At 44.3% G+C, this 72,089-nt stretch overlaps 1 protein-coding gene across 2 annotated transcripts; it reads right to left on the bottom strand.

Annotated features, from left to right (window-relative positions):
• Window positions 1-34,834: 34,834 nt before the first annotated feature.
• On the bottom strand, window positions 34,835-64,133 carry LOC121454423 (inner centromere protein). 2 transcript variants are annotated; one of them, XM_041661754.1, is made up of 18 exons: window positions 63,996-64,133; window positions 58,657-58,807; window positions 58,153-58,266; window positions 56,563-57,317; window positions 50,728-50,779; window positions 49,541-49,610; window positions 49,348-49,420; window positions 48,351-48,402; window positions 47,825-47,939; window positions 47,617-47,751; window positions 43,961-44,070; window positions 43,768-43,888; window positions 43,290-43,409; window positions 42,024-42,208; window positions 40,776-40,854; window positions 40,513-40,617; window positions 39,079-39,193; window positions 34,835-37,815 (listed from the first exon to the last, which is right to left on the bottom strand). In XM_041661754.1, the coding sequence occupies exons 2-18, from the start codon at window positions 58,794-58,796 to the stop codon at window positions 37,601-37,603; spliced, it is 2,556 nt and encodes an 851-aa protein (XP_041517688.1). In that variant the 5' UTR covers window positions 58,797-58,807; window positions 63,996-64,133; the 3' UTR covers window positions 34,835-37,600. The 2 variants fall into 2 exon arrangements, with proteins under 2 accessions (XP_041517688.1, XP_041517687.1); XM_041661753.1 differs by having other exon boundaries at window positions 34,839-37,815; window positions 39,079-39,229.
• Between the last annotated feature and the right edge of the window lie 7,956 nt (window positions 64,134-72,089).

The raw sequence follows: 72,089 nt of genomic DNA, 5'->3' as shown, positions 1-72,089 counted from the left end.
CGTATCAAGATGTTTCTCAATCATATAAAAATAGTGGATACTATCTGAAACTTCCACAGAATCCACAGAATGTCCCACACCGTGCTAAGGATATTACACATTTTAACTCATCTACACCTCTCAAAAATTCTTTGAATACTCTGGGGTTTTTGTTTTTGTTTTGTTTTGGTTTGATTTTGGGTTTTTTTTTTGTTTTGGTTTTTTTGGTTTTGGTGGTTTTTTTGTTTTTGTTTTTGTTTTCTTGAGGAAATACAAACCACTAGTTTTCCCACCCAGACTTTCAGAGTAAGCAGGAGGTGAGCACAGATGGTTTGACTTGGCATCCTCACCCATCCCTGTAGTTGAATTTTAGAAGAACCATTGCACCTGGCATTTATTCTGAGTGATGGCCACTTAGGCCTTGAAGTGATTTCTTATAATAAACAGTGGTTGTTTTCTAGTATTTATGGGGTTGCTCTTTGTTGGGAATTTCAGAACCTTAGAAAAACCTAAGTTGTAAGATATTTCTGGCAAACCTGGAATTCCTGTAATGACTGTGCTTCCTTAGGTAATGGTTCTCTGACAATCCCTAGGTCAGATAAGAGATTTCAGTATGTGGGAATTGAATTGCTAAGATGACTTTTGTGTACCAATCAACAAAAGAGCTTCTGCAAGGCTACTTGGTGGTCAGGCTATCAGAGGCTGAGCCACCCTGCTGATGAGAAGTCTAAATTCATCCTGCAGTGTCTCTCTTTCTCATATCATCCCATGTAACTCAGAGCACAGACATGTCCCAACTTCCATGAAGGAAAGAAGCTTAAGAACTCCAAGTAGAGGTCCATGAAGTGACTTATCAGAGCTTGAGTGTCACCACCACTATTCTCCCAGCTCCTTCCAGGTACCCTAGGAGTGTTCAGCTGACAAGGACCCAACCCCGTTGGAATGAGGGGTTTTGTCCCTCCTGCTCCTCTTCTAATCTAAGCAACTGCTTGAAACTTTCATATCTTGAATCCAATATGAATTTGATTTAACTCTACCTTATTCACTGCTTCTATGGAGCCATGTGAGATGACTCATGCCTATAATTCAGTGGTTTGAGAGGCCCAGTCAGAAGAACTGTCACAGCTTCAGGGCCAGTGTGAAGTATATTATGAATGCAAAGACAGAGTGAACTACAGGGTGAAACCTTATCCAAACACAAAAACAAATCCACAGTCTCTATTGGTTCTCAGAGTCCAAAAAGTGTCCATTTACCAGAAAGTCTTCCACACTCCTGTGACCTCCTGAAACATACTTTTATCCATATATACGTGGCCTTCTCCTGCCACATGCAAACCCATGTGTGTCTCTTCAGCATTCTCAGAATCATAAAGTGATACAGGTCTCTTTTCCTGGTTGAATAGGTATGAAATACTAAAGCACTATTCATCCATAAGGAGAGAGGGTTATAATATTGATCGCATGCGCTCATCACTGAGGCTGAAGTCTCTTTTTAAGCTCATTTAAAAAAAAAAAAGACTGACATTTATCTCTTAGATGATTCGCACCAAGCTTCTTCACTTTCTCCCCCAACTCTATCAATCGCATGCTAATATAACAAGCGGAAAGTCAATCATCCACAAAAACGCTAAGCACATAGAGGCTAGGAAGAGTGTTTGCCTGTAAGCCTGGAGCTCTGAGTTGAAGAGGGACGAGACGAGTCTGAGTTTTCGGCTGTACTGTGTACTGGGAGAGAGGTCCAGGCTGACGAAGATGACTTCCAGGAAAGCTGAGACTTGCACCATTCCCAGTGAGACTTGGGTCGTCCCCAGTGGAACAATCCCCAGATGCCAACAATGCTGGGAGGGGTTAGATGTGAACTGAACCCTGAGTAAAACCACTGTGAGGTCCCAGCACCAAACTTGATGTAAACAAGACTAGAAAGGCCTTGGAGGTATCAGCAATAAACACCTCAACACAAAACAAGACGTTTCAAAATCTCTCCAGAATTTTATCCCAGGTAAACACCCCTGTGCACATTATTGGACTTCACATGGACTTAAGAAGGAAGACTTTCACTAACACACACAAGTCTGAGGTTGATCCAATCAGGCCTGCCAGGTGAAGGTAGATTCAGATATGAAGAAGCAAATATTGATACTTGATAGGGAAATACACCTTATCTTAATCAAATACTGAGAGACAAATGCATACCTATAACTTTCTATAATAACATCAATCACTCAAGCCCCACTTTAGCAGTGTCTAAAGAGATCCAAGAGAGAAAAATCACTGTAACTGTCCCAAGAACAGGACCTGAGCAGACACTACCTCTGGGATCTAAATTCGCAAGTACATGGAAGTGGGAAACTTCCCAAAGGTGTATCTCAAACTATAGCATGTAACAGCAGGGTGAGAAGCTTGTACTTTACGTGACAGACATGTGAGGGATTGTTCTGAACTCTTTAAGTGGTCCTTTCTCTCCATGTCCGTGTGTCCATGCTGATAGGGTGAACAACTAGCTTTTGTTGGTGTTCTCTTCCAATAAGGATGGAAATCCTTCCCACAAAAAACTGGTCAAAGTACAGAGAATAAACGATTGTTGAGTGCTTGTTCCTAGCTGAGACATCTATCTCATATCTGTTATTGAATATTTATTTAGCTATGTAAAGATGTGTTGCATTCGTGTATGCTGTAGTTGTTAAACTATGTTAAGATGTGTTGAATTTTTTTTTATCTTGCCTGCCTAAGGCACCTGAATGGTCTAATAAAAAGATGAACAACTAACAACGAGACAGTAAAGGATGGGCGGGGCTGGTGGGTAGAGAGAGTAAGAGGAGTAATCTAGGCTCAAGGCAGGAGAATGAGGGAAAAGAGAGGGAAATGCTAGGGTCGAGCCAGTCAGGTAGCTGCCAGTCAGAAAGACAGACATGAAGGAATCTGGAAAGTAGGACATAGAATGAAAAAAAAAAAAAAGGTTAAAGCCATCTGAGGCAAAACATAGATAAGAGAAACGGGTTAAAATAAGTTATAAGACCAGCACTCGGGAGGCAGAGGCAGGTGGATCTCTGTGAGTTCAAGACCAGCCTGGTCTACAAGAGCTAGTTCCAGGACAGGCTCCAAAGCCACAGAGAAACCCTGTCTCAAAAAACCAAAAAAAAAAAAAAAAAAAAAAAAGTTATAAGAGCTAGTGGGACAAGCAGATAAGACCAGGCATTCATAACTAATAAGTCTCTGTGTCGTGATTTAGAGGCTGGTTCTGAGAAAGCCTGCTACACATATCCTCTTACTCAAGACTCAGGAAACACCATGGAAAGGGAGGAATGAAAGAGCCAAAGATCAGGAAAAACCTCAGCAAAATACTGTCTTCTGGACACGTCAGAGCTATTGAGCAGTGGTTGTCTGCCCAGACCTTCACAAGATCAAGCCAGTCAACACGCTAAACATGGACAGGGAGGTGTTGATGAGATCTCACCCTTAACTGAGAAGCTTTTGGTAAGTGGTGGCTGCTGAGGGATCAGTTTTCTTCAGTGATGTGGCCCATGGTATGGTCCAGTAGATAACCTTAAATCAATGCGAAGATGAACAGCCCTAATTGTACCCCACAGATTATTTTTGAAAAACAAAGTCAAATAAAAATCGAAGTTTCAAGGAGGTCATGAGGGAGATCCGGGAGAAACTGAAGGGTGGCAAAGAGGAATGGATATGATTAAAATGTACTATTAATATATGAAATATTGAAGAATATATAATGAAAAGCTCTTGTCTGGGCACCCATATTGTTGGGGTATCATAGGTGACACTTCCCTGTTGTTTTAGGAGAAATTATTGCAGAGCAGATGTCCTGGTCCTCTGGTACTTACAGTCTTTCTACCCCATCTGCTGTGATGTTCCCTGAATCTTAGGAGCAGTTGTGTTGCATCAACTGGGCTGCACACACCATGATGAGTTGTTCTCTGTATCTTGACTAATTATGGTTTTCTGTAATAATGTGTGTCTTTTGGTAAAGAACTACAGGCAACTAAGGAATGCTAAGAGCAGGAAAAATAGTCCTTCCAAGGAATAAATCCTCTAATTGGTTATTCAATACCAAGTGATCAGTTTTGAAATCACATACATACAAGTAACACTAAATGGACTGAGCAGGTTTGTATGTACATGGACACAGTATATTTGGACACAGGAGGGATTGAAAGGAGGACATGGGAAGGGGGAGATGGTGTAAATATATGTTAATTAAAATATAAATTTAAAAATAAATGTGGTCGTTATAAATGTCCCCAATGCAGTGTAGTTTGTACAGTATTCTCTGTTTGTGTGGCTCACTTGACTTCACTTGAAGACTTTGGCACAGGTTAGAAAAGGGCGAAGATTACATAGATCTAATCTACATGGGAAATAGAAAGTAGAAAAAGACAAGATTTTCTGAGTAAATTGGGAGCATGAGGACCTTGGGGGAGGATTGAAGTGGGGAGGGGAGAGGCAGGGAGGGGAGCAGAGAAAAATGTAGAGCTCAATAAAAAAAAAATCAATTTGAAAAAAGAAAAAAAAAAGAAAATGGCGAAGGACTCAGTGAATTTCCAAGAGGACTGAAGACTCACGAGTAAAACAAGTGAATCAAAGTCCTGAGCTCCTTCTCCTCCACAATCTGGCTGCATGAGGTCACTTCAAATACCAGAGTTTTTGTTTAAGTTGCTTTGGGATGCAGATGTTAGAGTTAACAGAGCAAAGTGGAAACTATTCTAGCCATGATAGTTATAGGATGTTTGAACACATTCCATGATGTTCTTGGAATAGCAATGAAACGTGGCAGGCTTTAACCAAACGAAGACCCAAAACATAAAGCAATACAATTTTAGGGAATCATGTCACAGGGCCACTCCTAGGGTCAAACATGGAGAACTTTTTTTTCAACCTGCCAATGACCCTAGCATGTGAGGACAATGTCACAACTCAGAAGCACCTATTTTTCCTTTCCTAGGTCTGGCCTTGAGACTGGTGAACGGTAGCCACAAGTGTGAGGGCCGGATAGAGATCTCTTACAATGGTGCCTGGGGCACAGTGTGTGATGAGAGCTGGGACCTGACAGATGCCAAGGTGGTGTGCCAGCAGCTTGGCTGTGGTGTGGCCATGTCAGCCCCAGCTGAGAGCTACTTTGAGAGAGGCATGGGCCATATCATGCTGGATGATGTGCAGTGCATGGGGGATGAAGCCAAGGTGTGGCAATGCACACATCACAGATGGTCCTCCCACAACTGTGGGCACCATGAGGATGCCAGCGTGGTTTGCTCAGGTGACTGGCAAGGCTTGCATCACATCTCAGAGACAGAGCTTTGCCAGCCCCAGCCAGGGAGATGTCAATACCAACAGGCAAACTGTCAGCAATGAGCTCTGGGATTTGAGCCGATTTTAAAGTCAATTTACTTAAGAGTTAGTTTTTGAGCATAGATTCCAGCATCTGTAAATTGTTCAAAATCTCACCTGGAAAATCGCAATTATATGAATGGTCAGTATTAGCAGACATCTTATACCTGGCCTGGCAGGCCTGGGTGCTGGTAGCAATACAGAATCCACCAAGCGTTCTGTGAATGACAGACTGTCCTACAACCAGTGCATCTGAATTTTTAGTTCACACCCAGGGCTAACATAGAGACGAGCGCATCCGTACTCAGCTGATCAGGCCCTCAAATGCAACCCCACATGCAGGACCACATTCTCTAAGTATTGCCTGGCTTGGGTCCTTGGTTAAAGACTGAGTTCATCTCTGTGACAGAGGCTCTGTTAGTCCAGGAACTGGCCAAAATGAAACAAACACCATGCTGTGCCTGAACCACAGGGGCATTGTGTGCTCCCTCACTCCAGCTCTCTGATTCCTTCACTAGCCTGGATGAGTCTTAATTCTAGTTTCCCAGTGGCCCAGAGCAGAATATGTCTGACCCTAAACAAAGTGCCTGATTTTTATGGGGAGTTATGTGACCACCTTATTTAGTCTGTCTCTCACCCTGACATTTGTCTTTGAATAGGTATTGATGCCACACCAAGCAGAGGACCAGCAGGAACTGCCTGTCAATATATGTACTCACTTGCCAGGGCCCTCATGGGTGAAAATGCCAGCTACCATTCAAGTTCTGAAGCTAGAGGGGAGGCCCAATTAGATACTCTGTTTCTATTCAACACCTATGACTGTGACAATATGGTGGGTCTGAACTGCTGCAGATGGTGGGAAGATGAGAGAGAGTAAGGGAAGGGCTCAGATCCACCAGAGATGAAATCTCTTGGCTACGGGTTCAGTAGAGAGAGGACCAACCAGCTGCTGGCAGTGGTGATCCTGTCATGAGAGTCTGGATGGGGCAAGAAACGGGCAATTCCAGGTTGTCTGCAGTGGCCCCTGTCCATTTTCTTGAAGTTCAAGTGTGTAAGCTCCTAAGAGTTGGGGCCATCTCTGCTCACTGGGCACAGGAGAATGTGTGCCTGCAAAGGTCAATAGTCTTCTGTGTTTAAAAAAAAAATAAGTATGAATACAAATTCTTGATCACGACCTTTTTCTGTGCATTTTTCTAGACTCCTCCAATGGCATCATGACAGGTACTGCAGCTCTTCTTGTAAGGGCTTCTCTTCCCCACTGGAACTCATCCTGTCTCTGGTTGATGCCCTTTCATATTTTAATACATAAAAAGCTGCTACATAGGAGTCTGCAGCTAATGACACACCAAATCTGAGAGTTTGACACTACCTGCAGAATTCACCTTGGTCTCGATTTCAGCTCCAATTTGTATATAATTATTAAGAGATAAGCTTTGGTGCGTTGTAACGTGAAAGAATTTGTGCTGAGTAGATAACTATCTTAAATTGAGAATCTGCTAGCTGGGGTTATTTGGGGTTTCACCAAGAGGCCAGGCTTTGATAGGGCAAGGTTGGCGACAAGGCCAATGTTTGCTTGGTGAATGTGTGCCAATGTCTTCCTTTGGATCACTAGAGTGGGAAGTTCCTAGTTAGAAGTGAGTTGGCAGTTTCTAATTACTTATGACAATCTATACTGTGTGACTCCGGTTTGCTTATATAGGAACTGAGATGCCAGATCAGTTTAGTAGCCTCCCAATTATTTCTTTTCATAAAGTCAATTTGTGATCCTCAACCTTCCTAATGCTGTGACCCTTTAATATAGTTCCTCATGTTGTGGTGATCCCCAGCCATAAAATTATTTTGTTGCTACCTCAAAACTATAATTTTGCCACTGTTATGAAAAATAAATATCTGATATGCAGGATATCTGATATGTGATATGGGGTGGCAATCCGCAGGTTGAGAATCACTGATCTAATGTGAGTTGTTTGTCCTACAGCATAACATAGTGGGTTTGCACATATAAACCTACCTGGGGACCTGAGTGCATAAGACCTGTTCAATTCTAGGTGCTATCATTTTCCTGTCTCAAAGGGAATGGTCTTCATCTGTCAGAAGTTTGATGCTGAGGCTGGAGATGTAGCTCAGTTGGAAGAGAGCTGTCTAGCACATAGGAAGCCCTGGGTTCAGTCCCTAGCATTGTACAAAACAAGCCAAGACGGTACATGCCTATTCCAGCACTCAGGAGTGGAGGCTGGAAGATCTCGGGAGTTCAGGGTCACCCCTATACAGTCAGCCTCAACCACTTTAACCCTGTCTCAAAAAAGAGCTTTTGTTTGTTTGTTTGTTTGTTTGTTTGGGGTTTTTTTTTGTTCTGGCTGGAGGCATGGCTCATCATTTAAGAGTACTTGCTGTTCTTGCAAAGGACCTCAGTTCTATTCTCAACACCTGCATCAGGCAGCTTAGAACTTCTTGTAACTCCAGTTTCAAGGGATCCAGTGCCTTCTGTTCTCCACGGACATGTACTCACACACTCGTATGTACATTTGCACGTGTGTGCGTGCGCGTGCACACACACAGACACCACACACACACACACACACACACACACACACACACACCAATAAAAAGGACATCAAAACAAAAAAGGAAAGCAGTCCTAGCCTAAGTCTTCCTTCCATCTCTTTGTTGGTCCAGCTGTTTTTCTTCCGACTCTAAGCTCACACCCACTTCACATTGAAATCCAGTCTCAGTGCTGGGGTTATAGGTGTGCACCCCCTACACTCAGTCTGTTTTCTTTCCTTCTGCTTTCTTGTGTCTCCTCTTCACCTCACTAAAAACAAAATAAAAAGCACCATGTCTCCTCATAGGATTTTCTCACTTTTTTACAGATGAAAATTTCCAATGTGGTGGTTTGCTCACAAATAGTTTAGGCCCCTTTTCCAGTCCTTGGTATCCTAAAAAATATCCCACCAATGTGCTATGTGCGTGGGACATACAAGTGGGTAGCAGCGCTCACATCAGACTCACCTTTGAAGTGGTCAAGCGAGTGAATATTTTCTGCCTATACAATTGTCATTACTTGGCTTTATAGACATCAGTTTCACTGCCTCTTTGCCGGACACAACAATGCAGTTACACACATGAACTCCTGGCAGATGAAACTTCATGTACAAGACCTACATTATATCAAATCAGTCACAGTCCCAACATGCATGAGTGAGGGACTCATAAAGTCCCACCCCTTTCTGAGAAGCTGTTGGCAATTAGTGGTTCCTGGGAGAGTGAGAGCTGCTTTTCTTCTGGGATACAGGCACTGAGAGATTACTCATGCTCCCGTAGAAGGTCCCATACCCATGTGCACACAGAAAGCACAAAATAGATTCAGTGGGTAGCAAATTTAAAATAAAAAAGTCATGTGGTGACATATGCCTTTTAGCCTGGCATTTAAGAGGCAAAAGCAGACAGATCTCTGTGAGTTCAAGACCAGCCTGGGCTACATTGTGAAACCTGTCTCAAAATTAAAAAAAAAAACAGATAAAAAATAAATAAAATTTAAAAGAAGAGAGCCTGTGAAGTTGGGGGGGGGGGAAGTGGGGAGGAAGCTAGTGGAGGAACTGAAGGGAAGGAACTGGGCCAGTCTGGATGCACACAGTACATGCATGTATAAATATTATATAAAACAAATGAGCTGTACCTTGAAGTGCCTAGGAATGTTGATCAAAAGCCTGCAGCTTTTATACAGAGACAGTAGATTGGGATTAATCTACTTACCCATCAGCAGATCTGCTAAACATATTTTTGGTACAGCCACATGTCACTGTCACAGGCTAAGTGACTTTTGCTACAGAATGAGATGCAAGAAAACAGTAGACAATTGTCAAATCTGCCACTATCCTTGTGCAAGCTTCCTGTGGAAGGAAAAAGAACCACTCTGGGAAGTGGGTGGAGGGATCAGTGGGGATGGGAGATTTTCCTTCTTGCCATAAGCCATCATTATCACTTACATTGTATTCCATGAGTTTATAGCACACATTAAAAAGATATTATTGAATTAAAACATAAACAAATGATGGAGGAAGGTCATTGGTTAAGTAATAAAGAAACTGCTTGGCCTCATAGGTTAAACATAGGTGGGAGGAGTAAACAGAACAGAATGCTGGGAGGAAGAGGAAGTGAGCTCAGACTCGACAGCTCTGCTCTCTGGAACAGAGACGCCATGCTCCCCTCTCCCGGACAGAGGTGATAGCTCTGCTCTCTGAGGCAGATGAATGAAGCTCAGACCCAGGATGGACGTAGGCTAGAATCTTCCCGGTAAGCGCAGCTAGCTGTGCTACACAGATGATTAGAAATGGGCTAAATTAATATGTGAGAATTAGCCTAGAAGAGGCTAGATAGAAATGGGCCAAGCAGTGTTTAAAAGAATACAGTTTCTGTGTAATTATTTCGGGGAATAAGCTAGCCAGGCGGCCGGGGTGCTGGGAACGCAGCCCCACCGCTCCTTATTACTACAAACAAATCAAAAGAAAATTAATTTAATGGTATTTTTGTAGATTTTTGTCTCAAATTGCTTTCTTTAGAAATTTTTTTGGCTTATTGGTCTTTTGCTTGTATATTTTGAGTTACATTCCTGTGGGTGTATGTGTGTGTGTGTGTGTGTGTGTGTGTGTGTGTGTGTGTGTGTTGTTTGTCCCTTGCTTTTTTTATCCTTTAAAGAGAGAAAGAAAGGGCGTGGGATTGCGTGAGTGGGGAGGAACTGGTGGTGGAAGTAGGAAATGTGACCAGAACAACTTGTGTGAAAATATTTTTCTTCAAGACAAAATTAAAAGTATATATTTAGAAGCAGGAGGGTACATTTACCCACATCAGTAGGGCCAAGAGCTCTTCCAACCTGTGGGACAAGGTATGGGTTTGCAGTAGCTTTGCCTGACCCTTCTTGCAGCCATCTGGGAAGTCACTTCTGGAGAAAAAGGTTGAGGAAAGGAGCTTGAATGATGCCATTTCATCCACAGGATAGAAAACTTCTATGGCTGCCCTTATGACATTGTTGAGATTTTCAATGGTCCATATAGTAAATCATTTTCCCTGGGGAAATTCTCCTCAAAAACCATCCCAGTATTTACCTCTTCTTCGAGCCACATGAGTGTGGTGTTCCACAGTGATGACATTGCCACCAACATAGGATTCTATGCATCTTATGAGTCTCTGTTACAAGATGAGAAAGACTCAGGTACATCCTTTCATCATTTCAGCCACCGGTCTTGCTTGGTGGTTACACTGCACTCAGATGGACACTCCGTCAGCTGGGAGCGAGGGATCTGAGCACTTCACTGTTGACAAATTAGGTCAGTACGATAAATAACCAGATCAGCTCAAGAAGAACAGTTTTATTTTAATAGTTGAAAAGGGGAAACTCACACTACAAGAGTGGGAGGTCCGAAAAGCAATCGGTCCGGCAGGCACCGCACAGAGAGAGGGCACACCTGGATCTCCTGGTAGCCACACCCTAACTAGATGTGATTGGTTGATAGTTTCCCCATTATATCCCCCTTTTGTCGAAACAAGATCAATACAAACCCAATACAACTATATACAATAGGAACAGATACCAAATATAAAATTACAAACAATAAACAATATTAAGCAAGGAACACATAACAAAAGTTTACTAAACATTTTATTTCAAGGAGTCTAAATAATGTATTGAAATTAAGCTTGGCTAAATCATAAGGGAGGTAACTATCATTATCTAATCTTCAACTCCATCAAAGATCTGAGAAGGGAAGCAATATTACTTGAGTAAACAGAAAGTGCAATCGAGAAACTTCCAAATTGTGCAACAAATGACGGAGACAACTGATTACCTGGGCAATCACCCAAAGTCTCATTTGTAATGTTGAAGCAATTTAAGCTAAGATCTAACATAACTGACATACCATTTTCAAAAGCAAGAAACTTTTTAAAACTGTCTTACCCTGTCTTGGCAGGAAATGGCAGTCCTGTTTTATCCATTTATGGATACTCTGTATCTCTGTCAGTGGTTAAGATATGGGCATTTCTTTGCCCAAAGGCCAGTTCAGCCAAGAAGAAAGGCACCAGGTGGAGTGTCTTTGGTGCTCAACATTCTCTTGGGAATAGATTGGTATTGTCAGGAGTGATTGTGTCTCACTACCACGGAACTCTGAGTTATATTAAAGGCCATTTTTTACAGCTCTTTGAAGAGGTTGAAGATTATCTATCTATACTGAATATAATTTATATGTATCTAAAGAACTTGATTAGACTAAATATAAATATGACAAACATAGATGACTACTGATCTATAATTCTCAATACCTATCTAACTTAAAGACTAAGACAATAAACAACTGTGCAATAAATGGGAACAATGACCTTCAAATGTAAACAATGTAGAAGTATTTTGATCAGAGGTAGTAATGTACACTGCAATATGGTAAATATATCAATACATGAACAATGTTTCAAACAGAGGTAGAAGCATACATGTATACAATATTTAATAAATTTAACTTTGTATCAAAATACAAGAATCTATACTAATAATTGTCTAAAAACAACAATTACCAATCTATTATCCTATCATCCAATTATCACTTTTTTTTAAGAAGATCCCTGAGCCTATAAAATTCCTCCCCCATCCCTCAACCACATACCAATTATAATCAATCCCTAAATGATGTCCCTAAGTCTGAGGACAAACTTTGCTGGGAGAAGGGACGTTGTCCTCTAAAATTGCTTCCAGCTGTCGTGGGAGCAACGTTCTTTCTAGGGAATCCTGTGAAAGTAAATGATGGTTAAATTCCAAGATTAATATTTGGTCTGGTAAAATTTCAAATAGTCTCTGAGTATTTTGTGGAGGTCTGGCCAAAATGTTGTAAAAGATGTGCACCGTCTTGTGCAGCTGGTACCCAAAACAGGTCTCATAGTAGCGCTATCAGCATCATGACGACATATTAACCAGGTGAAGTTGTTGTTGTGGGGTCCCTTCTTCTTCCTGGAAACTTCAAAGATTACTGCGGGAAAATTTATCGTTTATTATGGGAAACTTAAGCATTATCTATATAGACATATACAGACACATATATTCAATGAAAGGCATGATAAAGACAAAAAAAATGAGGAAAGACGAAGCATTCCGTCAGCTGGGAGCAAGGGATCTGAGCACTGCGCTCGGATGGACATTCCATCAGCTGGGAGCTAGGGATCTGAGCACTGCACTGATGTGGGAGGGTCTTCTGTTTTGTGTTGATTTCATTGGTTAATAAAGAAACTGCCTTCGCCATTTGATAGGCCAGCCCTTAGGTGGGTGGAGTAGACAGAACAGAATGCTGGGAGGGAGAGGGAAGTGAGGCAATCACCATGCCTCTCCTCTCTGGCTCAGACACCATGGATCCAGATGCCAGGTCAGATAATGCTGAATCTTTCACGGTAAGCCACCACCTCATGGTGCTACACACATTAATAGAAATGGATTAATCAAGATGTGAGAATTAGCCAGTAAGAGGCTAGAACTAACAGGCCAGACAGTGTTTAAAAGAATACAGTTTGTGTTGTTATTTTGGGTGTAAAGCTAGCTGGTGGCCAGGAGCTGGAAGGCCGGAAGCGGCCTGCAGCTCCTTCTACACTACACTTGGATGGACATTCCGTCAGCTGGGAGCGAGGGATCTGAGAATGCTTCCCAAGCTTCTGGTCAGTCACAGCTCCTGAAATGTGAGTTGGAGAGGTTTATTGCTGAGCGCATTGCTCTGGAGGTAGAGGCACACATCTTCTGAGATTAAAGGTTCATTAACTGCTAAGAGAAAGGGGACTCAGCTAGCCCCGTGTTAGATCCTGTTCTATTCAAAACTGTGTTAATGATGAGTTCACAAATAATAGAGCGATAGTGTTTCCATGCTCAATTATTGTCACCTTATAGAAGGCTATTGAAAGCCTTTTCTGAGCTCTGTGAAATATAAAAGTCACCCAGGAATGTATAGGGGTATGTTAACATCCCTGGGCTAAATATCACATTTGCATCAAGTCCAAGGTGCTCAGCAGCCAGCTTTAACCCATAAGATGCCCTCCCCAGAGTGAGGGTTGAGCCCTCAAAGCTAACCAAGGCAGAGAACGTGTCCTCCTTACTTTCATTGCTCATCAACATGGGAAGCTTCAGGGCAATGACCCAGCTTGTCTGCTTTTCCAGATGTGGCACTCAGGCTAGCCAATGGCAGCCACCCATGTGAAGGCCATGTGGAGCTCTACTACAACAGCAGCTGGGGCACAGTGTGTGATGACAGCTGGGACCTAAGAGATGCCCAGGTGGTGTGCCAGCATGTGGCAGCCACTGGCCGAGCACATTTTGAATGAGGCCTTGGTCCCATGGCCCTGGATGATGTAGAATGCATGGGAACAGAAGCCAGACTCTGGCAATGTCTGCACAGTGGCTGCTTTGCCCACAACTGTGGCCATCAGGAGGATGCTGGTATCATCTGCTCAGGTGGGCTGGGTTCTGAGTCAGATGGGCTCATGACTCTACAGTTCTGGGAGTTGCCTGTGCCTCCACACATAAATCAGGAAGGAAATCTAGGATAGTCCCAGGCCACTGTTCCCAGCCTACCCTCCTGCTAGCTAAAGTGCGATTTTAAATATCATTTCCTTTAATCTGACTCTTTACTTATGTGAGTTTCTTTTACAAGGAAGCTTCAAACTTCATCAGCTTAAACAGAGAGCCAGGGTCACACCCTGCAAATAGACACTTTTTTGTTTGCTCCTGGCTCTTTGGACCCAGTAGCTGCCACATTACAAATTCAGTCAGTGGCTCTTCAGGGCAGGTCTTTAAGAGCATTAGTTCAGCACGCCGAGGAGAATTGGGAGAAAGGAAGTCCCAAGCCTTTAGAGGAAATTGAGTTATCCTGGTGCCAGAGGTCCTCAAAGGATGCTTTGTTGTCTTTAAACTGTATCTATTTTTTTAAAAATCTGTTAATCCCCAGGCTCTGGTTTTTATGGGACAGTTTTATTTGGATATGTGATACCAAAGTCAAACTATTCCGCTGATCAGGTCAAAGTGGCTTCTGTGATCTACACAGTGGTGATCCCCATGTTGAACCCTCTCATCTACAGTCTGAGGAACAAGGAGGTTAAAGAGGCTATGAAAAGTGATCTAAAGGAGACACCTGGTTCTGAACAGATGTAAAATCTGGGGGGTCAGCAGTGGGGACAGTCACAGGTTTGCCTGCTCCTGTTAGCACACCCGCTCTCTCTCTTTTCTGAAGAAGGGTCTACTGTAACTCAGATCAGCTCAAACTCAGGGTAGTTGATGGTGACCTTGAAGACCCAATTGTTGTGGGATTCCCCTCTGTGTGCTGTGAATACCACTGGTTAATAAAGAAGCTGTTTTGGGCCTGTGATAGGGTAGAGCAGAGCTAGGTAGGGAATACTAAACTGAATGCTGGGAGAAAGGAGGCAGAGTCAGGAGAAGACATGGAGCCGCTGCCAGAGACAGACACGTTGAAACCTTGCTGGTAGGCCACGAGCCTCATGGGAAAATATAAAATAATGGAGATAGGTTAATTCTAGATGTAAGAGCTAGCTAGCAATATACTTAAGTAATTGGCCAAGCAGGGATTTAATTAAGATCCTCCTGACTACAACTTCCAGGTGGGATTATAGGGCATAATTAGGCTCCACATTCCTTTTCTTTAGAATCCACAAAGGTTAACCCATCATTAAATGCCAGCCCATTTAAACAGAGATATGTTCCACCAGGATGCACCCCACTATCTCCCAGTGAGTGACACCCCTGTCGGGACATTGACAAGCTGGATTGAGGAGGAACAATCTCCCATACTTAATTGTGACTAAAATTAGATGTGCCCTGAAGTCAACCTATCTGTTCCTTCTGGGGCTGGAAAAGCGCAGGGCACTTTTATTTTCTATTCTTTTTCCTGTTTTTACCAAAATGTGTTATATGCCTGCCTGCCCGAATCTCATAGTGGGTATTAGTATAAGAAGTATAACTAAGAAACATAATACAGGCAGACATTGTTTTCATTACTGTACATTTATACAAAAGTACATAAATATCATGGTAGATGGTACACGATGACATAAACACTATAGAAAGTGGCTTGAATATGAAAATGTTCCACTAAGGAATTGAAATATTGATCATGAAGATTTCTTTTCATCCACCACTGCCATGCCAGAGTCCTTCATATATGCTACAAATGCTACAAAAGTGTGTCAGGGCACCGCAACCTGTATAGACTCTCAGGAATCCCAGCACTGCAGGATACAACAAGACTTCATAGGGATGGGTTTGGCCCAAATGATGTTCTCATGGCTTTTAGCAACATCTTTTTCTTCCACAATTCTTTAAAGAAACATACAAAATGAGCTTAGAATTGTCCTTTCCAGTGAGCTTCTACAATCATGAGGACTATATGGGAAAGTCCAGGGCTGAAGCCCATCACACATGTGACACCAGCCTTGGGGTGAAGCTCTCTGCTCCTTCCTTATCTTTCCTCTCCTACAGTTGCTATGCATGTGAACCCAGGTTTCCACTTCTAGCAAGGGAGAATGACTTGCACTCCAGTGGCTGCTACAGGCCCCTGAGATGTGGGAATGATGAAGAAGGTGCTAGAGTTGGCTGGGCTCAGCTCTGGTCTCCACCATCTAAGTCCCAAGAAAGGGACACCATTACTGCTGACAGCCTGCCACTTCTTCTTAAGGCTTCTCTCCCAATCTTCAAACATTTCTCATCTGACTTCCATCCCTGTCAGCTGTCCTCCATGGAGTCTCTATTCTCTTGACCCACTCCACTTTCCCACAGCCTTTGACAATGAATAAGGGAACATGTGAGCTCCCCAGTGAGTGGGAAAAGGTTGCTTTGGCCACACTCTGTGTGAGTAGGAGACAGCTCATGCCCAAGGCATCCTCTGTGAATTCCCCAGTCTACCGCGCCAGGGAGGGAAAGGGTGCTCAGCCAGGGTCCTGTTAAACACCGAAGGCACACTCCCTGGTAGCAGAAAGGAATGTTGGCACACATGTGTGCATGGCACACACGCGCGCACGCACACACACACATACACACACACTGAGTCCAGGCCAAGAGCAGTGGACTTGTAAGCTCTCAGCTCCAATCTAGAAGAAAAACCTTCAAGCTTCTGTACCCATTTGCCACCTTCATCTCAAGCCTGACCATGGCCCCTGACTTTCCCCTACTGGTGGCCACTATAGTAAGAAATGACCCTGCTCCAGCTGAGGGCCCAGTGTCCCATTAGATGGAGTATTGCACATTCTTACCTAACTACTTTGGAGCAAAGAAAGAAGACGACTCCTAATGATAGAAGCGTGACTGCCAGGATCCCAGAACAAATGGTGATGTGGATTATTGTTATGTAGCCAAAATGTTTCCACATACCTGGGCATAGAAAAGAGCAGACAAGCAGTGAGTGTGGCCTCCCTCCTACCCAGCCATTAGCAGGCCCCACACACTTCCTTCAGTGAAGGGGAAATGGGCCTCAAACACAGATTACATGGAATCCAGAGGGACTCTTTCCAGAGAGGCCTTACCTGGTCCAAGGTGGACAGGAGGGAAATTTTCCATGTAAAAGGGGATTCAAATGTAAAACCCTGAAGCAAGAAAGCTAAAGAACAGACCAAGGAGAGAAAGACAAGCAGTGGAAAAGGCAGACAGGCAGAAATAAATAGACTCTCAAGAAATTGAAGGGCCCACCTTGGAGCTGGCAGTTGCCTCCTTCCCACGTGCCCGGACCTCCTGAATTTTGCTTGTATCAGAGTCACAGCCAACCCTGAGTGTGAGCTTTGGAGCTCTTGTACAGGAAAGACAACTTCTAAGCCAGAACTCCAACATTCAGAGAGCCTGAAAATCCATTTTATAAATAGTGGATATTATGGGAGGCAGGGATGGAGTGGGATGGATGAGTCAAGTATCGAAAGTTGCCGCTGTCCTACTAAGGCCTGAGCCTTCAACATTTCTCATTTGGAAAATCAAGTTCTTTATACTTAACTCTGACACTCTCAGGTGAAAAGTGAACCAGGGAAACAGACTTTCCGGCCACCCAGAACCTACCTGCCGCTTTCTGATTCTTCTCATTGCTCAAAGCCGACATTTGGAAAAATACCATTAGACAACCAAAATAAACCTTTGGAAAACAATGCTAACCATAGGTTAACCTCCAAACAGTTACTGGTTAGGGAGGATCCAGAAGCACCCAAGAAAACACAAGGTATTGTCAATGTTCTTTGTTGCCCACCATAACTAGATGGTTAGATCTTATTGCTGAAGACTCCACGCACTTTGGTTGCAGGACAGAGAAATCAATCTCAACCTACCAGGAAGCTCTCCTGATGACTCGTTTTCAAAGGGCCAGGCTATGGTGGATGGCACCTCACTCACCCATGTGCACACTGGCAGCACATATCAGACTTGGTGGGTTATAGAAATTTAAAAAGATGATGTAAGAGTAGAAAAGAGATGTCAGGAAGCTTTCTGAAGGGTAAGAGGGAGGTGTGTATGATTGAGATACACTGTATACATAAGTGACATGTGAAATTTTCAAAGAATAAAACTTACTTAAAACAGGAAACTGTAATAACTGAGGTCTAAGTTTGAAGAATTTACTTTCAGAAGTGTGGCCTGCTTGAATGGACGGCCACTGTCAGCTCTTACATCTCTCCAGTCTGGGACATTGTGTGACATCAGCTTTCTAGAAACCAGCTTTTTTTCACAGAGTTCTGAATTCCATTCCATGCTCAAGTAAACCTCAGCACCAATTTTCCAAATACATCTGAACATGTGTAACTCTTAATTTTCCAAATCTTTCAGATTTGATTTCTACCAGAGAACCTTAGAATTTGACTACTAATCAAAAGTAAATTTGGGGTTTCAAAACATAACCAAAACAAAACCCAAAAAACAAAAAAAAAAAACAAAGGTGAGGAAGTCAATGTCTTAAAATGCTCATTTATCTAAAAAGCTAATTATGACAGAGTGGTTAATGGAATCGTATAGAAGACCCGGATTTTATCCCACAAACCTATGAACACCTCATTTTCGATAAAGGAGCTAAAAGTATACAATGGAAGAAAGAAAGCATCTTCAACAAATGGTGCTGGCACAACTGGATGTCAACCTGTAGAAGAATGAAAATAGACCCATATCTATCACCATGCACAAAACTCAAGTCCAAATGGATTAAAGACCTCAATATCAGCCTGAACACACTGAACCTGATAGAAGAGAAAGTGGGAAATACCCTACAACAGATGGGCACAGGAGATTGCTTCCTATGTATAACCCCAGAAGCACAGACTTTAAGGGCAACATTGAATAAATGGGACCTACTTAATAAAGCAAAGGACACTGTCACTAAGACACAAAGGCAACCTACTGACTGGGAGAAGATCTTCACCAACCCCGCAACAAAGGTCTGATCTTCAAAATATATAGAGAACTCAAGAAACTAGATTTTGTATTTTAGCTTCAGAAATATGTAGCCATGTAAGAGAATTCAACCAGAGACCCATTGGCATCACATCATACTTTCTGGTTAAGATGAAAAGAGCTAAAAAAAAAAAAACCCGACATATATATGACACCTCCCTTAATCCTATTTCTCTGTCTTCAAGGTATTTCACACCAGGAAGGCCGATGCAAAGGCTACTTCTTGCTGCTCTGGGAACCAATTAAGTGAGATCAAGAATAGCAGTGACAATGTCAACATTTTCAGGCATAAGAAACCCCAAATTCACAAGAGCTAGCAAATGGAGAGAGCTTAGATGTTCGCCAACTGCTGAATGAACAATGAAAATGCAGTTCATATACAGTGGAATTTGATTCAGCTGCAAAGGAAAATGAAGTAATGAGATGTGCAGGAAAATAGATGGAAATGGAAACCATTATCTTGGGAGATACCACCTAGGCCCAGAAAGATAAACCCTGCATGTTCTTTCTCAAATCTGGATCCTAGCTTTGAATATTTAGATTTGTGTGTTAAATTGCAAGTATACATTGAGGGCAGAAAGTCAGAAAGAGCCCATGAGAGATGGGGAAGCAGCCCAATGGAGGCAGGCAATGGTAGAACACATGGTAAGTATTAAAGTGGGGGGGTGGGGTTTGGGATTTGAAGGCAGAGATGGGGGCAGGTGAATAAGGGAAAGGAAGAATGAGGGGTGGTTAATGAAATCTAAAGTTCCTTTCTTCTCCCCCATACTCCCAATTTTTTCAGGAGATCATATCTATTTCCCCTTCCCAAGGGGATCCATGTGTGTCTGTTTCTTGTAGGGTTCTATTTGTTACCTAGTTTCTCTGGGATCATAGACTATAAGCTGATTATCCTTCACTTTATATCTCATATCCACTTATGAGTGAGTACATACTGTGTTTGATTTTCTTGGTCTGGGTTACCACACTCAGGATTTTTTCTAGTTCCATCCATTTGCATGCAAATTTCAAGAGCCATTGGTTTTTACCGCTGAGTAGTACTCTATTGTGTAAATGTTACACATATTCTTTATCCATTCTTTGGATGAAGGGCACATAGGTTGTTTCCAAGTTCAGGCTATTATGAATTATGCTGCTATGAACACAGTTGAGCAAATGTCTTTTTTGGTATGAGTGTGCCTCCTTTGGGTATATGCCCAAAAGTGGTATTGCTGGGTCTTGAGATAGGTTGATTCCCAATTTTCTGAGAAACTATCACACTGATTTCCAAAGTGGCTGTACAAGTTTGCATTCCCACCAGCAATGGAGGAGTGTTCCCCTGACTCCACATCCTCTCCAACATAAGCTATCATCTGTTTTTGATCTTAGCCTTCCTGACAGGTGTAAGATGGTATCTCAGAATCATTTTGATTTGTGTTTCCCTGACAGCTACGGATGTTAAGCAATTCCTTAACTGTCTTTCAGCCATTTACAATTCTTCTGTTGAGAATTCTCTGTTTAGATCTGCAACCCATTTTTAATTAGATTATTTGGTAATTTGATGTTATATATTTTGGAGATCAGTTCTCTGTCCAATATGGGGTTAGTGAAGATCTTTTCCCATTCTGTAGGCTGCCATTTTGTCTTAGTGACTGTGTCCTTTGCCTTACAGAAGCTTCTCAGTTTCAGGAGGTCCCATTTATTAATTGTTGCTCTCAGTATCTGTGGGTTATATTTAGGAAGTGGTCTCCTGTGCCCATGCATTCAAGGATACTTCCCACTTTCTCTTCAATGAGGTTCAATGTGGCTGGATTTGTGTTGAGATCTTTGATCCATTTGTGGTGTGGGAAGTCCTTCTGTATATGTGTTTCTTTTATTGGTTACTAAAGAAGCTGCTTTTGGGCAATGGCTTAACAAAATATAGCCAGGCTGGAAGGGATATATATATAGAGAGAGAGTAGGCAGAGTCAAAGAGAAGCTATGTAGCTCCACCAAAGACAAATGCTAGGCAGAACTTTACCTGGTAAGCCACAGTCATGTGGTGATATATAGAAATGGGTTAATTTAGGGTATAAGAGCTATCTAGAAATACACTTAAGTGATTGGGCAAGCAGTGGTTTAAATAATATAGTTTCTGTGTGATTATTTCAAGTCTGAGTGGCCTCTGCCAACACATTTGGACTTAAGTTTTGTGCATGGGAATAGATATGGATCTATTTGTGTTCTTCCACATGTTGACATCCAGTTATGCCAGCACCATTTGTTAAATATGCTTTTTTTTCACTATATAATTTTAGCTTCTTTGTAAAAAAAAAAATCAAGTGTTCCAAGGTGTGTGGCTTAATATCAAGGTCTTCGATTCGATTCCCTTAGTCCACCTGTTTGTTTTTATGTCAATGCCAAGCTGTTTTTATTACTGTATATAATAGAGCTTGATGTCAGGAATGGTGATGCCTCCAGAAGACACTTTACTGTAGAGTATTGTTTTGCCTATTCTGGGTTTTTGTTTTTCCATATAAAATTGGGTATTTTCTTTTGAGGTCTGTGAAGAATTGTGTTGGAATTTTTCTGGGGATTACATTGTTTTCCTATAAAGACAAGAGCAGAATCCTGCCCCAACCCTATATGGTTTCCTTACCTCCTGTATGATTGTCACCATTGTGGATGAGCTGTTATTACACTTTCTCAAGAGGTTTCTCATTTTCAAAGCAAATCTTTATTAATTTTGATGGAATCCATAGTTTTTCTTCTCCCATGGAAACAAGAGTGAAACCCCTTCCCCAATATAGCACATCTCCTAGTTTCAACACATCCTTGAAATAAACAGGTTGATTCTATTCAGAAATTTTTTACATTATCCAAGGAAAATACACATCTTCAAAAATTCAAGAGACCCTGGATGTTTGGATGCTGACAGAAGGAAAAACAACTATACAATAAGGATCACCAAGAAAAAGGAATATGACTTATGAGGACAGGTGATCAAAACATATACATTTAAATATATATATATTTATGAATATATAGAGCTGGATTTGGTTCTGTCCTTCTCTAAACCCAAGGGTGTTGTTAAAAGAAACATTCAGAGTTTCTGTCTCATGTCAGGAGCCATCTGGTATGGGACAGAAGGAAGACTTTAGGAAAAATTTTACTTTCTCCATGCCTATATTGTCTATATCATATTCTTCATTGAATGTATGTCTCTGTAAATAATGTTTAAGTTTTCCATGATAAACAATAGAGTTTCCTACAGATCCTTTTCCTGCAGTAATCTTTGAAGTTTCCAGGAAGAAGATGGGGCCCCACAGCAACAACTCCACCTGGTTGAGATGAAATGATGCTGATAGCACTACTACAAGACCGGTTTTGGGGTACCAGCTACTGAAATGGTACACCTTCTCATAACATTCTGGCCAGAACTCCAAATAAGAACTTTGGAAAAAGCTCTATCAACTGCTTGGAAATCGTTTGCAACTATACTAGACAGTAATCTTGAAACTTAACCATCACTTTACTTTTACAGGATCCCATAAAAAGAACATCACTTCATGACAGCTGGAAGCAATTCTAGAAAACGACGTTCCCTCTCCCAACAAAGTTTGTCCTCAGGGTTGGGAACACCGTTTAGGGGTTGTTGATTAATACTTGTATAAGGTAGAAGGTTAGGGTGGAAACTATGTGGGCTCAAATAAAAAAGAGAAAAATGTAATGGGATAATAGATAATTTAGTGTGAACTTGTTCACACTAATAATAATAGTGGATAATAAAGTGACTACTTGTGAGCTATTATTTATGGATAATTTACAACAGTATAGTTTTGTATATTGACATAGGTTCAAATTATATTTGTTATTTGTTTACAATATTTGTACACCTATGCAAAGTTATTCTGTCAGATTGTACACATGTATGTTTCTATCTCTGTTTAGGACATTTTGTATACTTGTGTAACTTTTAGGATATATTTTCATATAGCATTATATATTATTCTTACTTCTGACTAAGATACTTATACATTGTTTACATTTTGAGGTCATCATCCTCAATTGCTGCACATTTGTTTACAGATTATTTAATATTCTGACATGATGTCTTAGTCTTTAAGTTATACAGGTATTAAATATTATAGGTCAATAGTTGTTCATGTTTGTTATACATATAGTCAGATTAATTAGTTTCTTTAGATACACAGAGATTGTATTCTACCTAGATAGGTAATCTTCAACCAGTTCAAGGATTTGTAGAACATGGCATCTAAACAACTTAGGGTTCTGTTGATATGAGACATGATTGCTCCTGACAGCACCAGTCTATTCCCAAGAGAATGTTGAGCACCGAAGACACTCCACTTGGAGTTTGTTTTCTTCTTGGCACAACTGGCCTTTGTGCAAGGAACTGCCCATGCCTCAACCACTGACAAAGCACATGGTACCCAGACTGGATAAGCAGGACACAAGGAAAAGGACTGCCAAACCTTGCCAAGACAGGGTAAGATGGTTCTGAAACATTTCCTGCCTCTGAAAATGGTCAGTTACACTAGGCCTTAGCCAAAGTTGTTGCTTCAATGTTGCAAATGAGACTTTGGGTGATTGCTCAGGTAGCCAATTGTCTCTGTCATATACTGCTCCCTTTGGAAGCTGCTTGATTGCACTTCCCACCTACTCAAGTAATATTATCTCCCTTCTCAGGACTTCATTGGGGTTGGAGAATAGATAGTCATAGTTACCTTCCTCTTATGGCTTAGCCAAGCCTATTTCCAATGCAAAACTTAGACTCTTTGAAACAGAATGTATATTAAAACATTTATCATGTATTCCTTGTTTAATATTCTTTATGTTGGTCGTATTTTATACTTGATATCTTTTCCTATTGTATATAGTTTTGTATTGGGTTTGGATTGTTCTTATTTAGACAAAAGGAGGAGGTGATAGAGAATCTTTGCCATCTTGAAGAGGTGGGACCAAGTTAGGGTGTGGTTTTCTGGGACTCAGAGAAAAATGGCGTGAGACCCAGCTGCCCTCTCTTTGTGTGGTTGCCTCACAGCACAGTTGAGCTTGGACTTCTTGCTCCTGTTTCATGAGTTTTCCCCTTATATTAGATAAAAATATAATTGTTTTATCTTTTAGCTAGCCTGGTTATTTCCCAAATCGAGCTATTACATACAGATGTAAATGCATGTGCGGCCTCTTGGCTGCTGGATTCAGTTTGTTTCCTGCTCACACAGAGGACTGCTGATCACTGCTTATTCTGTGAGTACACCCCTAAATAAATAAACCTTTATTATACTCCATTCTGGGTTACTGTAGTACTATTTTTTTATAAATTTCAAAATATAGGGCTTTTTCCCTTTTTTTGTTTTATGATTGTCTTTATTTGCCTATTTTCTTGAGAGAAAGAAGGCATGGAGTTGGACATTTGGGGAAGTGGGGAGAATATGAGGGAAGATAAGGGAGAGGAAACTATGATCAGAATATACTGTCAAAAATAACATTTAATTTTAAAAATTAAATTAAAATTGTGCTGGAGACATGGCTCGGTGGTTTAGAGCACTGGATTCTCTAGCAGAGGACCTGGACTTGACTCCTGGCACCTACATGATGGCTCACAACCATTCCAGTTCAGGGCATTCAGTGCTCTCTTCTAACCCCCGTGGGCTGCCGCAGGCATGTGGTATGCACGTACTCACACAAAGACACACACAAATAAATTACTTTTTTAAAAAGTAAAAATAATGCTTGACCTACTTTTTTGGGGTGGGGGGTTCAAGACAGAATTTCTCAGTGTAGCTTTGGAGCCTGTCCTGGAACTCTCCTATAGACCAGGCTGGCTTTGAACTCACAGAGATCTGTCTGTCTCTGCCTCCTAAGTACTGGGAATAAAGGCATGAACCACTACTTCCTGGCCTCCTTGACCTACTTGTCCCAACAAAGTAAATTGAAAATTAATGCCCTAACATTGCCAACATTTTGCAAAATGAAACACCATCTTCTATAATACAGTAAGATCACAAAAAGTTAAAAATTTTACTAATTACATTTTATTTTGTATACATTCATACATGTGTGCATGTAGACATCAGAGGACAACTTTTGGGAGTAGTACTCTCCTTCCACTACGTGGGTCCCAGGGATTGAAGTTGGCAGTCTAGGGCCTTCACCAAGTGAGCCATCTCTGCTGACCAGAATCCCAAATGTAATGATTTCTGTTAGAGATTTTCCTATCCAACCTTGGTTTTCTTTATAGCTATGACAACCATTTCTGGACCTTAGAGTCCAAGGCACCTTTCTTTTTTTGTTTTGTTTTGTTTTGTTTTTTGGAGACAGGGTTTCTCTGTGGTTTTGGAGCCTGTCCTGGAACTAGCTCTTGTAGACCAGGCTGGTCTCAAACTCACAGAGATCCGCCTGCCTCTGCCTCCCGAGTGCTGGGATTAAAGGCGTGCGCCACCACCGCCCGGCCCAAGGCACCTTTCTAACATATATAGATGCAAACATCTGGATGAGAAGGTCCTGACCTGGCTTACTAGCTGTGTCGCAAGCAAATGTCCTATGGTTTTATATATAAGATGGATAATTCTTTATATCCCACACACTGCAGTTATGATACTATTAGAAAAAAAGAGGCTGCTGGTGCACTTGGTGTTGGTAATAGTTTGCTTGAGTGGTATGATAAAGATAATACATTAGGGTTCTTCTGGGCAACACAGCTCTGTGTATGTGTGTGTGCTTTGGATATTTGCACCATCCTGCCCCAGGATGGATAAAAAAGAAAAGAAAAACAACACTGACTTTAAAATGCAAAAGCTCTGGCCAGTAGCAGAACATGCCTTTAATCCCAGTTCTCTGGAGGCAGAGGCAGGCAGATCTCTGTGAGCTTGTGGCCAGCCTGATCTACAGAGCAAGTTCCAGTACAGGCTCCAAAGCTACAAAGAAACTCTGTCTCAAAAAAAAAAAAAAAGAAAGCTGTGAATTTTGATAGTATCTATTGATTCTTTATTTTATAATTCAAGCATTTTGTGTCAATAAAAGAAATCTCTGAAAAACACTTTTTTGACTGGGCGTGGTGGTAGCTCACGCCTTTAATCCCAGCACTGGGGAGGCAGGGGCAGGCAGATCTCTGTGAGTTCGTGGCCAGCCTGGTCTACAAAGTGAGGTCCAGGACGGCCAGGGCTGTTACACAGAGAAACCTCGCCTGGGGGGGTGGGGGGAGGAAACACTTTGTGGAAGGTGGTTGTAGTGCTGCACTGCTGAACTTACGTGTGTAATTGGAGAAGGACACAGTATACATGTGGAAGTCAAGTGACAACTGAAGTCTGTGTTCTTTAACTACCTAGGTTGCATGAATCAAACTCAGGTCATCAGGCTTGGCAGCAAGTGCCTTTCTATTGAACCATCTTCTGGCTGTTATTCTCCAGTTTTATATTTCTGGCTTTAATATTAAGCCTCTGATCAAGTAGGAGTTAAACCTGGTGTGTCCTACGAGGAAGAGCTGAACGTTTCCCTGAAGCATGTGAGCAATGCCTGCTCCCGACTCTAGGCAGTCCTTTTGCCTTTGTGTAAACTCAAGCCGTCAGCTACTGGAAGGTACAGAACTCCAGACATGTCTTTGTGCCAAAATCACTCTTCTGACTTTAGCAGTTTCTCTAAGTCTGCTACAGTTAAAACTTTTGAAGCAGCCTGACGGCGCAGCAGGGCAGGTCCTACTCTGGTGCTGTGGGGATCCAGAGAGGTGAGTAAGTGGCCACATGGCCGGACAGTTCCCAGGGGCTGAATTCAGGCTCCCTCCAATTCACTAAGCTTTTCTGGTCATCCAGCGGGGTGTGTTCCTGGCTGCTGGCTTTCTTTACCCCATTCCACCCTGCCCCCAAGCCGGCCTTTTCATCTGTGGGGTCCTTGGATCCTCAACACAGCCTGCTTCAGGGCAGAGGGGATCTGAGAGGCTGCTACAGTGCTGAGGAGACCTAAGAGAGGGCAGACCAAGAAAAACTCCCAAGTACACAGTCAGCCACAGCAAACATTGGACCAAGACGCCAAGACTCTGCTGGCCTCATTTGAAAGAAGAGATGGGCAGGCACCAAAGCAAGAATTCCTCCAACATCCTGAAAAGCAACATAGTAACACCAGAATCCAGCCAACAGGCAACAAGAAGACTTAAACATCCTAACCCAGAAGAAGTAGAAGAAATCAACTCCCTTAAAGAAAAGTAAGAGAGCCAGGGTGTGGTGGTGTACGCCTATAATCCAAGTACTCAGGAGGCAGAGGCAGGCGGATCTCTGTGAGTTTGAGGCCAGCCTGGTCTATAAGAGCTAGTTCCAGGACAGGCTCCAAAACTATAGAGAAACCCTGTTTTGAAAAACAAACAACAAACAAAAAGAAACAGAAGAGAAGACAAACAAAAAGTTAAAAGAAATTGATAAATCCCTCAAAGATACCTAAGAAAACCAAGAAAAAGCAATCAAACAAGTAAAGGAAACAGTTCAAGACTTGAAAACCAAAATGGAGGTAATAAAGAAAACACAATCCGAGGGATGGCTGGATATGGAAAATCTGAGTGGCTGAAGATACTATAGAGGAAATAGACTCATTGATCAAAAAAAGCATCAAATCACAAATTGTTAACTCAAGACATCCAGGAAATCTGGGATATCATGAAAAGACCAAACCTAAGAATAATAGGGGTAGAAGAAGGAAAAGAATTACAGCTCAAAGGCCCAGAAAATATATTCAACAAAATTATAGAAGCAAACTTTCCCAACCTAAAGAAGGATATCCCTATGAAAGTACAAGAAGCTTACAGAAAACCATCCGGAGAGATGGCTCAGCGGTTAAGAGCACTGTTCATGGCCCGATTGTGCTGAGATCCAGAGGACCAGAGTTCGATTCCCGCTGAACTCATGGTGCCTCGCAGCCATTTGTCCTGAGCTCCTGAGCCCTCTTGTGGCGTGGGGGGGGGGGGCTTACAGAACACCGAATAGACTAGATCAAAAAAAAAAAAAAACCCTCGCCATATAATAAAACACAAAACATATAGAATTAAGAAAGAATATTAAGAGCTGCAAAGGAAAAAGGTCAAGTAACATAGAAAGGTAAACCTAACAGAATTACACCTGACTTCTCTGTGGAAACCATGAAAGCCAGAAGGTCTTGGATAGATGTGCTGCAGACACTAAGAGACCATGGATGCAAGCCCAGACCCAGTAAAGCTTTCTTTCACCAGCAGTGGAGATATTCACTGATATTCCAGTTAAACAATATGAATCCACAAACCAAGGGTTACAGAAAGTACTAGAAGGAAAACCTAAACCCAAAAAAGCCAACAACACCCACAATAGCAAAGACATCCCACAACCCTCCACAAACAAACCTCAAAAAAGGGAAACACACAAACACTACCACTAAAAAAATAAGAAGAGTTAATAACCACTGGTCATTAATATCATTAATATCGCTTAATATCAATGGACTCAATTCACCCATAAAAAGGCACAGGTTAAGAGAATGGATATGAAAACAAGATTCAACATTCTGTTTACAAAAAACACACCTCAACCTCAAAGACGGACACTATCTCAAAGTAAAGGGTTGAAAAAAGGTTTTCCAATCAAACAGACCTAAGAAACAAGCAGGTGTGGCTATCCTAATATCTACTAAAATAGATTTCAAACTAATATCAATTAGAAGAGATGGAGAAGGACACATTATACTTATAATAGGAACAATTCATCAATTCATCAAGATGAAATTTCAATCCTGAATATCTATGTCCATAACATAAAAAGCACCCACATATGTAAAAAAAAAAAATTAATAGAACTCAAATCACACATCAAACCCCCACACACTAAGAGTAGGAGATTTCAACACTCCACTCTCACCAATGGACTGGTTAATCAGAAAAAAACTTAAGAGACAAATAAGAGAACTGACCAATGTAATGAATCAAATGGACTTAACAGACAACTATAGAACATTCCACCCAAACAGGAAAGAATATACCTCCTTCTCAGCACTTCGTGGACCTTCTTGAAAATTGATCAAATACTCGGGAACAAAGCAAACATCCACAGATACAAAAAAAAAAAAAAAATGGAGTAACTCCCAATGTCTTATCGTACCACCACGGAGTAAAGTTAGAATTTAACAACAATACCACCCCCAGAAAGCTTACAAATTCATGGAAACTGAACAGTCAACTACTGAACCACCCTTGGGTCAAGGAAGAAATAAAGAAATTAAAGTCTTCCTTGAATTCAACAAAAATGAAGACACATACCCAAACCTATGGGACACTATGAAAGCAGTGCTAAGAGGAAAGTTCATAGCACTAAGTGCCCACATAAAGAAAATGGAGAAAGGTCACATTAGAGAATTAACAGCACACCAGAAAGCTCTAGAAAAAAAAGCAGACTCACCCAGGAGGAGTAGAAGACTGGAAGTAATCAAAATCAGGGCTGAAAGCAACAAAACAGAAACACAGAAAACAACCCAAAGAATCAGTGAAATGAAGAGCTGGTTCTTTGATAAAATCAACAAGACTAACAAACCCTATTCAAACTAATCAAAAGGCAGAGAGAGAACACTCAAATTAATAAGATCAGAAATTTGAAAAGGGGAACATAACAACAGGCAGAGGAAATTAAGAGAATCATTAGGTCTTTCTACAAAAGCCTGCATGCCACAAAATTGGAAAATGTAAAAGAAATGGACATTTTTTAGATAAATACCATATACCAAAATTAAACCAAGACCAGGTGAACAATTTAAATAGTCCTATAACTTCCAAGGAGTTAGAAGCTGTCAGCAAAAACCTCCCAACCAAAAAAAGCCCAGGGCCAGACGGTTTTACTGCAGAATTCTACCAGATCTTCCAAGAAGAGCTAATATCTTTACTCCTTAATGTGTTCCACATAATAGAAACAGAAGAGTCATTGTCAAACTCTTTTTATGAAGCTACAGTTACCCTGATACCAAAACCAAACAAACACTCAAGCAAAAAAGAGAATTACGGACCAGTCTCACTCATGAACATCGATGCAAAAATTCTCAATAAAATAGTGGCAAACCGAATCTAGGAACACATCAAAAAATTCAACCATTATGATCAAGTAGGCTTCATCCCAGGGATGCAGGGCTGGTTCAACATACGAAAATCTATCAATGTAATCCATCATATAAATAAACTGAAAGAAAAGCCATATGATCATTTCATTAGATGCTGAAAAAGCATTCGACAAAATTCAACACCCCTTTATGATAAAGGTCTTGGAGAGATTAGGGATACAAGGATCATATGTAAATATAATAAAAGCAATATACAGCAAGCCAACAGCTAACATCAAATTAAATGGAGAGAAACTCAAAGCCATTCCACTAGAATCAGGAACAAGACAAGGCTGTCCACTCTCTCCATATCTCTTCAACATAGTGCTTGAAGTTCTAGCAATAGCAATAAGACAACATAAAGAGATCAAGGGGATTCGAATTAGAAAAGAAGTCAAACTTTTGTTATTTGTAGATGATATGATAGTGTACATAAGTGACCCCAAAAACTCTACCAGAGAACTCCTACAGCTGATAAATACCTTCAGTGATGTGGCAGGATACAAGATCAACTTTAAAAAATCAGTAGCCCTCCTATACACAAAGGATAAAGAAGCGGAGAGGGAAATCAGAGAAACATCACCTTTCACAACAGCCACAAATAGCATAAAATATCTTGGGGTAACACTAGCCAAGGAAGTGAAAGATCTATTTGACAAGAACTTTAAGGCTTTAAAGAAAAAAATTGAAGAGGATACCAGAAAATGGAAGGATCTCCCTTGCTCTTGGATTGGGAGGATCAACATAGTAAATACGGCAATTCTACCAAAGGCAATCTATAGATTCAATGCAATCCCCATCAAAATCCCAACACAATTTTTTCACAGACCTTGAGAGAACAATAATCAACTTTATATGAAATAACCAAAAACCCAGGATGGCCAAAACAATAAAGGAACTTCTGGCAACATTACCATCCCTGACATCAAACTCTATGAAGAGCTACAATAATGAAAACAGCTTGGTATTGGCATAAAAACAGAGAATATGACCAATGGAACAGAATCAAAGACCCGAATATTAATCCACAAACCTACGAACACCTGATTTTTGACAAAGAAGCTGAAATTATACAATGGAAGAAAGCAGCTTTAACGGATAGTGCTGGCATAACTGGATGTCAACCTGTAGAAGAATGAAAATAGAGCCATATCTATCACCATGCACAAAACTCAAGTCCAAATGGATTAAAGACCAAAATATAAATCTGACCACACTAAACCTGATAGAAGAAAAAGTGGGAAGTAGCCTGCAATACATGGGCACAGGAGACCACTTCCTACGTATAACCCCAATACCACAGACAATGAGAGCAACAATGAATAAATGGGACCTCCTGAAACTGAGAAGCTTCTATAAAACAAAGGACATAGTCATTAAGACAAAAAGGCAACCTACTGAATGGGGGAAGATCTTCACCAACCCCACATCAGACAAAGGTCTGATCTCCAAAATATATAAAGAAATCAAAAAACTAGGTTTTAAAATTCTAAATAACCCAATTTAAAAAATGGGGCACTGAACTAAACAGGGAATTCTCATCAGAAGAATTTCAAACGGCCAAAAGATACTTAAGGACATGTTCAACTTCCTTAGCAATCAGGGAAATGCAAATCAAAACAACTTTGAGATACCATCTTACACCTGTCAGAATGGCCAAAATCAAAAACACCAATGATAGCCTGTGCTGGAGAGGATGTGGAATAAGGGAAACACTCATCCATTGCTGGTGGGGATTTCTACTCTGGAAATCAGTGTGGCGGTTTCTCAGGAAATTGGGAGTCAACCTACCTCAGGATCCAGCAATTCCACTCTTGGGATTATACCCAGAGATGCCCAATCATACTACAAAAGCATTTGTTCAACTATGTTCATAGCAGCACTATTAGTAATAGCCAGAACCTGGAAACAACCTAGATGCCCCTCAATGGAAGAATGGATAAAGTGTGACACATCTACACATTAAAGTACTACTCAGCAGTAATAAAAAAAAAAATGACATCTTGAATTTTGCATGCAAATGGATGGAAATAGAAAACACTATCCTGAGTCTGATAACCCAGACCCAAAAATATGAATATGGTATGTACTCACTCATTAGAAAATTCTAGTCATAAACAAAGGGCATTGAGCATATAGTTCATGATCCTAGAGAAGCTAAGTAATAAGATGAACCCAAAGAAAAACATATATAGATCCTACTGAAAATTGGAAGCAGACAAAATCGCCAGGCAAAAGTTGGGAGCATGGGGGCGGGGGGTGGGTAGGGAGTAGCGGGTACAGGGAGAGAGAAGGGAGAAGGGTAGGGTTGGGGAGAGCTTGTGGGAGTGGTATGGTTGAGATGGAGGAAAAACGGATATGGGAGCAGGGAAGGAGATATCTTAATTGAGGGAGCCATTTTGTGGTTTGCAAGAGGCCTGGCTCTGGAGGGGTGCCCTGGAGTCCACAGGGATGACCTCAGATAGGACCCTGGGCAGTAGAGGAAAGGGTGCCTGAATTGGCCTTGTCCCTAGCCAGACTGATGACTTGAAAATCACCATAGAATCTTCATCCTGTGACAGATGGAGATGGAGACAGAGACCCATATTGGATCACTGGACTGAGATCCCAAGGTCCAGTTGAAGAGCAGAAGGAGGGAGAATATGAGCAAGTCAGGACCATGAGGGGTTGGTTGGTCCACCCACTGAGACAGTATGCCTGAGCCAATGGGAGCTCACCAAAGCCAGCTGGACTGGGACTGAACGAGCATGTGATCAAACAGGACTCTCTGAATGTGGCTGACAATAGGGACTGAGAAGCCAAGGATAATGGCACTGGGATTTGTCTCTACTGCATACACTGGCTTTTTGGGATCCTAGTCTATTTGGATGCTCACCTTCCTAGGCCTGGATGGAGGGGGGAGGGACTTGGCCTTCCCACAGGGCAGGGTACTGTGCCCTCTCTTAAGACTGGAGGGGGAGGGGGAGAAAGTGGGGGAGCATAAGGGAAATGGGAGGAGGGGAGGAAGTGGAAATTGTGAAAGGTATTTATAAAACAATAAAAAAATAAAAATTAAAAAAAATTGAAGTTTTTCATAAACTTTGCCCCCACCATTTAAAAAGATATTGAATTTGGTGAGCCATTTGGGGGTGGAAACTTGACATTTTCTTAAGTTTTTCTACCCATGAGTACAGTATCTACTCACCCCCCATTTGTCTTCTCAACAATGTGTTTATCTTTCATTGTTTGAGTTTAAACTCTTTGACAAGTATATTCCTAAGATTTTCCAGATATTATCTTTTTACTTCCATTTCTGATTCCACGTTTAACATGGAAATACAGGCTACACATGTACCTCAGTGGTAACATGTTTGCCTAGCATGCAAGCATGCACCCTGGGTTTGATCCCTAGCACCAAGAAAACAAATAATCTCTGCCAAGTCACAGTGACAAGGGCCTACGATCCCAGCACATGGGGATGTTTGGGCAGGAAGATCAAGCTTTTTAGTAGATGTTTTGAATTTTTTATATTATCTCAAGCTTTCAGTACTGGGGACTAAACCAAAGCCCTACACATGCTAAGTACACACACTAGCACTGAGGTACACCCTAACCCTTGAAGAATATTCTTACACTTTCCTCTTTTTGTCCTACAGCCCTGGCTATAAACCCATTAGATAGTTTAAAATATTGGCATCCTGAGTTGGGTGTACATACATACATGTGGGGTATAATTTGCTAGATTTTTTGCTTTAAAAGTGTTTTATATACATAAACAAATTACCCTTAAATCCAATTTTTATTTAGTTTTTATCATGAATTATTAGCATGCAATTGTTGAGTTTTCAGCTTCTATCTACTTGGTTATGACTTTCTTCCTGTGCTAATTCCATGGTGAAGTCACAGATTTTTGAATTAACTCTACCTTGCATCCCTAGGAAAAAATCTCATTTAGTCTGTTATCTGCCCATGGGAGAAAACCTGTCATAAGTATTTGTTAAAACTTTTCAAATCGTGTGTTGCCCGGCCTAAATGTGCACACCCATCTATCAGCACTCAGGAGGCTGGAAGCAAAAGGATCAAGTAACAATATAAGAAAATGCTGTTGTGTCCACCCCCACCTCCACAAGGGGAACAAACAAGACACTTGTGTTCACTGGGAGTTAATGCAACTTTCCTTTTTCTTGGAATTAGCACATTGCTGCCCTCATAGATGCAAGGCAGTAGGGCTATAGCTTCATTTGTCTAGAAAAATATGTAATGCCACTCAGGTTACCCACACTTTGTTCTCCTTGTGAAAGATTAGCTACAAAGTCAGTTTCTTTCATGGGTTACTTAGGTGTTCGATTTGTTATGTGAATGGAGACAATCTGTATGCCCAAGAAATTTGTCATTTACTCAACTGAATCTATAAGTTGTCCAGACAGTCTCTTTGCTCCGCTTTTGGTGTTATTTTATTTGGAGACAAAAATCTCACCATGTAGCCCAGGCTTCAGTCTGAAGCCCCTTCTGCCTCAGCCTCTTGAGTGCTGGGACAACTGGCACACACCTGGTGTTTATGATCACTTTAATCCTATTAAAAGTGTCCTGATGCCATCTTTCTAAGAAGGGAACCTGTGCCTTCGCCTTCAGAGTCTCCATAGAGGCTTACAGATTTCCTTAAACCTCTCAAAAATCACAAGCTTTTGCTTTAATTTTTTCTTTCTACTATCACTGATTTCTGCTCTACCTGCGCTGTCACTTTAAATGCATCTTTGTCTAGCTGCTTTTATTTATTTTATGTGTATGGGTGTTCTACCTGCATGTATATCTGTGCTGAGCACACTGGGTACAGTGCCCATGGAGACCAGAAGAGAGAATCAAATCCCTGGAACTAGAATTAAGGTTATAAGCCACCATGTAGGTGCTAGGAATTGAACCCAGGACCTCTGGAGTAGTCAGCACTCTTGACCGCTAAGTCAACTTTCCAGCCCCTTTTCTAATTTCTTAAAGTGGCAATTGAGGCCGTGTAGATCCTTCTTCACCCCTAACATGAAGAAATAGTGCCATTAATTTCCCTCAGTATTGCTGTAGTTATATCACAAAATACAAGACAAACACGCAAAAGGCAGTTGTATTTCTATATACCAACAATGAACAAGTATAAACCAAAATCAGAAAAGCAGTAACATTTACAGTAACTCCACAAAAATAAATAGTTAACAGAAAATGTACAGGATGTATATGCTGAGACCACAAAATGCTGATGAAAGAAACCAAGGGTATAAAGATAAGCTGTTCACAGACAACAAATATCGTAAGCGTGCCAAGCTCCCCTCCAATTATCTATATATTCAATGAAATCCTAGCCAAAACTGAGAAGTTTTATACATATAGGCTGATTCTAAAGTTTACAGAAAAACGTAAAATAAAAGTCAAAATTAATTCAGAAAAGGAAATGCAAAGCTGGAAGACTTAAAGCACTGGATTAAGACATACTACAACTTCTGGTCCTGGGGAGCCTGAGCAGAGTCTGCACACGGGCCCATGCCACTGTGCTCCCCCGATAAAGATGCAAAGACATGCAGTGGAAAATGAGTCTCTTCAGTGAATGGTGCTACAATTTACCCAACGGCATGTGCTCAAATACAAAGGCAGACATCCATAGTTTAACAAGTTAACTGGAGATGATTGTAAATCCTTATGCACTGTCAATCATGGAATATTTTAGGAAACACAGAAGGAAATCTTTCGATTTCTTAGACATGACTTAAGAAAGGCACAACCCATAGTCCCCAACTTAGAAAGGATGCTCTGTGAAAGGCGGGCTGCAGTTGAAACAGCACAAAACATATCTGACAAAGACTGCATTCCTACAATATAAGTATCGTAAACTCCCCAGTAAAAAATCCTACTTCAAAACTGTAGGCCCATATTTCTATATGGTGTGGCAGCCAGGCTCTGAAGCCATAGGCCCCACCTGAGGATGGTCAGGTAGCCCTGCAGACAGGCCATGGCAACCTAACAAAACGTTAGGATGTTGTTGCTCCTTTTTTGTAATTTGGAGGATGCCTGGTAGAAATGTTGATTTACGCCTACGTGATAGCTAGCATACAGAGCAGATAGGCAAATGTGGACGTGACAAAAAGCCATTCACCTGGTTACATAGGAGACAGAATGCTGATGTGTTTCCCACTCAGTTTATGTTTTGGTATAAAAGCTGCTTGGAAAATAAACGAGAAAAATTCTTCAGCATGTAAACTTAGGACTTCATGAGGGACAACCAAACACCTCCCTCCTGATAAAACCATGTAAGTTGTATCTTTATTTCTGCACCTCCACACCAGTCCAGAGAGATAGTTTATTTATGTTGGGGTCTGGTCAAAAGAAATAATTGAGAGTCCAGGCTAACATCGGGCACCAACACAACATGAACAAAGGACTTGAACAGACTTGTTGCCAAGAAAAGATATCCAGGTGGTAAATAAGAATCTGAAATGATATTCGCCATCAGCCAGCAAATTAAAACCATGGTGAAATATCTCCATATAGTGATTAGGGTGGCTAAAGAAATACAGACAAGACCAATGCTGGTGAAGATTCGGCATAATTGTCTTCCTGTTGATTTTCTAAGTGCTGAATAAATGTGCTGACAAGTGAATTTGACCTTGTGGTTTTAGAGACCTGTCCTGCAGTTTACTCAGCTGTTACCAGTATGAATCCGCAGAATAAACTGTACTGTGTGCACCATACTTTAATGAACAAACCGTAAATGAACTCTGCAGGGGAAGATCTTCTAGACCAGGACTACTGTATAAAGCACTACTGCCTTTGTGTTTAGTCTTTATTTTCACCTAAAGCAATTGGCAAAGGTCTTCTGAACAGTTTTCTACAAGCTTGTCAGCATCTCAGACCGCATAATTTAGCTGCCCTTAGCGTGGAGCAGCTGGAGGTAATGGGAAAACACATGGGCCTTCCTACAGGCATGTTCAAGGCAACTGTGGGTTGATTTGGCCTGTCTGCCTGCTCCACGTGGCTGACCCCAGTTCTAGGGAAACAGGATCAGTTCGGAGCTATCAAGACTAGGGCCACCTGCACTCAGCTAAGCACTTACTTAGTGGCTGGTGCTTTTGTGGTGAAATCTGCCCCTGCTTGTAAGCACAGGTCCTAGGGTCATCTTGAAGGGCAGTCCTTCCCTGATCAAATCCCAGTAGGACTTTCTCAAGTCCTTCCACTCCCCATGCAGCAAGTATGGCAGAGCCAGAGGAGTGGTCAGGCTGAGAGCATAAGACTAAATAAGAGAAGCTGTGTCACAGGCCAGGGCTTTCTCAGGGAATAGGCTCCATTTACAAACGGGAAGCATGCTCAACTGCCCTATGACAACATGCTGACATGCTTCCCAGGGGTTGTCTGGCATCAGTGACTTTGAGGCACTGCAGATGAAGGCCCAAGAATTACTGCTGCAGACCAACACCCCACTGAAGCCCCTAGTCATCTTCACAATAGCCACAGCAGCTTCAAGGTGTATACTTTATTAAGTTACCTCACAAACACTAAAAACTACGTCAACTGAATTTTAACAATCTATTTACAGAGTACTGCCTACAGACCAATCAGTACTGAATCTGGTTCTTTCCCACTCACCCGTCAAGCCCATTCTCCAATCAGGGTTGGGAACACCTGACAAGCAGAGGAGCGATGGCATGAACAGACAGAAGAGCACCATCCCAACACAGAAACAGACAGACAGACAGACATGCTTAGGCCCAGTACTGCCAGGAGGGCTTAGGATTTGCCTCATGGCTTCTTCAGGCTATAGGCCAGGCTGCTTGCGACCCTGGTGGCTTTCAGGGGTGGCGAGTTCCAAGCAGCAGAGCTAGTGCGCTTGTGGTAGCGGGGTTTGCTCTTCTTAAAGATGTCCTCCAAGTCCAGTGGGAGAATGATTCCGAAGAGCTCTGGAAGGTTCGGGGGATGGTAGTACTGGTGGATGATGGCCTGGCTGAGCTGGGTGCCTGAGGAAACCAGAGGCCTGGATCACTGCCTGATGTTCCCTGGGAGCATCCCTGATCCCTGCACCACCTACCTACAGAGTCCAGCCACCCTGTCCATACCAGCATGCCCTGACCCTACTCTACCTCCTCCCCTGGAGACCTCCTCCTACCCATCCCTTCCCAACACCAATTATGCTCTTATCTCCATCTTCTAGCAGCCAAGCCCAAACAAAGCACACTGGGAGTAGGTTTGGGCAAAAGTTTATTCTCCCCATTTTGTAGGCAGAGACTTGCCCAAGGCACATGGCAAATAAATGGCAGAGCTAAGTGTGAAGACAAGCCTGTCTCCAGATATGAAGTCTTCTTGCCTGGCTACTCTCACCAACCTCACAGAGCCTAAGAAAGAACACAGGCTGAAGCAGCAGAGCTGCAGGAGTCACAGCCCTGCCAACCAGGCTGAGGAGGACCCTTGAGGATGATGAGGGAACTCACTCAGGGCTTGCTCCGCACCAGGTACTATTCCTGCATTATTTCACCCTCAATAATCATCTCAGTTGGGTCTTAATACTATGCCCTCTTCACCGATACAGAACCTAAGTAATCCAACAACAACTACAATCAGGCAACTTTTGGTCTTACTGGCCCCTGCTTGAATGGCTTGGAGAAGTAAGATTCTAGTTACTATGGAGTTCAAGCAAGGTCAGAGTAATGAAAGTAATAAAAGTGCTGACCCACTGTGGGATTTGAGGACCCTTATTCTGAGGTCAGTACCCTGTGCTGACCTCCAGTTCCCCAGTCCTAAAAGCACCCTAGCAGGGTCTCACATCCAGGCCAGAGACAGTATCACACCCCTATATAAATCTGAGACCTTGAGACTCAGGACAAATCCTGCTCTAGTACATACCCCTTCTCATGACCTTTCTTAGTCTTAGCATTCCAACCAAACCCTGCTACACCCTCAGTACTATGCTCACCCATGGGTGCTTACTGGAGTCCAAGCCTCAAAAGCCCTGCTGGGCCAGACTCTGACAAGGGGACTCAAGTCTACGTCACATAGCTACAATCATCAAGAAAGAGTAAAGAACTCAACTCCTTCATCCTATATCCTCAGATGAGCCTTCTTCAGTCAGAGTATTCCTCCTACCTCTAGGTGCATACTCAAAGCCCAACACAAGCCTCTCAGGTCAATGCCATAAGCCACTAGCAGCTAAGCCACCACTTCCACATGCCACAAAGACGAGGAAGGGAGCCCAAGCCTCTTCAGGAGCTCAGAGATCTGCTCACCTTTGGCCCAGGAAGGGATGGGCTTCCGGGGATGAGCCTCATCATCCGTGGAGTCATCACTATTCAGGTCCATTCCATAGTTATCTGTGCTGATCTTGGGGTGGGATTTGGGTCCCTGTGGAGTCATTTGATATGAGGTACAAACAGGAGACTGGAGAAAAAAAATAATCAGCATGGCCATTACTCCCCTCTGCTGCATTCCCGGAGGATGAGGACACTAATCATCTCCACCAACTTCTCAACATCATCATTTGAACAAGCCAAGCAACACACATCACTTTGCACCATGCCCAATTTTCTTCACTTGCCCTCCCGCTCAGAGATGCTACAAGACACACCATGACTTCAGCTTGCCCTCCATTCCTTTAACTAAATTCTACATCTTGACTTTGTGGCAGTGATAATCTATTTTCTAAACAATTTAAATACTCATTCATCAACAGGAGCTTGTCAAATCCCAGTATGATTAACTGGGACATAGCCATCAAAAGAAAGAAATTTACATGTAAGACAGATGTCTAGGGTAGGTATGATAGTGCACTTGGAAGGCAGAGACAGCAGATCTCAGAGCTACATACGTAGCAAGGCCCTGTCTCAAAAAAAGCTGTTTTTGTTGTTGTTATTGCTTTTAAAATAACGGTCTAGCCGGGCAGTGGTAGCACACGCCTTTAATCCCAGTGAGTTCAAGGCCAGACTGGTCTATAAGAGCGGGTTCCAAGCCGGGCGGTGGTGGCGCACGCCTTTAATCCCAGCACTTGGGAGGCAGTCAGGTGGATCTCTGTGAGTTCGAGACCAGCCTGGTCTACAAGAGCTAGTTCCAGCACAGGCTCCAAAACCACAGAGAAACCCTGTCTCGAAAAACCAAAAAAAAAAAAAAAAGAGCGGGTTCCAGGACAGGCACCAAATCTACACAGAGAAACCCTGCCTCGAAAAACCAAAAATTCTAGTTTTATAATATCAAAAACCTATGCATTATGAAAAACAGCAAAAACAGAAGTAAGGTATAGGCCGACACGCCTGTAATACCTGGAACTGAGAGGTTAGAGATTAACATCTGTGAAAGGATTACAAATTTGAGGCCAGGCCAGGTGGTGGTGGCTCACACTTAATTCTAGCAGTCAGAAGGCAGAGTCAGGCAGATCTCTGTGAGTTCGAGGCCAGCTTGGTCTACAGAGTGAGTTCCAGGAAAGGCTCCAAAGCTACAGAGAAACCCTGCCTCAAAGAACAAAACAACAACAACAACAAAAAAAAACAAACTTAAGGCCAGTCTGGGTTACAGAGACAGACCCTGCCACCAAAAAAAAAAAAAAAAGGAGAGGAAAAAAAAAAAGACTAGTAAGTGACTTGTCCCTTCTTCAGGCTCTAACACAGCCTGAGCTCGTAAGCAAACGGAGAATGGGGTAGAGCACCTCCCAGTGCAGGCACAGGCCTCACCTGCACATCCACAGTCATGTTCAGGGCCTTGCTGGCTGCCGCCTCCTTGGCTTTCTTTGCCTGCTCTTCCTTCAGTCGCTGCTCAGCCAGGTGCTGCTGTTCTTCCTGGGACCCAGCCAACAACAAGGTGCGTGTGACTCCCCTCTCCTCTCGCCACACTGTCACCCCATGTGACAAGGCAGGCCTGCCAAGTCTGCCTGAAGAGTCTAGCGTAGGCTTCCCAATTCTCTCACCCACAGGGAGCCCACACTCCAGCACCCTACCTTCTTCTTCTTCTCCTCCAGTTCCCTCTGAAGTCGTTCCTTCTGTAGGCGCAGGGCTTTCTCTCTCTCCTGCATCTCCCTGAGAACCACCAAGAATCTGTCAGGGCAGTCATGGGACCCCAGCCCTGCTCTGGAAGCTAGGCTTGATGGCCATGCCTTTAGAGAAGGGAACACTAGAAATGGACACCAGCTTAGAGCCAGCAGCTAGACTCTCTCTCCAAAGGCAGGATTCTGAGCCTGACTTGAGTCTAAAACATGCAGCCCCACTCTTGCAGGCAGGTGCAGACCCTGAGCCTGACCCTTCCTTTTAACCAATGATGACACCCTTCTTCCAGCCTTGTCACAACAACCACATGGGACAACAAAGCACTCGGCTCCACCCACAGCAAGGAGGGGTCACCTCCACACTCAGGAGTTGACCTCAAACAAGTCATTGAGCCTCCCTCTCAAACCAGTTTCCTCCATAAAGCTGGTAGTTTCTATGCCGTAAGAGCTTCATGTAAGGATTAAATAGGAAAACCTGCAGAGCATGCAGCTCAGAGATACCAACCACAAAACCCCATCACCCTTCAAACCTAATAGGGACCTCACCAACCATTCCATTCCAGCCCCTTATCTCCGAGCAGGGATGCCTTTGTGTCGATCTATATGTCCCTTATACTGCCATGAGCTTCCAGCCCTCCAGCTGAGCTCCTCACTTCTTCATAAAGCCTATATCCACCACAAAGACAGTTTCTCAGGAGTTGAGGAGAGGAAACAGTTGCTTAGCCTGTGGATCTACACACACATGTGGGCACAATCGTAATAAATGCCAAGGAGGAGAACACCTCACTGGGTTACCACCACCACAGAGAAGCACAGGGGCCAGAGCTGAAGATGTTCCATGTCCTGTACTTCATTACAAACATCCCTCCTGCCTATGCTGCCTGTGGCAGCTCTAGAGAGAAGTGCTAGTCTGTCCTGAGAGTCTTCCACCCCACTGTATCTACTGAGAAAGACACCAAAGGAGTTAGCACATTTGGTAGAGGCAGAATAAAAGAAGGTGTGACTCCTAGCTGTTGCCCCTTGAATCGTCCACAGCTGGCATACACCCTATTTGGTGGTCCACCAGCTATAAGCATTTGGTTTGGAAGCCAGGGGTAAGCCTGCCAACCTTCAAGAGAAGATGAGAACCGCCAAGAAGCAATGGCCCTGCTGCCTCTCACTCCTCACAGGGGATAGTAGTAAACGGCCAGTGGGCGGCCTCACCTCTTGGCCTGAAGACGCTCCTGCTCCCTCTTGCGTTCCTGCTCCCTCCACCGCTCTTGCTCAGCCAGTTGCCGCTCCTGCTCACGCTGCTCTGCCAGCCGCCTGGCTTCAGCTGCCTTGCGCTGCTCCTGCTCCTCTTCCCTCTTCCGCTGTAGCATCTCTTGATGCCGCCGCTCCTCTTCCTCCTGAGTTGGCAATGCATTGAAGTGCAGGACACTCAAACCGGCTTGGGCCCACAGGGAGAAGCCAGCCAAGGCCCACAGCCAGGGCTCCTAAGGCACTAGCCACTACCATGACAGCAGCTAGGACTGAGTCACCAGACTCCTTGACAAATGAACTTTTCAAGTCACGGCCAGACTGAAAGGCATCTGGCAGCTGCTGCAGCTTACAACTAACAAGCAAGAGTGGAGCCTGGAGCTAACTGCGTACAGTGGGCAAGCCATCTGCGTACAGTGGGCGAGCCATCTGCGTACAGTGGGCGAGCCATCTGCGTACAGTGGGCGAGCCATCTGCGTACAGTGGGCGAGCCATCTGCGTACAGTGGGCGAGCCATCTGCGTACAGTGGGCGAGCCATCTGCGTACAGTGGGCGAGCCATCTGCGTACAGTGGGCGAGCCATCTGCGTACAGTGGGCGAGCCATCTGCGTACAGTGGGCGAGCCATCTGCGTACAGTGGGCGAGCCATCTGCGTACAGTGGGCAAGCCATCTGCGTACAGTGGGCAAGCCATAGGACCCCACAGTCAGTTTCCCATCTGTAAAACAGGAAAAGCACAACACCTGCCCCTCACTTAAGAAGTGTCTATCACAGCATAAATAAACCATACAGATTAGTACTAGAACTTCCCAATGTTGGACATTTGTTCCCTGCCAGTTCCCAGGAAGAGCCAGACCCTACTCTTCCAAGGCTAAGGCCCAAGGATGGAGGGTAAATGCCACCGCTTGCAGGACATTCAGCATATTCCAGGCATGTAGTACTTCATATACATTAGTGAAATTTTCTCTCAACTACAACCATATCAGCAAGATTGCTGTTACTTGAGTAACCTGCTAAGAAATAGCAATTGTGAGGTGAGGCCTAATACCAGATGCACGTATTTAATCTCCAAACTTTGGTGTCGAGAAAAAGTGTCTAGGAAAAGTCACCACCACCCAACCCTCAAGTCAGCAGGTAGTCCAGCATGATCTACTCTACAGGATGGGTGTGTCAAGTCAGTGTTCATGGCATGTCAGCATCACAGCCTGTCTTACCCCACCTGTAATCGCACCTGTTGGAGCCACCTGAGCCTGCGTGCCTCCTCCTCCTGCTTCCGGCGTGCCTCTACTTCCTCCATCTTCTTGGCAGCTGCCTTCTTCTTGGCCTTCTCTGCCAGCCGCTCCTCCTTAGCCTGCAGAATCCACTCACATTGCTCTCTGGAGCAGCCCCTCACTCAGAATACAGAGTGGGACTCAGGGCTCTGTGATAAGCACCCCAGTTCTACTACAAATCCTGCTTGCTGCTCAAGCCCAGGGAAAAGGCACAAGAAGTCATACCTGCCCAAGACTGCCCACTCACAAAGAGCTGCTGGAAAACTTAGGTCAGACTTCCAGCATTTAACTTGCCTCAGAAGAGACTCCAGAGCCCATGTGACAGAAAGCAGGGGTACACAGGTCACCCAGTGGATGACTTGGGGAGGAGTCTAGTCCCACCCTTCAGTGCTTGGGGCCCAGCAGGCATCACCCACCTGCCCATCAGCCCAGACTCACCCTCTCTGTCTTCTCATCAATCTGAGCAAACTTCTGTTCAATCTGCTTCTTCTTTTCCTCCTTCATCTGCTCCACCCGCTCACGGGCCTGCAGCACCTTGCGGAGGCGCTCTTCACGCTTCCTGTGGGCACAGCACAGTTAAGGAGAGCCTGCCTAGGCTGGGGCAAGCTGGGCTGGAAGTGGGGACACTTACAGCTTCAGCTCCTCCAGTCGCCGTCGCTTTTCCTCCTCCACCTTCTGTCTGCGCAGCTGCTCAGCCTCCTCCTTGCGCCGCAGGCTCTCCAGACGCTGGCGCTCCTTCTCCTGAGTGGGCAGGGCGGGTACTGGGATGTGAATGAGGACAGCCACCAACCCTAAAGGTTGTCTGGCAGCGTGCATCAGTTCTCAGTCACACACAGCAGCAGATGCTTCTTGGGAAGTGATGCCCCAGTGTACCCTGCGCCCACCCTAGGCAAGCACAGACATTCAGTTTCTCTTTCCAGGTGGACCTGAATGCCTCTCAAAAACCCAACTTGTAAGCAACACAAAAAGCAGCCCCAAATTAGATGTGTGTTGATTAGAATTATATAAACAGCTTTAAAAAAAACAAAAAGACTAAAGACTAAGAATGCAAAGGAAGGGAACTCACAAAGTGTCTGCAGATGTTCTATGTGGGAGGCAGGATGAAGAAGAGTTACTTATCAGTACTGTGACTTCCAATGCATGCTAGGAGTGCACATATGCACTGCTTCTCAAAAACACAATGCCATCTAGTGAGCTAGATCAAGGGTGTTATGTCTTTTTAGTTTCCAGACTTCGTGTGATAGGCCTGGGTTAATAATTTTTAAAACAACATTAAGAGCTAGCTAGCTGAAGAGATCAGTGCTGGTGTCACCTGCCAGGCACATCCAGGAAGTCATAGCCATTTGCAACAGCAAGGGTGGGGAGGGGCTCCAAACTCCCTGACCAAGGAGCAGACTAGTACTTTCCAGCACCCACAAGGTGGCTCACAAGCATCTCTAACTCTAGTTTCAGAGAACCTGATGCCCTTTCTGGCCTTCCTGGGTATAAAGCATGCAAGGGGTGCGTGGTGCACAGACATCCATGCATATAAAATACTCACACATGTAAAACTGTGTGTGTGTGTGTGTGTGTGTAATAAAAGACACTGCCTAATTTTTAAAAAAAAAAAGCCAAATATGTGGTGTTTACAAAAAATTTATTTCAAATGCAACAATTTAGATAGGTTCACAACCTTATCTGGAAGAACAGTGTCTAACCAGCAAGGGTGGTAGCATATGACTCAACACAAATCACATGACATCCTCCAAAAATATTCCTAGTGACAAAGAAGAAGTGTGTGGCTGCTGAGATTAGAGGATGAGGAGGGTGTGGGTGTGAAGGAGAGGCTAAGAACTTTCTGTGGGTAACGGACATGATCTATATCCCACATTATAAACCACATTAAAATTCATAGAAACATACCTTCCTCCAAATTCCATACTGTGTGACTTTTTTATTTAAACAAAAAATATTTAAGAGAGAAATGGAAAGAAAGAGGAACACTAGGAGCCACAGAAACCAAGCTGGGTATAGAAGAGCCTGAAAAGCACTGATCTTTGGGGAATCACAAGGAAGAAATGGGTGACTGTTAGCAGACCCCGGTTCTCCAACTACCCAGACTCAGGAAGAAAAATGGGAACCACTCTCTCTTCTCCTCCCTAGCAATTCCGTTTGCAGTTTGTGGTCAAATGCACTCTAGAATCCATTGGAGAACTAGAAGGAAGTGAGCCAAACCAGTTTTAGATTACACACATAATAAAGCAGGCTGTGTCCTCAGCATGAATTTTTAGGAGGGCAAAAAAACCTTATTAACATCATATACCTATGTATTACTGGGCTTACATATTATTAAAATTAAGAGATGTACAAACCACACCTGCATAGGTCAGTTTCCATCTGTCAATCAAAAGTTTACTAGAGCAGAAAACCACCTACACCCTACTCCTAGCAACCAGCTCCCCTTTCTCCTGGACCCACTCGGCCTGTTTTGCCCTTGTAGTGTATCTACCCTGTACTTTCACTTTTAAATACTGGACCTCTGAGAAGGGCAGAAGCACCTGCCACCAAGACTGACAATCTTACTTTGACCCCAGAACTCCACATGACAAAAAGAGAACAGACTCAAAAAACACTATCCTCTGACTTCCTCTAACCTCCTTCCAAACATGTCCCATAGCGTGTGCTTGCATGTACACATACATGTGTACACACACACACAAATAAAATAATTTTTTTAAAAACCCACATTATCTGTATGTGTGTGCATCTTCAATTCTTTAAACAGAAGCTAAGAAATAACTGGTCTGGTGTAGGAGGTCCTTCTATTCTATCTATGTGTTGCTTTTATTGGTTAAATAAAGAAACTACCTTGGCCTTTTGATAGGGCAGAACTTAGGTAGACGGAGTAGAAAGAACTGAATGCTGGGAGGAAGAAAATAGAGTCAGAGAACCACCATAGAGCAGACAAGCTGAATCTTTCCTGGTAAGCCACGACATCATGGTGATATACAGATTATTAAAAATGGGTTAAATCAAGATGTGAGAGTTAGCCAATAAGAGGCTAAAGTTAATGGCTAAGCAGTGTTTAAATTAATACAGTTTCTGTGTGATTATTTCGGGGGCAAGCAAGCCAGGTGGCTGGAACCAAAAGCAGGCCCTCTCTCTTACAACACTGGTCTACACAGCAACCACAAGACACAGGGAACAGAACTGTGGGCTGCCCCTAAAGCTCTTGTTCACAGCAAGTGACCAAGCCCAGCTTGGCCCAGCTCTGAGGTGTCTAGAAAAAGAACAGCTTCTTTGGTCATGTTTCCAGGTGCCACTGACAACAGCTACACTGTAACCTGCATAGCTGAACCCAATCTCAGTTTATAGCTACCAATTTTACTCCATCACATATCCCATCAGGGCTACTGCTCAGGTCTATGACCAATAAATCTCAGTGGCTCTGTGAAGCAGAGACATGTCTGTTCTTTTTTCCGATCCTCAGGCCCCAGTGCTGGGGATGAGGAAGAAGATGGCTGTGAGAAGCACTTTTAGCTGTGGCCTGGATAAACACTGTAGGTCACACCGCACCCTTGTTCTCCCTGGATCAGGTTAAGGGCAGAGGGATATCTCTACAGTGGGAAGACACAGAGTCCCAGAACAGTTGGATCCCACCAGTTACCCTGGTGACTCCAGTGCCCTCACATGCACATCTGTCTTCCTAACACTCCCACTTGCCATGTTAGTGCTTCCACGGGGACTGTCAGCTACACAATGACATGGACATAGTTAAGAACTAGGTGTAGCTCTGTTAAGGGGCAGGAAAATACTTTACTTACAACAAAGCTGCACTGTGGAGAGGAAACAGAAAACACCAAGAGTTAATGCCAGGGGATGTCCTACAGGGCAGGCCACGCACCTATCTGTGGCAGTGGGTCTACTCAGGGCCTTTCACAACACTCTGCTACCTTATCCCGCCCAGTTCTCCCTCCCAACAATCAAGGTGTCTTCACCTGTTCCTCCAAGTCACTCCCACCACTGGTTTGTGGACATGATGGCCAGCATTAGGTCTGCTAAGCCAATCCTCCCACTTTCCAGCCTAGGGTTCACCAAGTGATTGAGCCTCTGAGTCCAGGGTCCATAAGGCCCAAACAGCACCATAGTATTGAGGCAATCCCTGGCCACAGAGGCCTTAACTGTCCTGTGATCAGTGTCAGGTCTCCATATGGCCAGGCCCACACACTACCTCCAGCAAACTAAGAGAGCCTTCAACCACACTGCCCCAGTTCCAGCAAAGCACAGCCAAGGGACGGGCTCCCTTACCTTAGGGTCCACACGGAGGGGAGTGTTGCGTTTAATGAAGGACTTCATGACACTGCTGCGGGAAGCCAAAGTAGGGGTCATAAGCATCTGGTTCTTCTGCACTGTGTGCAAGAAGGTCCGGAGTGGCCGTACCACCTGCAGAGACCAGAGCCAGAATAAGCACAGAGCAGGCAGGGCAGACACCAAGTAAGGGCAAGAACCTGCTTACCTTGTTGGCTGGACAGGGTGGGGAAGGGGTCTTGTTCTGCGGGGGTTGCAGCTCCTCATCCTCCAGATGCTCCTCGTCTGGTTCACTCATTGCCTGCTTATAGCTGCGTTTCCTCCTGCCACAGACAGGACACATCATAAAGAAGACCTGAGAACCCACCTCACGGCCCTGCTACATTTCATTAAAGATCATCCTTTACAAACAAATCTGGGCTCAAGCCACAGAACTCTGGACTGGAAGAGACTGAAGATTGGCCCTTTGCTGCTCTCTCAGAAAAATATAGGTGGCCAGTCAAAGGTCACAGAGCCAGAAGCACGCAGAAGGACACAATCACCCATTCCTAAGCCAGCATCTACAGCATCAAGGTTCCTCCTCTGTTTAGTCAGAGAACTGAGTTATGATACCAGACAAGAAGTAGAATGCCTGGCAACATACCTACCCTCCTACACAAGAACCCCAGCTTGGTTCAAGGCCTTCTGGAAGCCTCAGACCAGAGCTGCCAGCATACCCCTTCCCAGATGCAAACCTGGCACTCGGAGGTGGTTCTCTGTGTCCATCTGTTTGGTCAAGCTTGGCTTCTGTGGAGAGAGCAATTTCAGTGAGGATGTATGGACGCCAGTGGAGTATTCATGCCAATTTTAGGGAAGGGATTCAGCACCAAGAGTTACAGGAGGAGCAAGGCCCCCTCCTGGCAACCTCAGGGGGGCAATGGCAGAAACACTAATCTTAGCAGTAACTAGCCTTGAGCCCAGAATACTGGCTCTCAAGTCAGGTCCTCCAGCCCTAATACTTGGCAACTGTGACACAAATGGCAGGACAATACCACCGAAGCCTCAATCTACATGCCACTCCCTCTACCACAAAAAACTATGTGCAGAAGCCTTATGACAAACACGCCTCTCCTGCCTTCAGTTGGTACCATCATGACAGGAGGAGGAAGGTTCCTTTCATGGAGGCATCCTACAGGGCACAGTACATTCTATTTCACACCCAAAGGAAGTACCCTTTACTCCAAAGCATCTTTGCAGCAGTCCTGGGAGCTTTCAAGCTGGCACAACTATCCTTGACCCGTTCACAAAAGGGGATGTTTTGCTCAAAACCTTACTGCTGCCGTTTCTTCACACCAGGGAAATCACCCTCCACAGAGAAACAGGAGCCAGACTCCAGAAAACTACCAGTAGCCTGGGAAGCCAGGCAGGGCTCCTGACCAATTCCCAAAGCCCACAAGTAACCCTACCCTTTTTGTACTAGAAAAGTTAGAAACCCACATGCCAGGTAAGCATTCAGACCCAGCCTGCAGTTCTTCAGGAATCCCCTGGAGTAGGCCTCATGACCTGGATGTGGCTCCTTCACCTTATTCAGGCACTTCTCTCTGCTTCCTAACCACCCAGCTAAAGTTACTCATGTGACACCCAGCAGCTCCAGCCATAAGATTATGGCCTCTTCAGGTTTAAATTATCTTTGGCCTATCAGATCAGAAAATGGGGCTCTGTACCCCAAGAGACAGGGCCAGGCTAACTCACCTTGCTGCTCTTCAATGTCTGTTGCCTGGTCAGTGGTCACAAGTTTCGAGGTATAGTCACTGTTTTTGGAGACCTACAGGAAGAACCAAGTCTTGAAGAAGCCCACGTGGATCCTGAGGCTCAGGATAGCTGTGGCACATAGATTCAGACCTGGAGGGCTCAAGTCCTACCCACCTCTGGCCTGTAGCCTTACCTCTGGCTCCTCCTCAGGAGGAGGAACTGCCTCCTCAGACTCAGCCTCCTTGGTGGACTCTTGCTCCAGGCTGAAAGCAAAGCAGAGTACTGTGAGTACTGTGAGAACTCTACATCCAAGCCTTTTCTAATTCCTCAAGTTAGGACCAATATTAGATGACCAGTCCTGGTCCACAAAGCAACAGTTTAGGCTAGATAGGAAGACAGCAGCCATCCCCCAGTGGCTTGCTGAGTAGAGAGTGATGTCAGTTTCTGAATCTTGTTTGATATCAACCTATCAGAGATCTCATTTGGGATGGGAACTTGCTATAGTTTGGATCTTCACTGTCCCCCAAAGACCTGTGTGCTAAAGGCTTTGATCCCAGTACAGAGCTACTAGGATACAGTGGATACTTTGACAGGTGGGACCTAGCTGGAGGGTTTCAGCTTATTAGGGATCCTTCCTCCCTTTCTCCTTGCAAGTCCCAGCCATAAGATGAACAGTCTTGTTCTACCACACCCCTCTATTCTCCAATGCAGCAGGGCAGACTGGGCATGGATGGAAGGCTCTACAACTGTGAGCTAACCGAACCATTTTCCTTTGCAAGCTGAGTATCTCAGGCATTGTTCCAGTGATGCAGGGCAAAGAAATACTTTACCCAGGTCCGTTCTCAGTCTATGGGGCCCAGAAAAGTCCCATCTCTTTTGAGGCCTGCTCACTACTCACCCGAGGGCCAGGTAAGCCAAAGGTATGCCCAGACCCCATTTCTTCATCCCAAGCACTGACCCTCTCTGCCCCAAAGTAAGGAAGGGTTAGCTCAGGATAGCAGAGCATGACCCCTGAGAAGCCAGTGTCCTGGCCCCAAGTAATCTAGGTCTAATCCAGGGCAGGAAGCACCCCTGAGCCCCAACTACCCCACTCCATCACTCCTCATTTTAAATGGTTGTTATACCTCATTTACAGCCATGAAACTCATGAGTCAGAGCTGACAAGTGATACTGATTGAATGTTGCCTAGAGACCTGACAGTCATATTGTTTGCTGCCTGGTTACAGAGGGACCAGGCTAAGGGAACATGGGGCTGTTAGTAGTGCCATGGATAAGGAGGGAAGGCTTAGCCTCAGTAAAAACTTCCACCTGGTGGTCACCTCCACCCACCCCACGATGTGCCCTGACCACCCTTGTGGGAGGCCCTGGCATGGAACTTACCTAACTTTCTGAGGCACTTCAACATTCAGGAGCCTCTCTAGGTAACTGTGACCTGAAGGAGAAATGGGGAAAAAAAAAAAAAAAGCAAAACAAAAGGTGCCATCGGAAAACAGTCAGGAACCAGGCCAAGTAGTCCAGGAAGTTTTGACAAGGGCATGATCATTGCTCCTTTCATAGACACATAGACCTCACTGTGCCCGGGTCTCACCCTCATTCATCCTACAACCGCAATGCAGCTCTTAGCTTTATGTCACTTGCCTAGCAGGCATACTTCCTCCTCTTAACGAGGCTAGAAGTATCTTGGAAAGAGGGGTGTCTAACAATGGGCCCCAACATACGCAGTTTATTCTCTCAACAGATAGTCTCTCAAGAGACAGCTAGTCATCAAGTGCCTACTATGTACTGGGTTCTGAGCCAGGGCTGGAGGCTGAAGGCAATGGTAAGGAAAATCGACAAGGCCACTGTCTGGTCTTCCTACCAGTACAGACCATCTTAGACAGTAAACTAGGGTATGTGCAACAATCAAATCAAGGGTGCTGAAGCCTAGATGGGAACACCTGAACTGAAGACCAAAGGGGAGGAGGCAGAGGAGTAGGAAGGCAGAGGTTTTCAAAGCATATTCTCCAACTTCTCGAAATACTTGAAGCCCTTTGGGGACATCCACAGGTCTTACTATTTTCACCAATGCACTAAAGTGTATTTTCCTTCTTACTATATTTAGCATTAGCCCAAACAGCACCATAGCAACGGAACCAAGGAGAAAATGCTGAAGCTTAGCACCCATCAAGGCTCCAGCACCAACTCTCATCCTATCATACACAGTAAAGCAACGCCCAGTTTCGGGAATGTCCTTGGAGAATCTGCATTAATACAGGAATGATTAAATATACCTTTAATCCCAGCACCCAGAATGCTGGGACGGGGGATTGCCACAAGTTTAAAGCCAGCCTGAGCTTTATAGTAAATTCTAGGGCTATCTGGACTACAGAGTGAGATGGTGTTAATGATCTAGGAAGAAGGAAAAACACTCACCAAAACCACAAAGTGTAAAAAGGGCTTTTGGGGGCGGGGGGGTTAGAAAAAGGCCAGCTCCTGGATCAGGAAAGTAAGACCAACACTAAAGAGACAAGGAACCTAGGTGGTGCCCAAGGCTGAAGAGAAACAGGGAAGACAGGTAACAAACTGGATCAACAAACTGGCAGGGCTCAGAGAGAACAAAGCACCAACAAGAAGCAGGAATTTCTCCTTTCTGGGCTATGAAATCCAGGTTGGGGGCCAGAAGGAGGCAGCAACAAGATGAGACTGGCAGCTTAGCACCTCAAGACCGTGAGGGGTGTACGGCCAGAAGATAAGCTCCCCTCTGGTGTAGGAATTTACAGTCACTGTAGCTGGGTAGACAGTAGAGAGAACAGCATTTTCTACAAGTTCTTTGACCTTGGAGAATCCTCGTGGAAAACAATGGCTGTTTCCCACGATTTGTAGGTTTTCCTGAAGGGGCACTGCAACCATTCCATGACTTTGGTCACAAAACACCTGAGGCACACCTGAGGCTCTTGTATCATTGTGTATTGCAAATGATATATAAGAAAGGACTAGAGTCATGGGGACATGTGATGGTCTCCTTCAGTAAGATATGGAAATTAGAGACCTTGGCAAGAGGAAATACTTTATGTAACAATCAATAAATATGCCTTTGTAAGGTTGTTTGGGGTTCAGTCCATTGAAGAGGCTGGACCTTCCTGCTGACACATAGGCCCTAAAATTTCATCTTGGAGTTCCCTCTTTCTTCAACTAACCTGTGCTACACAGTGTACCCCAAAGCACCAACAAGAAGCAAGAATTTCTCCTTTCTCCTAACTTCAAGTTCCTTGACTGGGAGTAGGGAGAGGGGGGTAAAAAGGCCAGAAAACACCTAAGTGCACACATAACTATTTCACAGCACAAAGACACCCCTGCATGCCAAAAGAGGCCCAGGCAAAGGAAGTGGACTGGCCTAAGGACTGAGGAGGAGCTACCCACCAATTAAAAAAAGTAGCCATGAAGTCTGAATGACAACGCTGACCTATATGACTGGACTTTCTAGAAACCCTGCAGCAGTGACCGTTGTTCCTGTCTGCCCAGTGATGCCAGAAAGCTTCCTCCTGGAGAATGCACACCAGATCAGGAGGAAAAGAGGCTTCAAGTCCTCTGAGCTCCACCACTAGACTCTAGAGACTCCCAAAGCACCCTTTACTGCCAGGCTCATTTTTGTGCCTTCTTCCTTCCCCACTCCCCTGCTGCAAGTGTGTCAAAAACTGCCTTAGGGAGAACCCAGGCAACATAACACCTGAGTTGCCTATCCAGTCCCACCTCAGAGCCTGGCATCAGAAAAGCACCAGGAAGCCTCGGCTTTGCCCTTTCTCACCCTTTGAGTTTCAGTAATATAGGCCAGGGTTAACTTTTCTAAATGAGTTATCCAAGCACTAAGATGAGCTCTCTAACTACATTCAAGGCAAATGTCATGACCATTTCAGACAGGAAACCGAGATTAAGAAAAGAGGTGTACCCAAGGTCGCCTGGGAGCTGAGTGACGCCACATTCTGGTCCTTGCCTCTTTTGCCATCTTCCCTCTATCTCAAGAAGGAAGAGGATTACTGGGCTGGGAGTAGACAGAACCCAGAAGCCCATCTGAGCAGGGAAGACTGGAGGGGAAGAGCAAAAGGGAGTGCTTAAGAGTTACAGGTTTACTGTTATGAAAACCAAGTTGAAGCAAAAATGGGAAAGGGAAAGACTCACATCAACAGTGTCACCACTGCGTGCGCAGACTCAGGTAAGTCCCCCACTGCTGGTCATCTACAAACGTGGTGGAACTGACAAACTAATCACTGAAAAGATGAAAAGGAGGCTGCTCAGATAGAAAGCAGCTCTTTCAAGAAAGCCCGGGTCTTAGAGAAACTAAAAGCATGAGCATGGCATGAGCATCACACCACATCTCCCTGTGGAAATTTTATCAGCAAACATTTTGTGACTAGCACTGAAGACCTAGGATACAGAGATTTAATCAATAACATCAGTACAGACATATCTCAGGATGGTTGTGCTGTCCTGATTGTAGCTGCTAGTACTGATGAATCTGAAGCTGGTATCTCCAAGAATAGGCACACCTGTGAGGATGCCCTTTTGGCTTACACACTGGGTGTGAAACAGCTAATTGTTGGTGCCAACAAAATGGATTCCATTAAGCCACCCCACAGCCAGAAGAGATATGAGGAAGTTAAGGAATCAGTACATCCATTAAGAAAAATGGTTACAGGGGACTGGAGAGATGGCTCAGAGGTTAAGAGCACTGGCTGCTCTTCCAGAGGTCCTGAGTTCAACTCCCAGCAAACACATGGTGGCTCACAACCATCTGTAATAAGATCTGGTGCCTTCTTCTGGCCAGCAAGCATACAGACAGACAAAACACTGTATACATAAGAAAGGAAGGAAGGGCAGGAGGGAGGGCAGGAGGGAGGGAGGGAGGAAGGAAGGAAGTTACAACCCAGAAGCATTTGTACCAATTTCTGGTTGGAATGCTGACAACATGCTGGGCCAGGTGTTAATATGCCTTGATCCAAAGGATTAAAAAGTCACCCATAAAGCTGGCAGTGTCTCTGGAACCACACTGCTAGAAGCTTTAAACTGTATCCTACCGCCAACTTGTCCAACTGACAAGCCTTTGAAGCTGCCCCTCCACAATGTCTATAAAATGGTGGGTTGAGATACATATACATTATAGAAGACTATTCCACTGTAAAAACTGAATTCATGAAATCTTCAGATAAATCTTCAGAAAAGATTACAAAGATATATTGAGTGAATTAAGCCCAATCCAGAAAGACAAACATCTCATTTACTCTCCTAATCCAAATCTTGAGATTTGTGTATATAACCTAGATTAACTGCAGAAACTAGAAAGCTAAAAGGGGATGGGCGGGGGAGTAGAGAAGGGAATAGCAGGGTAAACATAATTTGAATAGGGAGATGGGAAAAAACAGAAGTGAGGGCTTCAATTTAGAGGGAGCTGGACATGGTGGCACACACCTTTAATGCCAGCACTTGAGAGGAGGATCTAAGTTCAAGAACAGCCTGATCTACAGAACGAGCTCAAGACTACCAGGGCTACAGAGAAACCCTATCTCAAAAAAAAAGGGGGGGGGCAGGGGTGTCTATGAGATTCTCCCCAATTCCTCCTACCCTTTCCAGAACTCCACGCTTACCTAGTCCTGTAGACCCTCCCCAGGACCAATTTCAAGCCTGTGACACTGGCCCCACTCCAAGCCACCTGACAATCTGAAATGGACAATGTGTCAAAGCCCGTGCTGCACATGACCAGACTGTCTCTCCAGCTGCAGAGCCTAGAGCTGGGTCGGAAAGAACCTACCGAGGTGTGGCATCTTGACCTACCTGAGCCTGACAAACCCAGCCCCTCAGCACCTGCCTTTCTGGATGAAATGCAAGTGGGCTCAATTATCATTTTCTGGACTTTACAGTTTGTCTACCCCAGTTTCCTCTTCTATTAAAAGGTATAAACCCTGAGGAGCCAAAAGTGTTGCTGCACTGACAGATTTCTCCCATAGATCTTACAAAAGTCAGGTAGACTTACTTCCCATTTACTATGGAACTCGGCCTGTCCTCTGACCTGGGTCTTGCAGAAGTCTGATCTAGCCTCCTCCTCTATTTTTACAGGGTGCCTAAGAACCTCCAGCTATATTTGCTTTAGTAGCACGAAGCTCCAGGCAACCCATCATTTACTGCTTGGTATCTCCAAGTCTTGGTACAAGCTGTTTCCTTGGCCAGATAGCTAGTGCCACATTTTCTCCACCTAGCCAGAGCACAGCCATCCTTCAAAATCTTACAAGTCCCCACCCACTCAGACAGCCAACCCCAACTCTCAGGACTGCCTACTCTTCTCTATGGCTCATAAGATCTATTCCCATCAGAGCACTGAGCCCCTGGGCTTAGAGCTGAACATAATGAAAGCGGCTACTGGGTACCAGCCCACATGTTCTATGTGGCACATCTCCACAGCAGTTTCACCATTAGGAGTTATATACATGGACGACAGTCCATCACTGTAAAACAGCAACAAGGGATATACTGACTCTGGGAAAAGGACCATAGAATACTGGGGTTAATATTCTAGGCCTATTTCCTCACTTATAAACGATGAACTAGATCTGTCACCCAGTAGTGGCAGCCACTAGCTACATGTGGCCATTTAAATCTAAATCGAAGAAAGTGCAACGAAAATTTTATCTCAGGGCCAGTGAGATGACTCAGAAGTAAAGGCACCTGTTGCCAAGCCTGTCAACCTGAGTTCAGTCATCAGGCAGGACCAACACAGTGGAAGGAGAGAATTGACTCCTACAAGTTATCCTCTGACTTCCACATACATACACCATGGCAAGTGTGTGTGCATGCACACACATACTATTAAAAAGAAAAAAAAACTTACCAAAATCCAACTCCTTGGTGGTACACACTTACAATCCTAACACTAGAGATAGAGGTAGAAGAACTTTGAGTCCAAACCCAGTTAGCGCTACATAGCAAGAGCCTATCTCAAAAAAAAAAAAAAAAAAACAAGGGCTAGGGAATACTGTTCAGTAATAGAGAACTTGCCTCACTTATGAGGCGTAAAATCAGCTTCTCCATCAGACTAGACACATTTTCAAGAGTCAGGCATGACTAGCTAGTGGCTCCATGCAGATTCACGTAAGAAACATATCTCTGAAGGGTCCATGGAAAGTCCTCTCAGCAACACCCCAGCTGAGCCCCCACTGCACCATCACCCCACTCTTGCCCCACACTCACAGATGATGCGAGCAGAGGCCTCTGGCTCCTTGTCAGCCATCTTGGCAAACCGGCTTGACCTACGAGTAGCATTTTCTTGATCCGCCACCAAACAGTACTTTTTGGATAGTGGTACTTGGGAATCTTGGGAAATCAGGCTTTGCCTCACTGACCGAGCATTCCCAAGAGGGTTCTTGGCTGTGGTGAGCAAGATGTTGTTTGGCAGGAGAGGAGAAAGCACCCTCTTCTTCCGTGGAGAGTCTGGAGAGCCAGGAGAGTCCTGAAGGCCCTGAGAGGCCCGAGCAATCTTGAGTTTGGAAGCAGAACGTCCTGCTTCAATCCCTCTGTTCTTGGAACTCTGGGGTGTAGCCTTGAGGGAGCTCACTATAACGGATTCCAGCTTCCCAGCCCCTACCTTCTTGGGTGCTGATTCCTCCTCTGACGTCAGGATGTCTTGGGAAGTTGGCGGTGTGGCTGGAGCTTGAACTGAAGATGGAGGATAGCCACCTTTGAGCTGAATGAGGTGCAGCTCTGCATTCAGTTGCTCTCTGGAGCTTACCTCCACCACAGCTTTCTTGATCACTGGGGGAGACCCAGCAGTGGGAGAGGAAGCAACTGATGCCACAGAGGCTGCTGCCGCTGCTGCTGCTGCTGCTGCAGCCCGAGTTACTCGCCGCAACACAGGAGAGCCGTTTTCCCCAACACTAGTAGTTGCCTTCTCCACCTTGTCCTTGTTGTGGAGGCGCTGGCTATTCCGAGACTTCCTGCGGGATAACCTGTTGTGGCAGCAGAACAGAGGCTGAGATAGAGCAGGGGCTCCCCCAAAATAAAATTCAAGTACAATCTCCCTAGTAGCCACTAGTTTCAACGAAATGTGAACAAAGGGTCTGAAGGCAAAGCCTGGAGGTCCCAATGCAGACTCTACCATCAGCCATGAGAGCCCAGTTGTTCCTCTCTGATCCTCAGCCTCCCCAACTGTAAATGGACGACAATGAGTTCCATTACTCACAGAACTGCTGGGAAGATTAAATTCACACAAACTTCTCGACTGTGATCACACTGTGCTAAGCACCTTCTACAGACTTCACTCATGCCCTCAATCTGCAAGACTGAGATAATGGCCCTAGGAGGCAGGCCCCATTACTCCACTTTGGAAGATGAGAAAACAGAGATGGAAATTCATTCCAAGGACATACAGCTGCTGAGGAATGAGACTGTGGCTGACATAAATACCAAAGCTGACTTGGATTAGAATGACCAGCATCTTTACCTGGGTACTGCAGTCACCACCGTTTCTGCAGGGAATTATAACAAGCCCAACAACAGAGGAGTTGGGAACCAACAACCTGGGCCACACCTCTGGTGCCTCTCCCCTCCACCAAACCTCAAATCAAACCCCACCCCACCTTTGCCACCAATGCACAGAAACTCACACCTGTGCTCTCAACTGAGCTAACACTGCATTTTCCCAATGGCATCTCAACTGTGTCAGTACCAACTACCACTGCCTTCCGGCTGCTGCTTCTATCAGCACGCTCAGGAGCAGACTCTCCCAGAGCGCACCAAGTCTCCAGAGACCACCTCTAGTGCAACCTCCCCAGCCTTTCCTACCTTTTCCTCATAGGATCTCTGTTTTCATCCTGAAAGTTAGACACCCTTCTCTTTCTCCGACGGTTCTTCTGAGAGGGAGTTTTGGGCATCAGCTCCGGTTCATTGTTGAATTCTCTGTTAAGTACAGGAGTGAACTTGAGGCTTCCTGGGAACTGCTGAGCTGCCCCTTCTCTCACTAGACAACATTCCACCCCATTCTTGGCAATGACAAGTCAAGCTAGAGAGACCATCACCAGGAAAGCTCTCCAAAGCTAAGTGAAGTCACCAACTGGACACTCAGAGCTTCCTCCTGGTCACTGACAGGGAAGCAAGTTCCAAGACAAGTTACCACAGGCCACCCACTCAAGAGACACAGCTAACTACAGTGAACCAGAAGGGCTCAATCGCTTCTCCCCTGCCCACTGCACTAGGGTGGTCCCAGCATACCAGGCACTTAGGAAGAAACCCTGACAGGCTATTTGTCTGACCTATCAGGACACCCATGCCAGCATGTCCTGCCTTTACCTGATGAACATGCGCTCAGCCTCCTCCTGAATCTCCTTGAGCCACATCAAGTCCTTATTGTCCACGTTGCAGACAAAGTCCAGGAGTTTCTGGTCACATAGTTCCAACAGGTGAATGGGCCCTGGGGCTCTAGTCCCCATGGTGGCACTGTCTGGTGAGGGTAGAAACAAAAAGCATAAGGATTCAAGGCTAGGACAGGACCTTTTCTAAGGAAAGTCTACCAGACCCAAAAATCACATACAATACCCTGTGCTGAAACCCATGCATCTCCCAATACAGAACCTCTTGCCATTGCAGAATTCCAAACGCCAACCCAATGATTGCATCTCACAAAAAGAAATGACATTACCCACTCTCTTGATAACACAAACATAGAGCATGACTGTCTCTACACACCCACACTTTAATTCTGATATAAACTTTACAAAAGTTCTTTTGGGGGCTTAATATGACCTTTCTGGATGAAGGGAAAACACCCATCCCCCATACTCTCTCTCTTTACCCAAATACAGAACTGTTTTCTTTCGTGTGGGCTCTCTTCCCACTTCTCATGGATGGGACTAAGACATGGCCATCCTGTGTTGACCCCTGATACCAGACATCAGGACATCAAATCCACCCGCCTCTTTAAAATGACAGTGGAGGGCTGGCAGGACAACTCAGCTGGTTAAGGCACTTGCCACCATAACTCATGACCTGAGTTCAATCCCTACAGCATGAATTCTAACTGGTATTAATAATAAAAACCCAGTCAGATATAGGGGTTAATGTTGAAGATCAGAGCAGGCCAGCCACTAGAAACTTCTTTTACCTCCACCAATGCTCAGACAGAAGGGAGATCCTGTCCTCAGACTGCCATCTCCAGGTAGCATCTGTCTCCACCAAACCTCAGACAGCAATGAGGTCTTGTCTCCTCCCTCCTTATATTCTTCTCTCTGTCCAGCCATATCCCTTCCTGTCTCTACCTCCCCAGTGCTGGGATTAAAGGTATGAACCACCACCGCCTGACCTCTAGTGGTTTAGCTCTGCACTCTGATCTTCAGGCAAGCTTTATTTGTTAAAACACAAACAAAATATCCCTACACTACATTTCCCTATTTTGTCTAAAATAAAAGGCTATAACTAATATAAGAAAAACTATATACTAATATAAGAAAAACTATATGCAATAAGTACAATAACTATATACAATATATTCAGGCAATAAGTACATCAACAACGAGTAGTCCATTTGCATTTGACAAATACTCCATTATCTAGCCTATCTTGGTGAGTTCAAAGTCTTATACCTAATTTACTTTCTATCATAATTTGCTTTACCATCCAAAACTTTTTTGATATCTTTTGATAGCTCTCAACTTTATACACTTTACACCTCTTAAGTGAGTTTCTTTTCTGCATCTGGTAAACAATGAAAACTATAACTATCTAGTTATATCTCAGAAAAGGTAGCTGAAGGAAATATTAACTAAGTAAGCAGGAAGTGTGAGCAATTGACTTCCAAAAAAATTAGAGAAATGACAAAAACAGCTGGGCATCTGTATAGTCACCCAAGGTTCCTCTCAGCAACATTGGGCATTCATTTTAGGCCTACAGACCTAGCATATCCAATAGAGTTTCTGTAAAACAGGATACTCTGAAGGACTGTCCCTCCTTGTCTTTTTTTTTTTGGTTTTTCGAGACAGGGTTTCTCTGTGGTTTTGGAGCCTGTCCTGGAACTAGCTCTTGTAGACCAGGCTGGTCTCGAACTCACAGAGATCCGCCTGCCTCTGCCTCCCAAGTGCTGGGATTAAAGGCGTGCACCACCACCGCCCAGCCCTACTTGTCTTGACAATGTCTGGCAGTCACTTTCTTTATGTCCTGCTTATCCAATTAGGCAAGGGCACTTTCTTATCCAGTGGTTTACTTTTGCAACAAAGAAAGTAAACTCCATGTGGAATTTCTTCGATGCCCATTATCTTTTCTCAAGTAGAGTGGTGCTGCCAGGATCAGACATGTCTCATAGTTATTAAAAAAAATAAAAATAAAATAAAAAGAACCTATGTTATTAAAACATCTTAAGCCAGGCGGTGGTGGCGCACGCCTTTAATCCCAGCACTCGGGAGGCAGAGGCAGGCGGATCTCTGTGAGTTCGAGACCAGCCTGGTCTACAAGAGCTAGTTCTAGGACAGGCTCCAAAACCACAGAGAAAGCCTGTTTCGAAAAAACCAAAAAAAAAAAAAAATCCTACACTAAGTGGAAGTATTCTGTTACTGTCATAGCAGGGCCTCAATAAATACCCCAAGCAGTAAATACATAATAAATACCCCAAGTGGTAAACAAATAAAAGGACAAAATAATGGATGACAGCCATTATAATCTATAGTACATCAGATTTCACCTTACCCAGGGACACTGAGCCACCACTCTTACACTTTCTTTTAGGATAATATGCAACTTTTTTCTTTTTTAAATTTTATTTAATTAACATTTTCATTTATTTTACAGGCCAACAACAGTTTCCCCCTCCTTCCTCTCCTCCTCTGTCTTCATTGAGAAAGGGGCAGTCCTACCATGGGCTTGAACAAAGCATGGTACATCAAGTTGAGGTAGGAATGAGCTCCTCCCCCTGCATAAAGGTTGGGCAAGGTAATCCAGTAGAGGTAACAGGTTCCCAAAATCTTAATGCTAGGAGTCTTACAGACCAAGCTACACAACTGTCACACACATGCAGAGGGCCCACGTCAGTCCCATGCAGGCTCCCTCACTGTTGATCCAGACTCTATGTGCTCCTATGAGCTAAGATCAGCTGTCTCTGTGGGCCATCTTTGTCCGCCCCCTCCTCCCACTTGTACAATCCCTCCTCCTTTCTCGGGAGTCCCCCCAGTGCTTGGCTGTAGATCTCGACATCTGCTTCCATCAGTTACTTGGTAAAGGCTCTCTGATGACAATTAGGAAGAGACATCTTGATGGGGAGGGTACGTTTTGGAGTTAGGGAGAAACCTGGTGCCAAGGAAATTCCCAGGAATCCACAAGGATGACCTCAACTAAGATGCCTAGCAATAGTGGAAAGGGGGCCTGAACTGGCCTTCTCCTGTAATCAGATTGGTGACTACCAACTTACACTCTGAAAAGCAGGAACCACACATGCACACCTCAGTCTCTTGCCTACAAAGGTCACAGAAGGAAAAGCTAGATTACTGATCCCCCATCCTTCTGGAATTTAATGCCACAGATACGCTGTAGCATTAAAACATTCTAGGGTTTTCCTTTAAAGTTCTTCGGTTTGATTTGTGGGGCACACTATCCCTTTGTCCTTCAAACAAGTTCTGGCTTCTAGGAACTCTGTCTCCTATTCTAGATAGCTTCTTCACTTAGCTCCACACTACACTCAGGGAGACCAGACCTCCAACCCAAACCAAGATCTCACACACACAGATTCCAGTTATGTGCACAGCAAATGAGTGATTGTTTGTTTGCTTACTGTTGCTCTCTCTACCTACTAAACATTGCTCCCTGAGGGCAACCCGTTAGTCTTGTTCATCAACAAGAAAATGTGTAGCCCTCCAGATGCCTGGCACTTGAGGAATGAACTCATCCATTCATCAACTTTTCCTGAAGCTTCCCTTCCCATCACCGTCACACACAGGGACACTCAGTGACTAACTGACTAGGTACAGGTTAGGACTGGCCAATACACACCCAAAGACCCTGAGCTACCTGCCAAGAGCAGCACTAAATGGAGCAAAGGCAGGAGCACTATGGCTTTAGGAAAAACTGTGCAGTCAGCTAATCACAAATACGGCCTTCCCACTGCCACCCCAAGACTTCAGTTCAAGGTCAGCAAAGAGAACTGTTCAAGGACACCAAAAATTTTTGCAGAGGAGCTACAGAAAGCAACAAGTAGGTAACTTTACAAAGCATCTGTTCAAACTGCCAACATGAGTGCGAGCTTCTGTCAACCAAGTCCAAAACCACACTTCCTCCATGAGGAAATGTGCCTTCTAGCAGGCCCTCACTGCAAGTTAGAAGAGGTGACCCTGAGAAAGGAGGGGTGTAACAAGAATCAGACTCCCGGGAAACTTCACCCTAAGCCCATACAAGAACCAGAGCACCCAAATACCACCAAGGGAGATCACTTCCTTTCCATAAATACTTGTTTCGTGCCATTCACCAGATTAGCGCCTCCACTGCATTCTCTCCTATGGGTGTAGAAGGTGAACTAAGCACCTTTCCCCACGCACCTGCACGCACGAAGATCCATCACTATAGCTGCTCTCTCATTCAGAGTCCTACTCTGGGCCAGGGACCCTCTCATTTCCTTCTTGCCACATTTTCCAGGATACCACGAACATAGGTGACAAGAAGTCTAAGTCAAAGTCACCAAGTAAATCAGAAGGCAGAGCATGGATTTAAACTGCTCTTAACCACTAGCTACAGGCTTCCTGGACACTACCTACAAGCTCAGAACGGCACAACCCTGTCCCTGGGCAGCAGGAGGCTGGAGGGAACTGCACTGCACACAAGGGACTAAGCTTGCGGGAATGACAAAGTAAGAGGCAGGTTCGGCTTCCCGACCTGGTGTAAAGGTCTCTTAAATTAAGAGACAAGACACGCCCACTCCCTCCCTGTCAGCTGAGGCAGGCTGATCTTCAGCTTCCAGCCTGAGTTCCTTCTCTTTTCCGTCTGCCTCTCAGACAGGCAGCTCCATCTTTCCCTTCTCTCCCCTCCCCCCTTCTCTCTCTCCCTCTCAGCTCTTCTCCCCCTTTCCCTTCCCCTCCATAACCCACCTAATAAATATCCAACCTCACTCTACAGGGTGTGCCCATCCGTCCGTCTCTGGCCGCCGGGGACCAGCCACCTTCGGAGACCTGCGGCGGCGTGGTCTCGTGCACTGTCCCTACCTGGGACTGGCTGCTCTCGGACCCGCAGCCCCCTGCTTGCCACCACTTGGGGACCTGCAGTGTTTCTGCCGCCTGCCGCCACCAGGGATCCTGCAGCAATTTTATTAATCACACCTGGGACAGTTTTAAAATGCTACTCAGCTAGGGTGCAGGAAGCTCAGCAGTCGTTACGGTATGGAGACTTGGGTCCGGATCCACAGAGCAGCCCAGGCTGTGTACTAGGTGTTAGGCACCGCGTGGGGGAGGGGATCGGTCATTCTCAGATCCCATGGCCCAGGTGCACGGGACTGCAGGTTAGCTCCAAGCCCAGCACCACTGGAAAGTGACCCCCACATCCCAGGTAACAAGGGGCGAGGGTGAGTGGACCACTCAAGCCCCTGGCCCAGGCCAAGAAGCGGACAGGACCGGATGCCGACCACCGCGACCCCGCCACGCCAGCCTCCTGCACTCACTCACCCGGCGTCGGCGTGTCTGCCCCGACCACTACGATTCCAGCCCTCGGCCTCCGCAGAAGAAGCTCCCCGCCAAGCCCAACCCGCTAGACGTAGGGGCTCACGGCTCGCCGCAGGCAAGGACCAACGGAGCGGCGAGCGCGGGCGAATCTACGATTTTCAAAACTGTGGCTCAGCCAATTCCCCCTAAGTTTGTCAGGGCGGTTACAAAATTGCAAACCAATCATGTAACAGGACAAAGGATTCCGGTTATCTATTGGCTGTCAGTGCTGTCAATCTGTGGGAAAAGACTATAGACGCTTTTAACACGCCCCAACTTCCGGGAGCCGCGGTACGCAAAGCAATGAGGAAGTGATTGCTCGGTCCGGGAAGCGAGTGTAGCTCGGAACTACAAGTCCCAGCCTGCATTGCGAAGACGGGCTTCGTTACGGGAGGACTCAGACTATCTTCGGACCATTCACTTCGCTGGTCACAGGTTCACTATTCTGCTTTTGGAATGGCAGCTTTGTGACCTCTGCTATTTTTGAGAAGTAAAAAGGAGATTAAAAAGAAACACATTGCAAATCTCACAGAGTGTTTCCTGAGAGCCGCGATTGTCACCCGGAAGTATTTGCTAAGTACCTTACAGATTGAACAGCCACACACAACAGAGAATTCTCTAGCCACAGACATTAGTAAAGTATTAGTTGAGGGTTGCCACCACCTGTAAATTAAAAGCTTCAGTCTCCAAAATACTTACACCTCCACCCTCTTTATCGAGTCATTCGCAGTAGCCAAAAGGTGGGAGAAACTGAAAGTTCATGAACAGATGAAGAAGGGTTTTGTTTTTTTGAAATTGTTTTTCCTTTTATTGAAAATAGCTTTTTTTTTCCTCACATAGTATATCCTGATTACAATTTCCCCACTCTATACTCCTCCCAGTTCCTCCCAACCTCCCCTCCCATCCAGATCCACTCCCTTTGTGTCTCTCATTAGAAAGCAAACGGGCAGGCTTAGGAGATGACTCAAAAGCTAAGAGCACTGTCTGGTCTTCTGGAGGTTCTGAGTTCAATTCCCAGCAACCATATGGTGACTCACAACCATCTATAATGAGATCTGGTGTCCTCTTCTGGGCTGCATGCTGCAGAACACTGTATATATAATAAATAAATCTTTTTTAAAAAAGAAAAACAAACAGGCTTCTAAGGGATAATAATAAAGTAAGACATAAAATATAGTATAAAAATGCAAACCCTAACACATTGAAATTGGACAAAACAACAAATAAAAAAGCTCAAGAGAAGGCACAAGAATCAGAGACCCCACTTGTTTGCACACTCAGAAATCCCATAAAAATACTAAACTGGAGGCTCAGTGGTTAAGAGCACTGACTACTCTTCCAAAGGTTCTGAGTTCAGTTCCCAGCAACTCACAACCATCTGGAATGAGCTCTGTTATCCTCTTCTGCCCTGCAGGCATACATGCAGGCAGAACACTGTATGTATAAATAAATAAACAAATCTTTTAAAAGAATACTAAAGTCATAACACGTACACAAAGGACGTGATGCAGATTTGTGCAAACCCTGTGGATGCTGCCTCTGTCTCTGAGCTCATATGAGCATTGATCCCGTTGATTTAATGAGCTGTGTTTTCTTAGTGTCCTCCATTCCCTCTGGCTCCACTTACTCCTGAGGGGAGGGACTTAATGGAGACATCCCATTTATAGCTGAATATTACAAGGTCTCTCACTCTGGATAATGTCTGACTGTGGATCTCTGTATTTGTTTCTGTCTTTTGCAGGAAGAAGCTTCCCTGATGACGGCTGAGCAAGGCACTGATCTGTGAGTGTTGTGCCCACATTACGACCCCCAGAGAGAGACCACCAGAGAGGCCCAGACTGTAATAAGCAAGTTTTAATTAGCATAATACAAACATGTTTGGAACCCCTGTCTCCAAACCCCGTTGCAGCGAGGTAGAGAGAGGAGTTGTATCTCCTCTGTGGGGTAAGCTTTTAAAGGTATAACTACAAAGAGGCTTTTTGAAGCTGCTTTTGGCACAGGCGCAAGGTCTTTTGCTCTCTCCCATCCTGCTTCTTTATCATCAGTTGACTGGCTGGCTGGGCTGAGCTAAGTGACCTTGTGCTCGGAATCTCCCAGGTAGGAGAGGGGAAGGCCACTATCTTCCTGGGAAAACATTCTGCTAGGAAATTTCTTCTTGACCCTTTGAGAATAAGGGGTGAGGGTCCCACATGAATACAACAGAATGTCATTAGAAATCATTTTATTGATATGTTCCTTTACTAGACCAGTAGTATTTGACTTAATCCTAGGTCCGTGGGTTATCTAGTCACAGATTTGTGGTCACCAAGATAGTGCCGGGTGTGGGTTCCATCTTGTGGCATAGGCCTTAAGTCAAATTAGGTAATGGTTGGTTACTCCTAAACTTTGTTCCTCCATTGCCCCAGCATATCTTGCAGGCAGGACCCCACTGTTGATCAAAGGGTTCTGTTAATCCCACCAAACAAGAGTAAAGACCATTACCCAAAGTTAAGCAAGCTTTATTTTCTGTCAGACAGGGCTATTTATCTAAAATAGGGCTTGAAAGAACAGCATCGAACACAACAGAATGTGGGATTTATATAGCCCAAGAACTGCAAGACTAGGAGGTTTTCCAAGATTGAGGGATTTCCAGACGGTCTTACCATAGTAGAGGTCAGGGTACACAGTGTGGAACATGTCACGTTCCAGAAATGAGGTCAAACCGAAGTTTTACAGAAAACAGGAATGACCTTATTTTGATCTTATAACAAAATGGCTTCTAATCTCTGGGAGGAGGTGGAGGTTGTTGTGGGATATTTTTACATGGTGTGAAGATGTATTGCTGTGATTGGTTTAATAAAGAGCTGAATGGCCGGGAGCTAGGCAGGGAGAGCAGGACGCACAGTACAGAGATGAGGTAACGAGCCACGAGGCAGAACATAGATTAAAAACTATGTTAATTAAGTTATAAGAGTTAGTTGAAAACAAATCTAAGCTAAAGGCCAAGTTTTCGTAATTAATAATAAATCTCTGTCGTTATTTGTGGACTGTTGGTCTCAACGAGAAAATACTACTACTGGGGGTCTCTGAGACAGGGTTTCTCCATGCATCCTTGGCTGTCCTGGATCTTCCTGCCTTTGCCTCCCACGCACTGGGATTAAAGGTGTACATCTCCACCACCCAGTTAAGATGGCCTCTGATCTTACAATGGAGTCAGGCTGGTTCATCAGTTTGTGGCTGGGCTGTTGCTGATGTTTCTTTTGGTAGTGTGCAGACTATCTCTTCCTGTACCAAAGATGCTAGGACACATGGGTGAAGACTCTATGTAGGCACCAGATTCTACTTCTCAACTTCTCCGTGTTCAATGAGTTTTGTAAGTGTGGTCATCAATAATGCTGCCTTCAGTTTGTCAAAATCAGTGTGTAGTCTTGGCAACAGACTCGATTGTTTGGGGATTCCTGTGGGGCCCCTTTGGCCAACAACTCAATTAGATTTAACCCAATTCCAGTACTAGAAGCTTCATTTGGTGACAAGAGAAGGCCCGTTAGGGCTCTGTCACCTCCATTATTTGGCAATTTCATTTAGATTGCCTTTACATATAGATATGTTTTAGGAAGCTTCTACTGTATTAGGTTTTTGTACTATTCCTCAAATTACCCTTAATTTTAGCTGTCTCCTTCTGTATTCCCTCTCTTGCCCCCTTTGCTCCTTCTTCTTCCCATTTGATGTTCCTGTTCCAGCCCCCATCCATCTATAATTATTCTGTTTCCCTTTCCTAACAATATCTATCTGTCCCACCTAGTCCCTTATGAATAAACATGAGGACACGACTGTAAGAAGGCCCCAGATCTTAATAGGCCCCCATAACTTAGCACAACTGACTCCATGATGGAAGTGCCATTGGGGCTGTAAAACTCAACACATAGCTCCACCTGTCAAAACTAAAACAATGGCCTAATCCATCAAAGTTCATAGCTCTGGGAAAGACTAAATGTACTAACTTGGCTTTTTAGCTACTACAGTTCTGCTTCTGGATAACTGTTCTAGTTAACTGAAGTATGTTAGCCAAAAACATGGTTTTTGTGTTTAAAGCTCACCCTGAGAAAGGCCCAGGGCTACACTGGGATCCTGAACACACAGTGTGATCACTGCCCAGCTAATAAAGGCATTCTGTTGGCTTAAACCCACATGCAAGCAGGGTTTTTCTAGGAATCTAGGCCAAGGGAAACAAAACTCAGGGGCTAGAGGAGTTTAGCATAAAGAACAGGGGTGAGAAATGCCAAGAGGAACCAGGACTCTGGTACCACGTGCTTGCTATGCTAAGGGAGCCTGGCAGCCTACATGTGCTTTGGTATGTCATATAGGCACAACAATTAGTCGTTTGTCCTGAGTTTCTTTGGGACATGACTCCTAACTCTGTACCTAACCTCTGGGGTTCTATGGTTTTCACCTTGGTTATTTTTGACTTAACAGCTAATATCCACATATAAGTGAATATCTATTTACTTTCTGGGTCTGGGATACCTCACTCAAGATGATTTCTTTTTCTAGTTCCATCAGTTTGCCTACAGATTTCATGATGTTATTTTTTAACAGCTGAGTCATGCTCCATTGTGTAAATCTACCACATTTTATTTTCTTTATCTATTCTTCTGTTGAGAGACATTTGGTTGTTTCTAATATCTGACTTTTATGATTAGAGCAGCAGTAAGCATGGTTGAGCAAGTGTCTTTCTTCTCTAAGGATAAAATGTCCTTTGGGTTTATGTCCAAAAGTGGTACGGCTAGATCTTGAGGTGGATCAATTTCCATTTTCCTGAAGAAACGTCGCACTGATTTCCACAGTAGCTGTACAAGTTTGCACTCCCGCTAACAGTGGAGGAGTGTTCCCCTTACTCCACATCCTCTCCAGCGTGAGCAGACATTGTTTTGTTGATCTTAGCCATTCTGATAAATGTAAAATGAAATCCTAAAGTAGTTTTGATGTGCATTCCCCTGATGACTAAGGATGTTGAACACTTATTTAAGTGTTTCTCAGCCATTTGAGTTTCCTCTTTTGAGAGTTCTATTTGGAGCTGTATTCCATTTTTTAAAATTGGGTTTTTTTTTTAAATCTAATGGGATTTTTTTGTTGTTGTGTAGCTACAAATATTCTCCATTCCACTGTAATTTTCCTGCTACTATGCTATGAATAGTAATGTAGATATCTGCTATGCAGGATATCTGATATGTGATCTCTGTGAAAGGGTCTCTCGACATTGAAGGGGTCACAACCCACAGGTTGAGAACCACTGGTCTGGAGCAATAAGAAAAAACACGAGTCTCCTGTTGTTACCGCCGTCCAAATGTTCCCAGACTCATCCCTTTGATCCCCCTCGTTACCCTAATAAGGTCAATGTGATCATCGCTGCAGTTCTTGCAGGACTGAAACCGACACTTTGTAACTGAGCAAGCAGCAAGCAGCTCACAGAGCTGGGTGGCTAGCTTCAAGTCACATGAAAATTCAGTAATGTGCCCAGAAATGGACATTATCAAAGTCCATCTTCTTACAGTGGAGTAAGAGGTGGTTTCCAGGGTTCCTTCAGACCTAAGAATCTGAGTGTTCACAGTCCAGAACCTTCTACTTTCCTGTCTTGGTTCTAAAATGCTAAAGAGCTGGCAAGTGACCCTGTAGTACCCTGTAGAGCTGGGATCATTTAAAACCTTCACCAGAATAGGAGTATGTTACAGTTCATGAAATTAATTATCTCAACTGAATCTACGGTAAATCCCTTGCAATTGTAGAGCAGGAACATTTATAGAAGTATTGTACCTACATTTTGATAATTTTGGGTTTGGTTTTGTTTTTAGAGAGGGCTCATGGTGTAGCTTTACACTGCTGATCCTTGAGTGTCAGGATGACAGGCAAAAGCCACTCACTACATCCAAGTCCACAGTTTGATTTTTTTAAAAATGTGCACGGGTATTTTGCCTGCATGTCTATCTGTGCACCACATATGTGCCTGATTCCCACAGAGGCCATAGAGCCGTTATACTGTGTGGGCTAGGAATCCAACTCAGGTCCTCTGGAAGAGCAGCCAGTATACTCTGAACCTCTGAGCCGTCTCCTCAGCTCAACCTCCCTCCATTTTGATAATTTTACAATGTGGTCTCTACATATTTGTAGGCAATATGCAATGGTCAGATCGGGATAACCCCCCACCTTCTCCACCCCAACTGTGTGTGAGTGTGTGTGTGTGTGTGTGTGTGTGTGTGTGATATTCCAATGTTCTCTTCTAGGTATTTTTGAATACCTGTGGTGACTCGTCATTAACTTTAGTAGCCCTGCCATTCTGTAGAGCTCTGGCGCTTCTTCCTAACTGGAATCTGAGGCTTCTGTGTGCTTTCCCAATGCAGACCTATGGGAGTGGCTGACTCCAGGATTCCAGAAACCCGCTCGAAAGCTGAGTTTGGTAGTAATCTCAGCACTCTGAAAATGGAGGCGGGACCTCAAGTTCAAAGTCATCCTCAACTCCACAGCAAATGTAAGGTCTGTTTAGTATCTAGGAAAGCTTGTCTCAAGAACAAAGGAGAACAAAATAAAATGAAGCTCGAAATCAGTTACAGAGCCTGGGAGGGCACAGAGCCACGAAGGCCACAGCATCCTGGTCTAGCATTGCCGTCCGGTGGAATGCAGCAAACAGAAGTCGTCTATAGGCAGACAGGCCGTGGGTCATTGGGACAGAGACCACAGAAGTCATCTGTAGGCAGACAGGCTGAGGGTCATCGGGACAGAGACCACAGAAGTCCTCTGTACGTAGACAGAAGCCACTATCAAGTGTGACTTAATCACCCAAAGTCTCAGAGCCCTAGGAGGACACGAAGCATGTTTCCAAAGACACGGAGTGACTGGAATTCTCCCAACAGAGTTGTCAGGGCAGAGCCCAGAGTCACTGCTCAGCAGAGTAGCTGATAACGCACTTCATGGTGTCCAGAAGTTGTTTCCTTGGTCTGGCCTGAGAGCAGACCTGAACAACCTCGGCTCTGGCTTAGAAACCCCTGAGGGATTTTGAAAGTCAGCAGTCCACACGTCTCCCCCATGCCTTTCCCAGACTTACATGCTTCCTCTTCTTCCAGAATGTTTCCTGGACCTTGGAGGATGTGATGAGTGTGTCCCATTTGTGGCTAGATGTTCAACAATCATTAATTTTCGGTACCTTGACAATCGTGAGTCTCTGCAGGCACCACTGACCCCTGCCAAAGGAAGTTCTCTGACCAAACCGGACAACAGCAGATGCTATAGGTAGTAACGGCTGTTTAGGGAGTATTTTGATGGACACATCATGTCTGTTTAGCAAAGTAACCAAAGCAGCATCCCCACAGGGCCTTTGCCCACCTCAGCCATGTACTTTTTAACTGGATTTACAGAAACAGATGTGAATTCTTTGCAGTGGAGCAGGCATCAAATCAAGTCAGAAAGTACTTGGTTCCCCCCACAACAGGCTCCCCACTAGTACATCGGGGGCTCATCTTGCCTGGCTGGTCAGTATTCTAGTCCAAGTCTAGCTTGGTTTCTCTAAGTCCTCCAAAATAATATGGTGTCTTCAGTAATATCACCAACAGCCAACAGCAGTAGCTACTTCCTACAGTGTTGGGGGAAGGGTCTCAGGAGTCTCTATGACCAACAATTCCAAGGGAGGTAGCCTACCCCAGTACTAGAATGTCTGTGTAGTAACCTAACCTGTGCCTTCAGGGAGCTCTTTATGCACCCTTCTGTGGCATAGATTTGTTTGTGTTGTGAGTGTGTGTGTGCATGTGTGTTTGTGTGTGGGGGCATGTTCAAACACATCGGGGCATATGTCTGTGTTCAGAAGCACATGTACTTGTGTCCGTGCATGTGAGAGCCAGGGGTTGACATAGCTGTCTCCCTCAACTGTTCTCTACCATATGTACTGAGGCAGCATCTGTTACCTAGACACTGAGCTCACCGGTTGGGTCCCTCTAGCCTGCTCGCTCCGGGGACGCTATCTCTGCCTCTCCGGAGCTGGTATAACAAGTGGGCCATCCCATTTATATGGGTGCTGGGCAACCAAACTCTAGT

This window comes from Microtus oregoni, unplaced genomic scaffold, assembly GCF_018167655.1.
Source record: "Microtus oregoni isolate MIOR12 unplaced genomic scaffold, Mior012 000012F_ref0000307, whole genome shotgun sequence".
Classification (NCBI taxonomy): domain Eukaryota; kingdom Metazoa; phylum Chordata; class Mammalia; order Rodentia; family Cricetidae; genus Microtus; species Microtus oregoni.
This window is presented reverse-complemented; position numbering and strand designations above follow the sequence as displayed.

Bases quoted from the DNA above. Each gene is read 5' to 3' on its own strand.
- LOC121454423 (XM_041661753.1), bottom strand. From the start codon at position 58,796: ATGGGGACTAGAGCCCCAGGGCCCATTCACCTGTTGGAACTATGTGAC. The intron at 43,410-43,767 runs GTGAGTCTGGGC...TGGATTCTGCAG, and splicing joins TTGATGAGAAGACAGAGAGG to GCTAAGGAGGAGCGGCTGGC. The intron at 39,230-40,512 runs GTGAGGCCTGTG...TTTTTTCTCCAG, and splicing joins ACATGACTGTGGATGTGCAG to TCTCCTGTTTGTACCTCATA.